Source organism: Gymnoscopelus microlampas (assembly GCF_963454915.1).
Source record: "Gymnoscopelus microlampas genome assembly, chromosome: 18".
NCBI classification, from domain to species: domain Eukaryota; kingdom Metazoa; phylum Chordata; class Actinopteri; order Myctophiformes; family Myctophidae; genus Gymnoscopelus; species Gymnoscopelus microlampas.
In genome coordinates, this window is record NC_139955.1 from 39,582,646 (window position 1) to 39,654,734 (window position 72,089).

At 42.1% G+C, this 72,089-nt stretch overlaps 1 protein-coding gene across 1 annotated transcript; it reads right to left on the reverse strand.

Annotated features, from left to right (window-relative positions):
• Nucleotides 1-16,397: 16,397 nt before the first annotated feature.
• Nucleotides 16,398-49,729, reverse strand: LOC311034050 (ecto-NOX disulfide-thiol exchanger 2-like; the record flags this gene model as incomplete). The annotated part of the gene is made up of 13 exons (XM_084041790.1): nucleotides 49,618-49,729; nucleotides 39,118-39,276; nucleotides 37,697-37,903; nucleotides 36,959-37,192; nucleotides 35,964-36,176; nucleotides 32,158-32,264; nucleotides 28,238-28,358; nucleotides 26,206-26,393; nucleotides 22,514-22,654; nucleotides 21,900-21,956; nucleotides 21,048-21,153; nucleotides 19,164-19,249; nucleotides 16,398-16,529 (listed from the first exon to the last, which is right to left on the reverse strand). Exons 1-13 carry the CDS (start codon nucleotides 49,715-49,717, stop codon nucleotides 16,398-16,400), a joined length of 1,851 nt encoding a protein of 616 aa, XP_083897916.1. The 5' UTR covers nucleotides 49,718-49,729.
• Nucleotides 49,730-72,089: the final 22,360 nt, after the last annotated feature.

Here is a 72,089-nt window from a genome sequence, read left to right on the forward strand (position 1 = left end):
CTATAGTTCCTCAAACAGTGCTGTATTATGACCACAGATCCTCTATGATTAACTGAATTAAGTTTAAGAAAATACCACTTCGCACTCATGGCATGCAGCATATCAGTCAAATCAATGATCAATTATAGGCCGAGCTCCATACTTCGTTTTGAGGTATTCTAGTGACTCAGGGATAACAAATTACATAAATTCAACCACTTAAATGTAATGTATTTATTGCAACAACCAACCTAGAGTGTTGCAAACGGCTGAGTTTGTAACAAAATGAGGAAACTCACACAAACAAAGAACATTTAAATTATTTTATTAAAACTAACTTAACCCCATATGGGTAACCGGTGAGGCTCAGGGCTCAATACTAGTGTATTTTCTGTTTTGTGTTATTATGAGGAAAGTTTTGACTGAAAATAGCCGATCGACAAGCTCACAACGTGTCGCAATGAGCTTGTCGATCGGCTATTTTCTGCTAAAGCTAATAATAAATTTTATTTGTAACGCACTTTATATTTGAAACAAATCTCAAAGTGCTACAGGTTAAAAACAAAAAAGAAAGAATAAAACAACAATAATAATAAACAGTGTAATGAATAAACTTCAAATCAAGTCACCAAAACACAGTAGAAGTTTAAAAAGATAAAAACAACTACAACTGGGTATAAGCTATACCCACAATACGGATACTGGGGTGGTTAACAGTGCTTAAAGGGCAAGACCACTTTGGTAGAGGTTTGGGTTGTGTAGTTACCTTGCCATGATGCATCTCCAAAGGTGGGCAAGAAATCTAAAATGATTGCTCCATTGATAATAAAAAAATATGCTCCTCATTGAATTACATTGTAGGCTGAAACAGCTCTCGAAGTCACTCTTTTAGCACAAATGAACGCAAATAAAGTTGATTCGGACTATATAGAACATCACCAAACCCAGTACGTTTGTTTTTTAAATAAAAATGCTAATATCCTGCTGATTTTGCTATTTTTATTAAAAAGAACTCGGACTGGATCCGCGGATCTGGATCTTCAAATAGTAAAATCAACAGGAAGTTGACATTTTTATAAAAAAAAAACAGTACTGGGTCTGGTGATGTTCTATATTGACTGAATCAGCTTTGTGTTCGTTTACGTGCTAAAAGAGTGCCTTTGAGAGCCGTTTCACCGTACAATGTCAATGAGGAGCATATTTTGAATGATCAATTTCTATTCAATTATTATACAGCAATTATTTTAGATTTCTTGTTCACCTTTGGAGTTACATCATGACAAGGTAACTACACAACCCAAACCTCTACCACAGTGATCTTGTTCTTTAACAAGCAAAATCCAAAAGGCTGGAGTGCTCCCAGTGAGCTTCACGGTGAGAGAGAGAACAAGAATGAAGTCCAGCCACCTCTTTTATAGAGGACAATCCAGGTGTGCCAGATCTCCACTGATGACACACTCCGCCCTCCAATCATTCTGACACATGACACATGGTTAGTAACCATGACAACCACACCAGTCACCCTGACAACCCCCATGGTTGTCACAAGAATTAAATATAAAAATAGATAGCTGTGCTGTGAACAATTTAGGCTGACAAGAACAAAGTATTTTTTTAACGACAGGACTGTATGACATTTTGTTTGTACTAAAGTATTGTATGACTTCATTTTTTATGACACAGTACGAGTTTAGTATGACTTTTCTCATATACTATTGTGTCAATGTAGGAACTGAATTAATAACAAGCTAAAGTCCTTTTTGCATCAACTCCTCCAAGGAACAGGCCATATGGTGTAGTTGGCAGGGCTTTATTGAAGAAAAGGTGACATTAAAAACAAATAATTAGACAAATAATCATACATTGATGATGACAATGAAGTGCACATTAGCATTCACACTGATTTACATGTCAACCTTAAAGTCACATCAGACAATGAGCATGAAACTGTCACTTTTACAAACTGTAATAAAAGTTATCCTTGCCTGGGCGTACATCTGTGCTGGAGGCTGACGACAGGGGAACAGGTTCTCCTGAGAGCAAGAAGCTGCAATGGAGAGATGAGTGAATGACATGGTCCAAGGAGTCTCAGATTCACTGAAGCAGTTAAACCGTGCAGGGTACAGAGGTCTGACTGTTTTTTTTACCACTATAGAACTGTTGTGTGTATTTGAGCATTGCCCTGCATGCTCTTCAGTGAAAGATTACAGCCAGCTAAAAACATGAAAAAACACCTATAGTGTAGGTCAGGGGTCTTCAACGTTTTCAGGCCAAGGACCCCCTAGCTGAGAGAAAGATGAAGCAGGGACCCCTTTATAATTGTATAAAATTGTGTTTCAGATTAAACTTTTTTGTTTACTTAGTCTGCTCTTTTTACCCTCTACACCTCTACATCTTTGCCAAAAATAGCCGATCTACAAGCTCACAACGCCTCGCAGCGCGGGGCGTTGTGAGTTTGTAGATCTGCTATTTTTGGCTAAAGTTCTACTCAGAAAAGGGATGCTAGGGTTCAAGTGGTTAATGTAAAAAAATAATAATCATAGCACACAAAGTTTTGGCAGACCCCCTGTAGTAACTCTGAGGACCCCCTAGGGGTCCCGGACCCCCTGTTGAAGACCCCTGCAATAGATAATGTGTTACTTTACCCACCTTTGACAATTTAGACGGAGAGTGATTTTTTTTCTTCTGGAGTTTTGGCCTTTAAACTTTCTGTTTATAAACCACTGATTTAACGTTTGAGCCACACTGGCATTGAAGATGCAACCGAGAATGTAATATTTAACCCACCTTTTAGAATTTAGATAGAGTGATGATAATGTTCTTCATGAGGTTTGATCCCTGAACCAATTGCATTTATAAAACCCTGAATAATACCTCGAGCCACACTAACATGGAAAACTCACGTAAGAATGTAATACTTCTTACTTCTAAACCAACCTCTTCGATTTTAGATTGAGAGTGAAAAAATATATTAAGTGTTTCAAACCCTAAACCTTCAGCTTATAAATCCCTGGTATATCTCCTGAGCCACACTGATATGGAAGATGCAACTCTATTTAATGACTATAAGATACTGTATGACAATTACAGATTTGTATTTTGATGACATTAAACATCCCTCTGTTTGCTCTCAATGAAAGAGTAAATTTGGGTGCAGAGAAAAATGTTCCAACAGATGTTTTTTAACAATAACTGTTGTGTTTTCTTGTTGTGTTCCTTGTTTCTTAGTTATACTTGGTGTTTAACAATACAGTTGTGTTTCTTTACATATTTTTGAAATATATCTTCTTAGTTCTAGTTTTAATTTACACTTGTGTACCTTTTGTTTTGTGGTGATGTCTGAGTGTCTCCTGTATGCTGCTACCTGTCTTGTCTCACCCTGTCATTTGCAAATGTTGTTCACCTGTGTCTTGTTTAGCCCTAGCCAATCGTGTGTTGATTGTCCATACATATGCACCTGTGTCTCCAATGTGTTTCTGTTTGCCCTTCACTGCCAGTCTGTTTGTTGTATGTAGTTGTCTGTGAGCATCTTAGTGTTTGATCTAGTCTCCTTGATTCGGTGCATGTAGGCTATCTTCTTGTGCTTTTACAAGTGAAACTTTCAAGTGCCTTCCTAGTCCTTCTCGTGCTCCTTGTGTTCCCTGTTTTTTGTCATAATAAAAAAAAGAAAACTCCTTGTATCTGAACTGCTCTGCCTTGGTCTTTCTGTCCTGCATTCCCTCCTGACTCGCATAGTGACAGCAGTCTTCATTACTTTTGGAGTCTCTCATTCTCCCCTCTGACATTTTGGCTTGTTTGTCTTTTGGTTTGCATCCATCATCCAACTCCATACGTCTAAGACATTTTAATTTCAATGACCCCCCTATTTCTGAGTGTACAAATGGACCATTAGGGGTCCATTTGGTTCCATTTATTTTGTACACTCTCGGGAGTTACAGAAATGTAAGGGGACATTTAGAACCCCCTCAAAAAACCATGAGGGTCCCCTGGACCCCACTTTGAAAACCACTGCTTTACCCACATCCACTACAGATTCTGCAGACTAAGTCGCTCATAAACAATTAGTTAATTAGCTTTTGTCTTTATAGTCATAATCAATTCTGTGTTTAAGTGTATTGCTCTTATTTTTTTGTTTGAACTCTGAGCCAGGTTCACACTCTTGATTAAAACCGCTAGGTTTGGTCTTCTGAAATTGATAAATGACTTTAAGATATGACAATAACGAATATGTGTTTTGATAACATTAAACATCCCTCTGTTTGCTCTCCAACCATCTGTTGCATTTGTTTTTTTTCAACAGATGTTTTTTAACAATAACCTAAAACTCAAAAAGGTTGTGTCTTAATGAACCCTGATCATCAGTGAATCTAGTAGATTCAGTCATTCTGTCAGGGGAGAGGTGTTTGCTGTAGACTTTCAACTTTTGATCTGCCACCTCTCCCTTAAACTACAAATATTACCTCGAGTTTCTAATTAGTGTGAAAAGCCTGGTGGTGCAAGAGAAAAGCAGAGGCCTCGCAGGTGGAAGGTTGGGGGTTTGAATCTTGCTCCTGGTAAATCTCTCTCTTTGCTCTTTTTAGGGCGAGGAGCGTGGAATCAGCCCGCCTCCCTCCTCACGCCCTCTTTTAGCTCCGGTAGGAGGGGGAGGGGCATGGGTAAAGCCCACCTCCAGTGGGAGGAGCTTAATAAATTGACATACTAAGCAAAGCAATTTTTGTTGTATGTCATTGACATTATTAGTATCATAGATGACTTATTTGTTATTTTTTTTACCACTGTTTTATGTTTTTTTATTGAGGCACTTTGAAGTTTTGTATTGATTGTTGTTTGAGATATTTTGTATTCGTTTTTGGAGTTGTCTTTTGTATTAGTTGAGGTTTGAACCCTGAACCTTTGGTTTATTAACCTCTGGTTCATCTATTAAGCCACGCTGGCACAGAAGATGCAATTGGGAATGTAATACTTAACTCACCTTTTACAATTTAGATGGAAAGTGAAAAATGCTCTTTGGGAGCTTTGAACCCTGCACCTTCGGATTATAAACCCCTGATTTATCATTTGAGCCATGCTAGCATGGAAGAAGCAATCGGGAATGTAATACTTAACTCACCTTTCACAATTTAGATGCAAAGTGAAAAACATTCTTTGGGAGTTTTGAACCCAGAACCTTCAGTTTATAAATCCCTGATTTATCATTTGAGCCATGCTAGCATGGAAGAAGCAATCAGGGATGTAATAGTTAACTCACCTTTCACAATTTAGATGGAAAGTGAAAAATTTTCTTTGGGAGTTTTGAACCCAGAACATTCAGATTATGAACCCCTGATTTATCATTTGAGCCATCCTGGCATGGAATAGGAAATCGGGAATGTAATACTTAACTCACCTTTCACAATTTAGATGCAAAGTGAAAAACATTCTTTGGGAGTTTTGAACCCAGAACCTTCAGTTTAAAAACCCCTGATTTATCATTTGAGCCATGGTTTGTACTCCTGACTCACATGCCATGCTAGCATACAACATGCAATTGAGAATGTAATGATTAACTGAGAATGTGATACTTAACCCACCTTTTAGAATTTAGATGCAGAGTTTTGAACCTTTAACCAACGGTTTATAAATCACTGATTTGTCTCACATGCTAGCTGGCATGGAAGATGCAATTGATAATGTGTTACTTTACCCACCTTTGACAATTTAGACGGAGAGTGAGACTTTTTTCTTCTGGAGTTTTGGAATTTAAACTTTCTGTTTAAAACCATCTGTTGAAAAAAAACAAATGCAAGCTCAGCTTGTAGATCTCCTATTTTGTTTTAAATCGTGAACATTTTTGCAAATCTTTGAATATGTATATATTTTTAAAGCAAACATTTTTAACTGGAACAACATATTTTGAGATGGGGGTCCGTGACCAAATACATATCATTTTGGGGGCCCTTGACATGAAAAAGAACCACTGATATTAGGTGTGCGTTCGGAAATTGCGCACCGGAGCGCACTCGCCTATTAGTTTGTAATGGCCAGTGCGCTCAGTGCTATATTTCAGAACCTACCCTATAGCAATATGCGTTTTTTCAAAAAACTATTAGGATTTAGAAGACATTTGTAGAATCCCCAGAAGCAAAGATTTGAGTTACACATGTTTACTTATACAGTATATATTCAAAGATTTGAATTGCAAAAAAATCATGATTTTTCAAAAACAGCAGATCTACAAGCTCATAGCGTGGCACTCGGTGCCGCGCTATGAGCTTGTATATATGCTATTTTTGAATAGCCAAAGTATAAGATAATGGTTAAAGTGGTTAACATCTAAAATGACCCTTAATGGGTCAAATAAGAACCCTCCCTCCACATGGACTCTGCCTTGTCGTGAACCTGCCTTGTCTGTGACAAGGCAGATCACAGAGGTCAGACCAAAGAGTCCAAATCCACAACACTTGTGGTGTTCTGGTACCAATCTACTGCCCCCTGGTGGGTGATGTGTGCTGTTCGCCCCGCCCACTGACCATCAAGTTAGTAGCAAAACACACACACGCACGCACGTGTGCTCACGCAAGCACGCACATACACACAACCAGTGAAATTCCATGCATAAATGTTCTGTGACATTATCCTTGAATCTATTGTTGCGATGCTCTAAAGCTTCATGGTAAAGACTGAGCGGGGTTTGAACACACGAGCTCTGGATCTTCAGACTTCTCTCTCTAAGGGACCCCAGCTTATGTAGCCTATTCTGTAATCGCTCAAGGACACTGCATGGGGACTGAGTAATAAGAGAGCTTTGTCTTGAACAAAGACAGACGACAAGTTGAGGAGAATGTAATTCATCCACTATTTGCTTTGCAGAGAGACACAATCTGTGTGAGAGAGAGAGAGAGAGAGAGAGAGAGAGAGAGAGAGAGAGAGAGAGAGAGAACACTCATTTCCAAATACAGAGGCAAAGTGTGTGTGTGTGTGTGTGTGTGTGTGCGTGTGTGCGCATGCGTGCGTGCGTGTTTGATGTTAACATTGGGTACAGGAATTGATCAGGAGAGATAGGCTTCTCTAGGCAGCAACTTGATGAAGCTTTCTGATCAATACTCAACTGTGTGTGTGTGTGTGTGTGTGTGTGTGTGTGTTACCACTTTCAACCTGGCATACCTATTTTGGGCATGCCATCATAGGTGAACATTACACAGTATATTTTTAATTTATACTTTTTTCACAAATAAAAATCGACTCACCCATTTGTCTGCTTTGGCCACAAAACGGTTGAAAACCACTGAGCTCGAGTCCTGCAGAGCCACACTGTAAAAAATCTACTCCCTATTGTTTGATGTTGTTCAGAGCCCTGCTCTGTAACCTCACACTTATAAATCTCTGACCCAGTCAACAACCTTTTATGGAATCTCCTGGTACCACCAACCCTCCTAAAATGTGTTCTCTATTTGTTCGCTCTAATACAAGGTTGAGGTCGGAGATAAATTACAGCTTGGCCTCCTGACTGCTCTAGTATTACGTGCCCCGGCACGCTCTTAAATAAAGTCTGTTGTGTTTGGAGGGGGAGAGGTACCAAAAACACCAACAATAATTTAAGTCACAGGTCTTCAACGTTTTTTCAGTTTTCTATGGTGCTTACTTTGGTGCCTACCTGTCTTCTATGGCGCTTACTATGGTGCATACCTGTTTTACATGGTGCTTCCCTGTCTTCTATGGTGCTTCCTATGGTGTTTCTGTCTTCTATGGCGCTCACTATGGTACTATACCTGTTTTCATAATTCACATACTATTCCTATGACGATGATGATGCATATGGTGCAGTCTAAATAGTAAATACTGTATGTTGAAGGTGAAAAAGTTATATCAAAAACTGTTATTCTGACAAGCAAGAGTTTAGTTTATGATATCAAAAAGATGGACAGGGTGTTATCACCACTTAAGCAAATTATCCCCACCATATTTTTTCGATTATGCTGCTCAGCTGCTGTGATTCCTGTGAACTTGGAAATAAAGTACAAAAAGATTAGCATACATTATTTTGGAAATGTCAAGCAACTGTAAAACAAAATGTACACAACAATGATAGTTAACTTTATCTCCTTTATTTTATCCTTGACAGGTAGCTTACTATACGGATGCCAGTGGTGGATTTGGGGTCTGATTTGAAGGTTTTGAAGGATTTAACTAGATTAAGTCAATCTCACAGGGATGTGTATTTAAGATCAAAGCCTTTCACAAGGGTTTTCAAAACAGGTTTCATCTACAGTATTCATAAATCAGAATGTGACACAATGCTGTGCAGAACAAACAAGTATAGTTTTTAATCTTTTTTGTCTGCTGACAGGGAGATTATTTCCACCCGGGGCTTTGGGCTGCAGCGGGGGCTGTCCACCATGGGAGCATGTTAATTTCCCTAAATCCTTATTATTTGCAGATACTGTACTACTATGTTTTTGCACGCAAACTGGTACACATTCATCATCTTGAGGAGTTGTCAATGAAAGCGCTGGGGGCAACAACCTGTCTAGCAGAGAATAGTCTCGCGTGGCTAGACTGTTGCCTCCCACAATTTTCAAATGTTTCCTGGTCATACGTACAGTCTGGGACTCGGAAGCTCTGATCATGATTAAAATATAAAGCGGATGTGAAGCCTCCTCCCGACTTCCGTTTCGTCTTTACAGTCGCGCAAATGTATCCTAATATCAATCAAATATAAATATACATAGCTTGCTGCTTAGCAGAAATGGAAATGAAAAAATAAAATCTAAAGATATTTTTAAATATATTTGAACAGAAGTGCCAGCTTCCTCTCTCAGATTTCGGGAGGTGTAGTTCCAGACTCTATATAGCATTCGGAGATCATGGAAGTTGTCTGACTACGGGCGACTAAGCAGAGAAGCAGAACCCCCCCCCCCCCTCAAAGAAGAAAGGAATAAAACACAAACCACCTCACATTGTGATGGTGGGAACATATAATAATATGTTCCCACCATATTACCATATTATGGTCCTGAGAGGACAGGTGGGCACCAAGGAAGATTAAGCACCTAGATTTTCTAAAATATATTAAAAAAAATATTTGGAAAATGTTTTTATGTAAAGTAAAGTATAGGCCTACATGATTAGAACATGCTTAAACAATCGACAATGAAGGTCTAATATTTCTACAATTGCTACAAATTGCTACACAACCTGTATATCCAGTCATTTTGGGCCATAAACAAGAAGTTGAAGGATACAATTTAATCTAATACTGATGTATCGTGCATGTTCACATCAAGTGTACTTTACATTACTTTAGACCATTTTTCAAATATTAAATGTTTTAACATTTTGGACAAAATAGGCAATTCTGCATTGAGGTATGATGTCCCTATAGTGCCCACCTATCCCCCGTGAGTACATTCCCCTTGTTATGTGCAGGGACACAACACGACAGCCCAGCAAGGCACAGGACAATGCAGGGCTCTGCAGCAGTTTCCAGACATTGGATTCATCATAAAACCTTTACCAGAACTGATTCATACTTCACAAGCAGCTCTCTGGTCTCTTCTGTCTGCTGTGGTTGTGTCTCAGCACACATACTCATCTCTATGATGAAGTACCCTATCCCGATAACCCCCGAGGCACTCTGTGTGGGACTGGGGACAAAATGTTCTGCCGTTTCATCGTATTTCCTGTAAACTGTTTTTAACTGATAGTGCTTATTGAAGACAATTTTGTCAAGTTTTGAAAAATACATGCTGCACTGACTGTAACATGTTGGAATGTGATAAATATGTGATATCACACAACGTGCATGGTCGTCTCAACAATGCCTCAATTCCACATTGTAAAAAAGAAATCACACCCTGTGTGAAGGTAGCTGCGCCTTTGATACATTTTGTCATCGATATGTGTTTATAATGTGTTTATAGCCACGTGTCACGTGAAGCTTGACCAATCACTTTGTTGACGCACATGACCAATCAGAACGTTGACGGTGAACACGGACAAAGTCAGGTATAGAGCAGATGCGTTTTTAGCGGCGCTAGCCGCTCTATACCTTTAGGTATAGAGCGGCTAGCGCCGCTAAAAACGCATTGATCAGCTCAGGTGGTGAATTTGCTAGGATGTTTTTGGTTGCCATTCCCTATGGACAGTTATTTGTTAAGATCGTGACCGATTGATTGCTCCAAGCTTGGCCAAGACAAGCACTTAAATCCTTCTGTATAGAGGATTGTTTGAGCGATCATTTGGTCCTTTGTTTACATTCCACTCATGTGTTAATGAGTCCCCGCTGACACGTTGAAGCTATGGCAGCCTCTCAACACTAGGAACCACACAGCGCTGTGCCAGTAACAGATGTCTGCTTGAATGTGTATTTATAGTTTATAAACAGACACCCGTACGTAACAAAATAGAATAAGTAAAACCCTGAACAGGGAAATTATATTTGTGTCCGCCAGGCCGAAGGCGTGGCTGACACTAAGTTTTGCCCCCTGCCCGTCCGTCCATGTGTATGTGTGTCGGTCCGTCTGTGTGTGCGTCCATCTGTGGACAGCTAATCTCCGGCACCGTTGGCCCGATCAACCTACCTGACCTGGCGAAGACCAGTTTATACTAGTTTATATTATATTTATTTAAAGATACATTTAACGGAGGGCTTATCCGCTTTTTATCACACAGCACAGTGCAGTAAGACAGAAAAGGGGTAGTGAGTGCGAAGAGACATAAGACATGACAGAAGCCAAACTCAAACTCTGCTTCTTGAGACTCAGAGGGAGCTGATGGTCAGTGGACCAACTATCAGCACCATCTGACACCACCCGCAACATATTTTTATGAGCTTAATGCAGATTTTAGACACTCAAATCTGTTATCATTTACATGCAGATAGACGTTCACCATAAAAAAGGACTATCCGATTTCAGAAATACATTGACTGTCATTCTCTGAGAATGATTGTAACGTTGTAATACTATTTGACATTTATAATATGATTAGTCAATGTTAGAATGGGATAAACTCCTTGCTCAGTTTTCCGATCCGCTGTAGAGCGGATATGACTTTGCGTCATCATGCTGGATATAAACTTTTTTTCACCACCATTCCCAAACCATCCTCAGACATACAGTATTTTCAAGATGTGACGGCTCCCTGGGGCCTTTGCCAGGATTGTGTGCCTAACTGTCTTGCAGGGTCCTGATTGGAAGGTAATCAGGGGAAGGGGAGATACCTGACCTGGCCACTGTCTTCCGACAGAGTATAAAATACCCACCCTTCCCTTCTGTCTCTTCATTCCTCCCATGGGCCACAGCATTTTAGTTTGATCACCTTTATTAGTTAACAGATTAAGCAATATCACACAAGAGGGAGTGCTGTGGTTACTGTACATCAGCACAGCTGTGATTTGGTTAATGGCATGAGGCCTCAGGCCCAATTAAGTGCCAAAGATAATTAGAGCCATGCTGATACACAGTACGATGATATTGCATGTATTCAACAGTTTACACGCTCCATTTATTAGTTAACAGTAATAATCGACAACTGATTATGGTTTGTTTGTTAAATCATGGTTTGTTTGTTAATGTAATCATTTCATTCGGCTCCGCCAACACAAATAGTTCTGCGACTGGACAGTTGCCAAGCAACACAAACATTTTCCAGCACACTGGCTTGCTACTTTGTGTAGGACGACATATCCCTGCAGGCCAGCTATTTTGTGTCATGTACATTTATCTGTATGCTTCCATTTATTGTTCAACCAGTGACATTATTATGTTCACAGTCGATTTCATGAGTTAGTTAAAGGCCAATTATTTAGCTTGAGTGTTGACCCTGTGAGTGTCAAGTGTCGAATGACACATACTCACAACGTTTCTCACAATGTTCCGAGTTTTGATCATTCATACTGTCTGCGACTTGCCCACCGCGTCTGCCGCAAAATGTAAACAGTGAATGTGGTCTCGCCGCTTGCGCATCTCCGCGGAGCTCACTTCGTCTTCCCAACCAATCAGAGTACACAGCATTTTATGAAGCATCTGCAACAGTTTAGTTTTTCCGGAGGTAAGCGCCACTGTCTGTGAAGGTCCTCGGCGACACATCTTCTTTGACGTTTTTGACATCACTTTCATCGTGCCACGTCGTTTGACACTTGCCGCTCTCCAAGCATGAATTGGCCTTTAACCGCGTGATCTAACAACCTATCCATAGTTAACACCTTCAAGACAAAAAAATAAATAAAATACAATAGGCTCTATGCACAGCAGCTATATTGGAAAGGAATTGGGCCTCTTCCTTACTTCCTTCACAGGTCTTCCTCCACTTATACTAATGAAGGCCGACAAGGCTCTGTTCCATCTGTTCCATTTGGTGTAGCACAGTGGTTCTCAAACTGTTTATTTTTTGTTTTATTGTACTGGACGCGATATGACGCGATATTGAAAGATGGCGGACCTACAGTCTTGGAACAATCGGCTTCATTTTCGGTCTGTAGAAAGCAGGGGAGTGGCTTTGTCCATCTCATGTATACAGTCTATGGTGTGGCCTGCCTCTTTGCATATATCCTGGATAACATCGGTGATGCTGCTTTACTTCCAGGGGAATGGTGGTACTGGTAATAGAGGCTGTCTGTCACCACTGCCCCTCTCCTGGGCTGCAGATACATGCAGGGCTTTTGCATCAGGCAGGTATTTCTTTTCTGAGAGATCTTACCCACAATGTCCTCACTCCTCAAACACACTTGTGTCCCTCTCCAGTTTTTGTTTGTTTGTTTGCTTTTGTTCGTTGAATGCCATCGTGAAATACTTTACTCCATTCTCATCATGTTTTAGGAGTTGTTTTGTCTTTCCCTGGCCCTTGTAAATCTCTTTTACGACATCTTTGAATGCAGCGATTAGTTGATATGAATTCTGGGTCCTGCATTAGAGTTGATGAACGGCTCGTGCTATAACGGTTCAAACCAGCCTGAAGGCCAAGGTAGCTGCTGCTGCTGTTTTCTTTTTTTATGAAGGTATTTATAGTATTTTTGTATTAAAACACTTTTTTTTAGAAAACACTTGAATTGCTGAATTAAAACGATATGCAAAAATAACAAAAAAAACACCACCACCACCTGTACATTATAATTGTCCTTTTGGAGTTGTAATGGTTCATCAATATGAAATCACAACAACTTTGGAGTAATTGTCCATGAATACCCCACATGTCCCTATAGCCTTTGGGGTTTCCTTTTATAGTATGCTATGCTTGCTTCCATTGACAGGGAGGCTGTCAGTTCTTTCATCCATTGATTAATGGTAGATGAGGCTTCTTTTGCATAATTGTATGCTTGGCTTGAAAATAAATGACCAGCCTTTTTTTAAATATTATTCCTGCATTTACAGTGGAAGAAATGACGGAAAACAATATGAGATACATAGCTTTACTTTGTATTTTATAACGTGCCAGTATGAAAACGTGAATTAGCCTGTTAGAGCACCACAATGAGGCCGATTTGAAATACAATTGGGGGCAGAGGTTTACCTTGGCCTACTGGGAGTGTGCGTGCAAAGTGTCACGCCGATTGGTCCAGCAGCGCCTGAGATTAGCTGTTCACAGATGTACACGAGACTGAGACAGACGGGCGGACAGGGGCAAAAATGTAATTCCTGTCCTTGGGCTGTCCGGCCTGGTGGAGATAAAAATTGCACTCAGTAAAAAACGTACACAGTACATAAGATAGTTTGGGAGCTGTGTATGTAGGGTATTCAAACATAAATACCTGTTAAAGAAACATTGAAAAAAGCTGCATAATGTAAACAAGTCACAATTATCACATTGAATGGATCTCTTTTTAAAACAAAAGGTAGCATACAGTTGTGTTTTTAAACATACAGTAATGTATGATGTCCTGCATAGAACAATGTCACTTAAAACAGATTAAATGCTCATTTTGCAAGGGCAAAACAGCCTCACGTAGAGCATGTCATAACCTTCTACTGATCTTCAGTAGAAGCTGGTTTTCAAAGTTTTGTCTTTTCAAAGTCTGTCTCTTTTGCTTGGGAAGATGAACCCAGTACAACTTAACTGTCTCTCTCAAGCTGCAGGGGCAAGTAGGGCAGTGTTGTCTTGATGAAGAGCATCTTGAATACAGGAAGGGAGCACAGCAGGTCCATTTTCTCTGAGGAGCGTGTCAGGTAGCCATCCAGTTCATCTGGGCTTTTGGTTCAAATACTGTAGATTGTTTTCTTGAGAAAAAGAGCTGAGGTAGCTTCACTTTGTATCACCTCAATGTGTCTTCTGACAAAGTCCATCCCTAGTGTCCAATGGCAAAAAAACGTAGTATTACTATTACATATTTTAAAACATTTTAAACAGACTTGGGTGTCAAATCGGTGTGATTTATTTTCCAAATCACCATTTATAAATTTACCCGACACGACCAAACCAAATTCAAAAGAGTCTGTTATTGCTCCAGTTATCTGCAAGTTCTCTCCTAATTTCTTATTAATTTATTTGTTTTTTAACTTTAGCTTTATTCAGTTTTTCCATTTTTCATCAGCAAAACATTCCTTGACATTAGACTGCATAAAGGTAAAATGAAATAAAAAGTCAATAAAAAGTCACTCGGACTGAGTGACGTTCACAAGGAGGCTGTGTGGATGTGGGTTGACTGTTCCAAAGTGAGCTACGCCTTGTGGAGATATGGCGCGCCAAATGGTGTTGTTGCTGTGTCGTTACAAGCTGTAACAGCGAATGGTGTGACAGGCCATGTTCTCATACTCATCCTTCTGTTTGTGAACTTCATTCAGTCTGTCCCTAATGAGTGGATTGTCTGATTCAACCACTGACTTGTACTGGGTCTACATAATAAAAGTACATTAAACATAAGTAACCATAAACAAGCTAAATGCAATTTAGTTTGTTTATGTAAACCTATATAAACCTAGTGTAACTTCAAAGTTCATTTTAACTATGATAGATTAATTGAAAACACCCGTCATTGGTCCGAGTGACTGATATTGTCCTTCTAATACGTGAGGGGGCTGTGTTTTTTCAATTACTTTTTTCATTTAATTCCTTTTATTTATTTTTCATTTCGCAAAAAATATTTAAACTAGAAAAATGTGCTCCTTGGACCACAGTCCGGCCAGGCCAGGTAGCAGTCAATCTTAGCCAATGAGGATCAGACCTGTGCTCCGAGGAGCAAACTTTTCTAGTTAACAATAATTTGATACACTGCAAGAAAACATACCCGACTTTATGATCCTTTCTTCATCTGTCCAGTTGGTTTTGAACTTGGAGCAGAATGTTGCAGAGAGGAGCTCGGGGTCCTTCTTCATGTCCCCAAATAACGAGTTGAGGTCATGTTGGAGAGACTGTGGTGTGGTAGTGGGAGGCACACATCGATGCAAGTCTCCGTCTTTGCCAGCTTGTCTTCTAGGAGGTGAATGGTGAGGAGAAGTCCACACATGTGGGAGTTTGTTTCTGCCTGGAGAATGTTCAGAGCTGCTGCCATAGGCTGCATCACTGTGTAGAACTCCTCCAGAAATGACCGTTACGCAGCACTCAGTCTAAAGTGTGAGAAATGTGTAGAGCAGAGACAAAAGGACGGACACATACATCAATTAATCGCATAGCTACTTTGCTGGTGTTTTCTCTATAGAGCAACTGTAGCAGTAGTGGCTCAGAGGCTCTGTCTAGGGGCCAGTATAGTGGCCCAGTAGTGCACTAAATGTTAATGCAGAACCAGGTTAAGTATGCATAAAATGCTGTTCAGTTTAGAATACAGTACTCCCTATATCAAGACCATACCTAACAGATTAGACAAAAGGGTAACGTTTAGACAGTACCTCCATGATATCTAATGTAAATCCATATAACATTAATCACATTAACATTAATAGTGATCTCTACAGCCTGCTTTCACATGAAATCGACCTTGAATTTTTAACTAACATGTATCGATGGAAGTCAATTATAATACAGATGTTGCACACAGCTACATTTTCATATTATTAGCTAACTTCTGTGTGACTTACTTCAATGCATTTTGCAGAGGTTAGAGGAGTTTTATTTATGTATGTACAGCCCAGCAAGCACTTCATCATAACCGTTTCCTTTTTAATGTTTTGGTAAATAAACAGTGGGACCGGGTGGGGTCAGGCATTGTCACTGTAAGAGAAGGCTTGAGGGTTTTACTCCATCCTTGATTCCGAAACACATATCGTTGCTGCCGGGCAGAAACATCCTATCTCCATATTCTAACTTTTTTTTTTTTGCACTGCAGCGTCACAAAAAAACATGAAAAGTAGCAGATTGACAAGCTCAAAATCCGTCACTTTGCACTGCGTTTTGAGCTTGTATATCTGCTGATTTTGCCATTTTTTAATTCAAATCCTGAAAAGTAAAACATGAGAGAGCACAGAGAGGGACAGAACTCACTTCTTCGTTATGTTCATTTTCAAAGAGTTCTATGTGCTCTTGATGCTCTGGAAACCACAGAAGTTCCAGCGTTTCTCCAGACTGGCCCCCACCCCCGTCAGCTCCTGTCTGAAGGTGCAGGGCAGCCGAGAGAGCAGGCCGTCCACCTCACCAGGGTTAACCTGGACACACACACGCACGCACGCACGCACACACACACACACACACACACACACACACACACACACACAAACACGGTAATGGTTAGACGTACAACAAGAGATACTGTTTAACCCATTCAATCCGGGAACGCATGTGTGTAATTTTAAATTTCTTTGGCTATTAAAAAATAGCAGATCTACAAGCTCATAGCGCGGCATCGAGTGCCGCGCTATGAGCTTGTAGATCTGCTATTTTTTTTAAATCGTGAACATGTTTGCATATCTTTGAATATATATATATTTTTTAAAAGCGAACATTTGTCCAATATTTTGTTCCAGGGACCCCCCCCCCCCGAGAATCAAAGATTTGAGTTACAAATGTTCGCTTTAAAAAAATATACATTCAAAGATTTGCACACATTTTCACGTTTTATTTCCTGGTAATCCTGGTCTCCCCCTGGTCAGTCGGGGCGCCTGATGGAGGGGAAAGGAACTGGTTGGAATAACATGTTCCTTCCACGCGCTACGTCCTACCGGGGAAACTCCCCCCTGTCAGGTGATAAGAAGCGGCCTGCTTGCTCCTCATGCATTGAAGGAAGCATGAGCTCAGTTTGGGGCTCTCCCCAGGCTAGCAGAGGGAGAGTAGCACCCAGGTTTACAAGCTTAGGCAATTGGCACTGGGTGAAAAATGGGTTACAAAATCATGGGATGAAAAAAAGTAATAAAAAAAGATTCACCAGGAGCCTGGATTGGCTTGGTTCCAGGCTTAAAATAATGAATATAAAATATTTTCGGAAATCTCTATGGGCTGAATGAATGGGCTTTCTATATGTGGAACCAGAGCCGGTAAACAAAATGGTCGCCACTGCTATGCTCTATATGAGTGTTACAATAGTGGCACTCTGGCCGACAGCGCCGCAAGCTAAGGGCTGCCTCTGTGGGTTCAGGCTGCTGTTTGCACTCATGTGTCAGAATGAAGGATCTACTTGTAATAGCTCCCTGAAAATCACACCGGTCGCTGCTAGCCAGATATAGCCGTTGTAGATACATAACGATGATGGCTGTGACATTTAAGGAACGAGAGAGAGAGAGAGAGAGAGAGAGAGAGAGAGAGAGAAAATGTCAGCACAGAACAGGAGACACACAGAACAGGAGACACAGGAGAACTATCGTTGATGGTTTCCTCTCCAGGAGGAGAGAAGGGCCTAAGCAAGTAAAAGAGAGAGGGAAAAGTACTGGAGAGAAACAGTCTCCACCAAGGCTGAACTATCACTCTCATCTGTTTTTAGAACAACATCAATTATTATATTGAGTTACAAGAACACTTGAGGGTTCTTTTATTACACAAGCTTTCAAAGACCAATGTGGAATTGGCTTTTGTATTCCATTACCAGACAAACATCGACCAAACAACAACTCTGCCATTAGTGATACCGGAACTGTACAAACAAACACTGCAAGATATCAAACAATATTTAAAAAATCACACCCTGTGTGAAGGAAGCGGTGCCTTTGGGGCGGGCCTTAACTCATTTCAATGCATCCCTATTGGTGGTCTGAGTCCACTTACCAAATTTGTACTTGGGAGCATGCTGCAAACTGGAATGATGGCTGTTTAAAGCCCAGCCAATGGGCAGACAGAGGGGGCGGGGCTTAAGTAATGACAGTTAGTCCCTATTGCTGGCTTTAGTCCATGTACAAAATTTGTACTCCATAGCATGCTGCGAACTTGAGTTATGGCTGTTTGAAGGCCAGCCAATGGGAGGACAGAGGGGGCGGGGCTTCAGCAATTCATGCTGGTCCCTATTGGTGGTCTAAGTCCACATACCAAATGTGGACTTGGTGGCATGCTGCAAACTGGAGTTATAGCTGTTTAAAATCCCGTGCTCATCCCGTGCTCATACGGGCACGGGGGGTCCCTGGACCCCTCTTTGAGAACTTCATCAATTCATGCTCGTGCCTATTGGTGGTCTAAGTCCACATACCAAATGTGGACTTGGTGGCATGCTGCAAACTGGAGTTATAGCTGTTTAAAATCCCGTGCTCATACGGGCGCGGGGGGTCCCTGGACCCCTCTTTGATAACTTCATCAATTCATGCTCGTGCCTATTGGTGGTCTAAGTCCACATACCAAATGTGGATTTGGTGGCATGCTGCAAACTGGAGTTATAGCTGTTTAAAATCCCGTGCTCATCCCGTGCTCATACGGGCGCTGGGGGTCCCTGGACCCCTTTTTGATAACGTCATCAATTCATGCTCGTCCCTATTGGTGGTCTAAGTCCACATACCGAATTGGGACTTGGTGGCATGCTGCAAACTGAAGTTATAGCTGTTTGCTTCTTTGCCGTGCTCATCCCGTGCTGAAACCGCCGGTCGGACGGACGGACATACAAAAGTCAAAAGCCACGTATAGAGCGGTTGGCACCGCTAAAAATTAGCTTTTGTAGAGGAATTAAAAAATCAGTTGAATGTGAGTGCCCCTGTATTTTAGTCAGAGAGCTCCTCTGTTTCATTAGAACGGTTTGTAAATGTCTGTATGAATCTCGGTTGAAAGGGTGTGTGTGTGTGTGTGTGTGTGTGTGTGTGTGTGTGTGTGTGCGCCCCAGTGCAAAGCTATTAAGAGGACAACCCCTGCTGTGTGTCTGCATCCAGTACCTTGGTGCCCAGACACTGTAGATAGGAGCAGATGTACTCGATGCTGGCTCCAAACGGATGGACATGGAGGAAGGTTGAAATGATCCCTGAGGTACATAGAAACACAAGGAAGGCGTGCAGAGATGTTAATCACACTGTCAGTAGAACAAACACGTCCCAATTGTTGAGCTGAACCAGTCTCCTGCTGAGCCTGATGTAGAAAAAACAAAACATCTCTCACAGATTATAAAATAAAAAAATGTTACAACCAAAACCATCTGCTATCTATCAGCTCAAGACCATCCTGGAGACTAAGAGACATACAATCCTTCAGTGGTGGAAAAAGTACTTACATTTTTTACTAACCAATACTGCAATATAGAAATACGCTGTTACAAGTAAAAGTCCAGAATTCTAAATTTACTTGAGTAAAAGTACACAAGTATTGGCATAAGAATGTACTTAAAGTACCAAAAGTCAAAGTACAAAAATATTTGAAAATAGCAGATCTACAAGCTCACAACGTGTCGCGACGCTATTTTCAAATAGCCTATGTATGACGTGTGGCTCAGTATAAAAAAGCAACGCTCCGTTAGAAGGATCCCTGGCTAATAAGCCTTATATGCCTTAATATATTATAATTGCCCTCTATAACAAAAAAAGAAAATACCTTAAATATTTTATTTATTTTACAAATAGTTAATAGTAGTGCTTTGGTGCCGAACATGGTCTGAAGCGTGTTTTCAGTCTCTTTTGTTTTTTTCCACACGGGAGGGGCTGGAGCAGCTCTGGAATCACCCACGGTGATTCTGAGAAGGAAGGGCCTTATAGATCACCGTGCCAAAAAACATGGCTCCCCATCCGCTTCCGTTATATCTCCTTCTCTAAAACCCCTATAACTCCGAAACTTTTTACGTTGGGGAAAACGACTCATTTTGTATGCACGATCGCTGCGCCATTGTGACCCGCGTGAAAGATGTTATCGTTCCAGGCGTTAGCCAGGACCATTGTGCAAAATGCACGCATGCTTTGTTTCACATGGATTGCTCGTCTTGGAGTCTACAGCTTAAACAGCGCCGCACAGCTCAACTGTGAGATTTCTGGCACCGAATGTGTTAAAAGATTCAGAAACACCAAGCAGCTGGGACCAGAAAATGAGCCAGACAATAAGTCCATATGCCTGAGTAGGCCAGTCAGGCACCAAAATGGATTTTGAATGCATTGCAGAGAGGTGCGTTGGCAGTTGTGCCTGTTTGTGCCGACAAATAGTTGGGAGTGAATCAGTATTGGTACAGTATATCATTGGTTAGTTGTATTGATGAAGATTTTTGGAATGATCAATACATATTGGTATATCATTGGTATTGATTTATATATATAAACTTTATTTCAAACACAATAAGTCCATATAAAAAACAGAGATACAAAACAGACAATAACAACACAGAGATAGCCAGACAGTTTTCACTCCATAAAGCCCAGATAAACATTGCCTACAGTGTTTCAAGAAGCATGAGGAATACCATGTATCACTCTGTGTGATCCCCGTTAAGGCCATAATTAATACATTCTTTGACTCCATCAGTGTACACATACATTTAAACATAAAATTCCTAAACACAGCCTGAAAGGTGGGTATATTACTGGTCACAAACATTTCACTTGCACTACTCCATCTTGGGAGTTTCAGGAATATTCGAAAAGCATCATTATATGCCATCTGAACTTTTTTCATTGCTATAATGCAAAAACATATATGAAGATTGCTGGAGTGAATCAATGAATACATATTGGTATATCTTTAGTAGTTCTATTGATGAAGACTATTAGAGTGAATCATTACATATCAGTATATCATTGGTAGTTGTATTGATGAAGATGTATACAGTAGATGTGTCATCATACCAACAAGCAGGGCTTCTCTCTCAGAGTTGACAGGACTTTGGGGAATCTTCTCTGGGGGGCCGTCCTTCTCCTTCTCCTGACTGCAAGACACCACTGATGACGCCTCCTACACACACACACACACACACACACACACACACACACACACACACACACACACACACACACACACACACACACACACACACACACACACACACACACACACACACACACACACACACACACACACACACACACACACACACACAACAACACACACACACACACACACACACACACACACACACACAGAAACTGATTTTTGGTCTGTTTTTTTTGGCCCTCGAGCCCCCACTTTCGATCTTTGATGAAAATGCATTTCATGTTTTTTGCATCCTAGTCATGGTGTGAGCTACTGTACAGACTGAGTCATCTTAAACTAGACTATATGTTATAAGCATGGGAGATTATAAAAAACGGATTGAGGAATGAAGGGAGATTCCACCGCGCCTTGAGCCTAAATCAGGCGTGTCCGGTGCATCTCAGGAGCAGACACATATAGCAGTGGGACCTGACGAAGATGTAGTACACATCGAAACATTGCTGTTCTTGCCTTGCACCCTGTTCTATTAAAGAAAAAGGCTCCAATCATCCGAGTTGCTCCAGGGTTGAGGAATATTTGACCACTGAATGCTCATGTCCCGTTTATGAATGCTGCTAAATCGCTTTCTGACCGTTTTGAAGTTTATTTTTAGACAAAACATTTTATGTTGCTGTTCTTATGTTGTTTCTTTAATTCTAAAACTTTTCTAGGCATATGGGGAGAGAGAGAAAGAAAGAGAGAGAGGTTCAGTCCTTGTTGTCTCTTACGTTGGTTTGATTAACACTCTCCTCATTCCCTCGGTCATCATGCTTTGATGTCTCCAGCTGCAACAGAACATGAGAAAGAAGAGAGCAAGATTATTTTTGGTTTGTTAAACAAAGACATTCAACATTGGATGGAACTTGCACATGAACACATTTCACCCACTGGTTTACACCTGTAATGTGATCATGTAATGTGTGTGTGTGTGTGTGTGTGTGTGTGTGTGTGTGTGTGTGTGTGTGTGTGTGTGTGTGTGTGTGTGTATATATATATATATATATATATATATATATATATATATATATATATATATATATATATATATATATATATATAAAAGATATATAATAAAGATGCACGCACACATGCACACACACGTGCGCGCACCCCCCCCCCCCAGGTCTTCATGGCTTAAATGGCACGTCCCCACTGCTCCGAATAGTTAGGGTGGGTTAAACAAATTATATGTGCAAATGTACTTACGACAAACAACAACTAAAGAGGACACAATAATAATTATTGTATTATTTAAATACAGAGCACAAGTACAGTAGGAAAATCATTCCCTGTGTGTGTGTGCGCCGCGTCCACGCACATCCACATGTGTGTGTGAACTAACCTGTATTGTGTGTGTACTCTGTAGGTTCTTCAGTCCTTCTTTGAGGGTCTGGACTTGGTTCTGCAGCTGCTGCTTTTCCTCCGTACTCTTCTCAAGCTCCGCCTCCCGTTGTTTTAGCTCCTCCCTCATCTTTAATAGTTGCTACACCAAGAAAACCAGAAACAGTTCTTCAGAAGCATTTAGCATGTAGCGGTCGGTCATTAACACATTGAGTGCCAGGTACTATGCATCCAAATCATCCTCAGAGTGCCAGCGTTTTTAACCGTGGTTTGACGATCTATGGAGCGCCGCAGAAGCCACAACGTGCACCAGGATGTAAACAAAAAGTGTCCGGGGGATGGTGTCCCGTCTAGCCACTGGAACAACATTTGTTTTACCGCCATCGGCCATTTTAGAGCGATCGCCGTTGAAAATGGCTGGTTTTCACCAACAAAAAAAAACAGAATCAGAGCTAGAAGTGTTTTTCTCCAAATCCTATAATTGTAGCGGACGGACGTGACGTTTTTTGGGATGGCGTCACATCCGTTGATTCCTTCTAGCACAGTCGAGGGATCACTCCTAAGTTGCGTTAGAGCGCCCTCTTGTGGATTTTTCCACAAAAAAAAAAAGACATAGATCTACGTTTATGGCACTCGACGGTTGGATTTCAAACTACTTAGATCTACGTCTTTGTCTTTCTACGTCTAATGTGTTAACTGTGGTTCATACAAAAATAACTAGCAATTACTGTCAGTTATTTGGTGTCTTGTTCTCCCTGGCAGTTCCATCCTCAGCAGGCGCTACAGAGGGAACTGAGCCGACTGTCACTGACGTCAATTTAATGTGAAATAATGACCATAGAATGGAGAGGTGATGACGTGACGGCACTAATGAAAAGTGTTTTGCAGAAAGAAGACAAAGCATACATTGTGTTGTGTGTCTGAGATGAGATGTTGTTGAGATTGTGAAAACCAGTGGTGTAAAGTAACTAAGTACATTTACTCATGTACTGTACTTAAGTGCAATTTTGAGCTGTTTTTACTTTGCCGGAGCATTTCAAATTGTCAGTACTTTTGCTTCTACTCCACTTCATCTCAGATGCAAATATTACACTTTTACTCCTCTAAAAAAATGTACTAGTTATTAGTTAGTTTGTATGTTTTGATTATTACTACAAAACATACATTAACCACTTCAGCCCTACATACATTTCTGCCATTTGAAAATAGCCGATCTTGTAGAAAATAGCCGATCTACAAGCTCACGATGCGACGTTGTGAGCTTGTACATCTGCTATTTTCAAAAGATTCTTTATACATTTGAAAATTTGTGAAACGGGACATTCTACATAATGAGTACTTTCTATTTGTGGTACTTCAAGTACATTTTGATACCAATACTTTTGTACTTTTACTCGAGAAAATGTTGAATTCCGGACTTTTACGTACGAGTATTTCTACATTGCAGTGTTGATACTTTTACCTTTCAGTAAAAAAAAAAAGAGTACTTTTAACACCACTTGTGAAAACCCTTGGTAAGCAATTGGCAAGATGTGTTGACTAAATAAATGAATACGATCAGAAAACTACTATTTCATGTTCACATTGTGGAATACAGCTGGACGTTGGCAGTGGTCTGCTTGCTCATCATCATCATCTCAGACTTCTCCTGATCTTGTTGGGTTCTTCTCTCTCACTGAGTGAGAACCCAGTAGTGATGTGTCGGACTCGTTCATGATCGATTCGTTCAAAATAACTAGTTTCATTGCCGTGAACGTGAACAAGCTCGTTCACTTCCTGAAACATGTTACGTTCACGCTATCGCGCATGCCCCCATCCCCTCCCTCCCCCCGTACACAGGACGGGGGGAGGGGATGGGCGACGCAAAAAAAAAACCGCTCCCGCGATGGTGTTTTACACACATTATAAAACATACTGTACATTAACCACTTTAGCCCTATTTCATACCTAGGCTATTTCAAATATGTTAGTACTTTCACTTTTGGTACTTTAAGTATATTTTGATGCCAATACTTTTGTACTTTTACTCGAGTACATTTTGAACACTAGAAAATAGCGCTACTGAACGAAGAACGGGAACGAATCATTTGAACGAATCATTGCCTGCCGCGAACGTGAACGAAATCGCTCGTTCACTAAAATGAACCTTTTTTTCCCACCACTAGAACCCAGCTGAGATGACAAACATCACCTACTGGGCTCATTTCAATACCAAGCCCCTGGCCCAGTTGCGCGGGGGGAGGGGGGCTTTGGCATATTCGTCAAAGTGTGACACATTCAGAATGCTTTCATGCTACAATAGCGTGGAGAGGAAACAGACACACGTTACATAATTTCACTGTAATTCATGTGGCGGTGTGATACAACCACGTGGACCAGGCGAGAGCTTTCCAAACTTGGCATATCTTCCGATTCATTTAATCCACTCAATCCGGGGACGCATCGCAGTGTTGTTTTAGATTTCTTTGGCTATTAAAAAAATAGCAGATCTACAAGCTCATAGCGCGGCACCGAGTGCCGCGCTATGAGCTTGTATATCTGCTATTTTATTTTTAGAAAAATAGTGAATATTTGTGTAAATCTTTGAATATATCTATGTTTTTAAAGCGAACATTTGTAACCCAAATCTTTGCCTCTGGGATTCTACAAATGTCTTCTAAAGCCTAACAGTTTTTTGAAAACACGGACCCCAATCTCAAAATATGTTGTTCCAGGGACCCCCAGAAGCAAAGATGAGTTACAAATGTTCGCTTTAAAAAATATGTATTCAAGATTTGCACACATTTTCAAGATATTTAAAAAAGAATAGCCGATTTACAAGCTCATAGTGCGGCACTATGAGCTTGTAGATCTGCTAATAGCCAAAGTATAAGATAATGCTTATCTTATAGTGGTTACACAGATGCGTTCCTGGTTTTAATGGGTTAATCCATTCAGCTAATCTTTTCATAAACACACCATGAGAGACATTGTGATTTCTTTCTGCCTGCAGAAATGAGCAGCATGAGGGGGCATAATGGATTCTCCTCTTCTAAACAACAATCTATCATCATTTCCATTACCTGTGGCAACTAGCTATAGGTGACAAATGAAAGGTGAAGGAATCCGTTCACAATTCAAAAGGTGCATTTGGAGCTTTACAAACAGTGTTTGGGTTCTGGGGAAATTTGATCTCTTTTCACATCAATGTAACTACAGTCTAGGAACCAGGGGTCACCAATCTACTGGGCTCTGCCCATGTGAGGAAGAAGGCCTTAAAGCCCAATTCATGATTACCAAAATAAATAACATAGATGGACACCCACAGGCTAATGAAAAAAACTATGTTTCTATATCAGTGGTTCTCAAACCTTTTCATGTCAAGGACCCCCAAGATGATATGTATTTGGCTGCATCTCAAAATATTTTGTCCCAGGGACCCCCCGAAGGAAAGATTACAAGAGTTACAAACGTTCGCTTTAAAAATCATATATTCAAAGATTTGCACACATTTTCACGGTTTTCTCAAAAATAGCAGATCTACAAGCTCGTAGATCTGCTATATTTTAATAGCTAAAGTGTAAAATAATGCTTTTTAGGTCAAATCTAAAAATGACACGGATGCGTTCCCGGTCTTAATGGGTTTAAGTGCAACATAGTTGATAGAAATAACAGACACATACAGTAGCATGCGTGTGTATGTGCGTGCGCTACCTTCTGCATGCCCTGCAGAGCCTGCTGCAGGAAGCTGAGCTGCTGACAGCGTGTGTTGTCCTCTTCACTCCTGATTGGCTGGTTCTTGCCCTGTTCCTGCTTGAGGAGTTCTACTTCGTTCCTGTAGGCGTCCAGCTGGCAGCGAAGGGAGTCATTCTCTTCCTTTAAGGCCTCTGTCTGGAACACAGCTACACACACACGCACACGGACAGACACAGACACAGAGACACACACACACACTTTAATAGGGCATAGCAGTGGCGGCCATTTAGTGGTTCTACAGATGCATGGGCCTTCTATCTGTGGAACCACTAAATGGCCGCCACTGGCCCTATTGACAGCGGCCGTCCCACGGGTCACAAACACTAGATTGCACCTCCAATCACTTCTATTTATAATTCCCAGGAATATCAGCATGTCTGGCTGTCCATCGCATGTCTTCTCATCGCAACTTCTCATCCAATCAGCTTCTCACTTGCTGGGTGTATTGCTGTTTCCAAACATTTTAAAACTCTTACAGCCCCTAATTACAGTCAGGGCTTTAAAGGCTGCGAGTGTTTATTTCTCTTCAGGTTATTCTGTTCATTTTAATTTGCGTTTAGTTTAGGTTTTGTATATTTTTTGTTTTCAATTGTATTATTTCCTTATTCTGTATATTATTTGTACTTTTGCTAAACTTTACCCATTTCTTATCGCTATTCAGGCTTCATGACTAATTTGCTGACATTTGGAGGATACACTGCTAATCCCATATTTGATGTCACACAGCTATGAACTGTGGGTAATTCCCTCAGGCAAAGTCAGCGGAAATGCAGATTTACAGAGAGAGTGCACAAAGGCCTAATGCACTTGACGATTTGACAGTGGGACAGCCCTAAGCCCTCACGTCTCCAAGTGAACGCACATTTAAGTCAGTGAGTCTGAAAGGGGGGACAATATGTAATAGGCTCTGTACCGTATTTGAATTGGAAACTCACAACACCTTCATATGTGTTTCTGGTTCAAATCTGCTGCTGAGCCAATCAAATGAGGATTCGAGAAACTGACGCGGAACAGGAAACGGGACTGCCACCTTCTGGAAAAGGGAACTACAGTGAGTCATGCACAGAGCCTATTGGACCAGTATGCATTCCACACACACACCGACTCCTACAGGCAACATCAACTGGGTTTACTCCTTTGAGTATGGCACTACATCAGTGGTTCTCAAACGTTTCCATGACAAGGACCACCAGATTGATATGTATTTAGCCGCGGACCCCCATCTCAAAAATACTTTGCGAGGGACATCCAGAAGCAAAGATTTGAGTTAAAAATCTTCACTTTAAAAATATATATATTCAAAGATTTGCGAACATTTTCACGATTTTTCAAAAATAGCAGATCTACAAGCTCATAGCGTGGCACTATGAGCTTGTAGATCTGCTATTTTTGAACAGCCAAAGTGTAAAATAATGCTTTTTAGCTCAAATCTAAAAATGACAGATTGAGGAGAGTCCAGCAGGAGAATCCATCAGGAGAGTCCAGCAGTGCGACTGAGTTGAGGAGACACGGTTTAGACATACAGTAGCCCATCAGTGCTTCTAATGCATCTCCTGCTGTGTGCATGCGAGTGTGAGAGTGTGTGTGCGTTTCTCCCGGCAGGAGGGAGGTTTTGGATGAGGGGAGTATTGATCAGAAAGCTTCATCAAGTTGCTGCCTAGAGAAGCCCATCTCTCTTGATCAATTCCTGTACCCAATGTTAACATAACACACACACGCGACACACGCGCACGCACAGGTGTCTTTAGGGTGTCCGCTTCTCTGTAGAAATGTTCTGTATCGACTCAGCAGACTCTGGAAGGTGGCTCCTTTCAATACTTTTTTTATGCATGCATGGCATGTATTAAGACAGAGGTGTCCAAAGTATGTGTGTTTGTGTGTGTGTGTGTGTGTGTGTGTGTGTGTGTGTGTGTGTGTGTGTGTGTGTGTGTGTGTGTGTGTGTGTGTGTGTGTGTGTGTGTGTGTGTGTGTGTGCATGTGCGCCATGTACCGGAGTCCTCAGAGTCCTTGCTGTCTGCACCGTTCGCATCTTCCATGTCGTCGTCTGACATCTCCATCTCCTCCTCTCGTCTGATGTCCATCAGCTGCTCGTTGTGCATGTTCCTGATCTCCTGGAACACAACCACAGCCAAAGAGGGGCAGAGTTAATGATCTATCTCACAGCAAAGACACTCATGACGTGTGTAGACGCTCTGGTTGGACTACAGAGCTGAAAAAACAACAACAGAAACATAACATCAGTTTTGTCATCTCTGCTTTCCTGTGTCTGCAGACAGAATGTACAAGCAGGGAGACTGGTAGTGAATCTCAGTGCTATGGGATGTTCTCAACAGACAGCAATGGAACATAGGAGAGTAGATGAGTAAAGTGTTCTGTATCTCAGCTACATTGAAAATGAGGGCCCGCCCCTCCTCAACTGTACTCCGAGTTCAAATAAAGGTTATGATGAAAGAGGAGATGGTTGGTCCGGGGCCCGGGACTTTATCTCCCTCTGGCACAGAAACAAGGCAGATGGAAGCTGAAACAGCTACATTAAACAGTATTACCCTGCATTGTATCGTTCTGTGGGGAAATATCAGCAATGGCTCTTTAACACAGGTTCATAACAACCACAACCATAGTGATACCATGAGAAACACCAAGGCAACATGAAACTCTATGTATCCTGTGATTTATTGTTCCTGATTCAGAACAAAGCAAGGCATGTCTCTCTCTCTCTCTGTATGTGTGTTTTTCTGTAGGCCTCTGCATATCTGTGTATGTACTGTATGTGCAATTTTCTCTATTCTGTGTCCAATTACCTCTGTCTTAATCTGACAGCACACAGCTGGACAAGCTCAGCAGCAGTGAGACTGTCAAATACCAATCTTCTCTGCTTCCATTCCTCCGCTCACTGACGCGTACTTATGGATCCCACCGCTTTTCTAGAGAGACCCGCTGTGATTGGCCAGTAGTTGCTGTGATTGACAGTTCTTCCTTCCTAGCGTTTTTGCAACTATGCCTGAACCTAACATACCTCAGTAAAACTATGCCTAAACCTAACCTCAATCCTAACCTCAGTAAAACTATGCATTAACCTAGCCTTAACCCTAACCTCAGTAAAACTATGCATTAACCTAGCCTTACCCCTAACCTCAGTAAAACTATGCATTAACCTAGCCTTAACCCTAACCTCAGTAAAACTATGCATTAACCTAGCCTTAACCCTAACCTCAGTAAAACTATGCCTGCCAGGAAGCCAATCAGACAAATGTTTTTATACCCTGGCTATTTGAAAATAGCAGATCTACAAGCTCACAACGTGTCGCATCGCAACACAAATGCTATTTTCAAACATTTTAGTACTTTTACTTTTGGTACTTTAAGTACATTTTGATACCAATACCTTTGTACTTTTACTCAAGTACATTTTTTAAATTCTGGACTTTTACTTGTAACGGAGCATTTCTATATTGCAGTATTGATACTTTTACTTTAGTCAAATATCTGAGTACTTTTTCCACCACTGCTGGCAGTGAATGAGTTAAACATTCGCATCATTTTGGAGGTGCACGGAGCTGGAGGTTTCTGGTCGTGGGTTTCCGGACGCCTGATGACGTAAGGTTATTTCCACTCCAGACCGGATCAGAAAACTGAAAAAGGTATTGATCCCAGGCTATACTGTGAAGCTAATGGAGCAGCAGAATGGAGGGCAGTCAACCACAATGTGAGGAGACGCATGCATACACGCCAACACACAACACAGAGACATGACACATCTGATGAACATGAACGGGCTACACACCAACGCAAGGACAACTGCTCCTAGGGAGATAAAGGGAGTAAAGAAGACAGGAAAACAACAGTAAACACACTCACAACCATCTGCCTGCTGCCACCATCTATTGTACCTCAGCCCCCGGCATTGTAAGCCACACACACACACACACACACACACACACACACACACACACACACACACACACACACACACACACACACACACACACACACACACACACACACACACACACACACACACACACACACACACACACACACACACACACACACACACACCTAGAGCCTGGGTAGAAGGTTTGTTGTCACACAAACCGCAGATAAAACAGACATGGTGGCAGCTGCTGTCTGTCTCAGTTTGTTTGTCTTCTATAGTATTCTTTTTCCCCCGCGGGGCCAAAGATTCACACGAGTCAAAGCTGCCACCTGCTTGATGCTAAGCGGTCCCGGGGCAGCCATAATAATTACTTACCTATGACCTCTGCTGTGTTCACTCCTTCTCCAAGGAGCACATAGAGCACTCCTTCTCCAAGGATTGTGTTACTCTTTGGGTCAATTTTGCACCTTCAGTCGATGCTTCGTATCCATATGAGTGAAATCGCCGAACATATGATGTGATCTAAGGTTCCCCTATGGGGATATCAACACTAAAAATAAAGCCACAACCCAGGGGGACAGCGGCCTCTAGTGGCAGTGACGTCAGGACTTTGGTGGTCTATTAGTGACAATTTAGGAATGTGATTTATGTAAGAAGTAATGGAAAATACCCACTGATTCAAGGAACACAATGCTGGTAAAACAGAAGCCTGGTGTTTGTGACTTTTCAAAGTGTAGCCATTGCAGACAGGGTAGTGGATCGTATTGCTGTGTCTACTGTGTCAACTTTTTTCAGCTAATACCCCTAGCACTTTTCGTCTTACCTGTTGTGTGTGCTGGCTGTGAATTTGGTTAAAGCCCAGAAGAGAATGGCAGGGAACGGCAGGAGACTCAGTGGAGTCAAATGCTGAGATGAAGAACACACACGCACGCAAACACACACTTTTCCAGAGAAAAGATCATCAGACCATCAGACCTCTGGAGCTTGTTCAGAAAGCTGCGGCTCGTCTGGTGTTCAACCGCCCCAAGTTCTCCCACACAACTATCCTTCTCCGTTCTCTGCACTGGCTCCCCGTAGCAGCTCGCATTCAGTTTAAAACCCTGGTGCTAGCCTATAGGGCAGTGAAAGGAACAGCTCCCTCTTACCTCCGGGCTATGGTCAATGCCTACACCCCTGCCCGACCACTTCGGTCTGCCACCTCGGGGCGACTGATTGGCTCGTCACTCCTTCTGGTCGATCGACACGGTCACAACTTTTTTTCTGTTCTGGCCCCACAGTGGTGGAATGAACTTCCCACTGATGTCAGGACAGCAGAGTCACTGCCCATCTTTCGCCGCAGGCTGAAAACACACCTCTTCAAGAAACACTATCCTTCCTCTTTGCCTGGCCTACTTGTTGTTAACTAGTTGTACGAACTATTGTTGTATTGTTGTACTGTTTTATTGGATCTTGCTTAGTCGATACACTTTTTGTATTAGTTCGTGCTCACTTGATTTTGCTATTTTGTCTCATCTGTTTAAGAAAGTAGGTAGCAGATATATTGCACTTTCACCTTAGCACTAGATATGCTCTTGGTTGCTTGTTTTTTACGGGAAATACACTTAAGACTTCTGGTGATTAGTAGTTTCGTTCCCTACCTATGTTGAATGCACTTATTGTAAGTCGCTTTGGATAAAAGCGTCTGCTAAATGACTGTAATGTAATGTAAAGAGAGACACAGGAGAATCACTAGAGAGAGAGAGACTTGGACTAACCTAATACTTACTTACTTAAAACAAGGAGCCTACTAGTTCATGTCTGATGTCTACCTCTTTTTTGTGTGTGTTGTTTAGCCTTTTGCTAAACAACACAGTTAGACCACTTCAGTTTAACTGAAGTGGTCTAACTAAATGGTGAATGAAGGACAGTAGAAGAGAGCACACACACACCCAGAGATGAGCCACTGAGAATTAAGACCTGCAACAATCCCATAATGTCTAATGAACCACATTAACCAGAGGAACAAACACAATGGAAGCAGAGAGTATACCAACCTCGGCTTGCTTGCGCCACATGTCCAGGTTCTTGCGCTGCGCTTTGGAGAAATGGTCCCATGCCTTTTGTTTGGAAGCAGCTTGGAATACAGACACAATCTGTTCAACTGTGGCAAGATGCAGGGAAGGACAGAGAGACCATCCAGAGAGAGAGAGAGAGAAAGAGAGAGAGAGAGACAGAGGAGAGAGAGAGGAAGAGAGAGAGGAAGGAATATAGAGAAAGAGAGAGAGAGGAAGAGGACAGGAAGGAGCAGAGGAGGGAGCAGAGGAGGAAAAAGTGGAGTCAGCCACGGACGCATAGAACTGTGTGTGCATGTACGTGTGTGTGTGTGTGTGTGTGTGTGTGTGTGTGTGTGTGTGTGTGTGTGTGTGTGTGTGTGTGTGTGTGTGTGTGGTTGTGTCTTCTACTTACCATCTGATGCCAAGGCATCACCTTATGATGACTGGGGGTCGCTCAGTTCCCATAGAGATTCCTGAACTTAAATGATCAACACTTCAACACATTTAACTACACAGAGAACCAACGTACAGCGGCGCTACAAAAGGTCACTTACTGCAACCTGGAGATGGAGATTTCGGCTCAGATCAATCATTCTGACCTATTAGACAGCCAAGAACATCTCAGTGTCTAGTCTCTGAAAATGACAACATTGCCCCCTTGAACAGGCAGTGTACGATACTGGTTCTGGTTCAGCATAGACACGCAGCTCCTTGGCTATTGATTTAACCTAGGTTTAATGGAGGGGAGGTTTGTTCAGGTGTGAGTGCTTCCACTTCAGTGTACAGCCTGTTTTCACATTCATACCCGTTTAAACACATTCAGAGCCGGACCCAGAGAAAACTCTTGTCTTCTACTCATGGACTGCTCCACTGCCGCAGCAGTAATTTAAGTGCTTTGCTATAAGGCAGATTGGAGATCTCTGCCTACTGATATGTCTGGACTCTGGAGACATCTACATTCAAAGTATAGGGGTTAAAACTGGGTGGAAATCACTTGGAAAATAAGGAGAAAAACCCCCAATGAATACCAGCGGTTGCAGAATCAAGGCAAAGACTTCATATTGGGATGGTGATGAATTGTTTTCTTCTTCAAAGCAGTGGGCGTAGGTTTGTTATCGCTGCTCTTCCAGCCCATATACTATTGCATTTAGATTTCCCCAGACGTGTAAGTAGGTGGATATCTCTGATCGTCTGCCTACGCGAGACTAAAAGGCACATTGCTGTTAGCAGCTAAACTTACTTGCCTGACCCATATTTGCGTGACCATTTACCCTGTCATACCATTTACTCTGATCTTGCACGTGTAAGTCACACTGATACTGTAAGAGCATCTGACAGTTGCCTAAACTGTGAGGTGTAAATTGTGGTTTCAGCACATAGACTTCTTTCTTTCAGATCCTACTGTAGCTTGTTGATACAGTTGTACCCCTCTCGGCTGTCTATCCCAGTGGTTCTCAACCTTTTCAGGCCGTGACGCCCGCCAAAATGATCATATTTGAACTGGGGACCCCCCAAAATAATCATATTTGAACTGGGGACTATAGATAAATATTGTGTATAGCTTGTAGATCGGCTATTTTCCGCAATCTTTCATAAGTTATTTGACATGGACAATTTGGCATTCTTTTTGGTATTAAAAGTCCTTAAATTGTCAATTCACTGTCATCTGCCCCCATTGTGTGGGGATCCCCCAGGGGGGGTGAGAAAGGTTGAGAACCACTGGTCGATCCTGTGGTATTCTAGGCAGATTCAGAGGATCATGCAAAGAAAGAGAGTGAGAGGGAGAGACCTTTGTATCTCAGAGGATCTCATGTACACAAGGGAATCAATAAGACCGCCAGAGCTTTGGCCTTGGTCCAACGTGTGCGTGTGCGTGCGTGCGTGCGTGCGTGGAGTGGTGAAAGTGAACGGTACATGGATCAATAGTGCCTTCCCAGGATCCTTTAATTTGACAGAGTAGATCGATGGGGAAGACAGAAGAGAAAAGAGGGTGCAGGGTTGTGGACATGCTCAGGAATGGGCCCGTCCAAAGGACCACATTGGAAGTGTTTCATTACGCTTTAATGTGTTATCCTGGGTTTAAGTCATATCGTGATTATACTTATATCTTTTATCAAAATCTACTCAAATCAAAATCATGGGCGAGCATGCGTGCTGCATTTAGTTGGTGGTACATTTCATTATGAACTCATTCAGTGCCAATGTGTAACACGTAAATGTTTTCCAAAGCCCACAGTGCCAATGACGTGTAACACGTCAAGACAGTGTTTTCAGTGTTTACGCTAGATGGAGCTCTTCGCCTACCTATGAGTGATCCTATGACTTCCAGAGAAGAGTATACCCGGAGTATAACATGATCACAACAAACCCAGCCCCATCCGATCTAATGTTAAAGGATTTATGATGGAAGCAGAGACACTCCTCCGTCTTTCGCGTCACTCTTTGTGTCGATCATCCTGGAACGGAATATTCTGTGGCTCTTGAAAGGTTAGTACAAATGCTCAAAAACGCTGGCACTGGCTGACTTAATTAATTAATTATGGCACTCAATTAGTTAAATGGTATCATGAGCCCAAGTAGCACAAAGCAGCTGCTCTTCATAGTTTAAACTTTGCATACTGTACATCTACATTTAATTTAACATCGAACAACTCTGTCCAGTGATTAATGTTGTTTCATGTGATCTCATGGTGTGTATTACTACTATTGACTAAATGGACAAAGCTAGATCATGGTTCAGGTTAGTTGAACTGGCAGAGGAAGCAGGTGACAGGGTGGCTGTTAGGAGGGACGTGTGGATTTATCCTGTCAGAGACAGAGTGTCCATGGGTGTCAAACTGGGTAGATGAGACAGACAGATAGGGACAATCTGAGGGTGTCAAACTGAACCCAGGTGCACCGCCACCTAGACACAGACTGCTGTGTAGTAGCTTAACACAAGAGGTGTAAACCAAAGCCTTCAAGGGTGAGTCAGGGCAATAGATGAGGTCTGTTATGTCACCAAAGCTGCATTATTGATTTTTACTTTACTTTTCAATGACCTTTCACAGGACCAGACTGGTGTGTCAATAAACTAAAGAGCATGCAGGGAGAAGCGGGTCCAGCATCTTTAAATGTCTCGGGAAAGATGGAAAATAAACAAGACAGTGAATCCCTAGAGATGGTCCTCACGCTGGAAAACAAACCTTTCTGTAAGGTCAATGCACAGCTGAACACTGCCAGACATAAACATGTGTGTACTGACTGACAATGAAATTAACTTACCTTTAACCCTCTTCCACAGAACAAGGAAATAAACGACCAAAGCCTAATATCCTTAAAGGTTAACAAACCAACATCCTCTTGACTTCCGCTCAATCTAATATTATTGTTACTTGTACTTTGATTGATTGATTGAAAATTGTATTAAGCAAAAGAATGTAAAACAACACAGTTACTTATAATGCTTTTGTTGATTCAGTCTGAGAGTTGCTGTTTCCATTAGGCAATGTGTCTATGTGTTTTACCCTGTTTATTGTTTTACTCTTAGTATTTCATATTCGTTAACAGAGTGTACAGCACTTTGGTTCAACGCTGTCGTTTTAAATGTGCTCTATACATAAAGTGGATTGGATTGGATAATATTATTGTTGGCCAAGTAAATATCTAATGGCCAAACACTGACTATAATGAAAAGCCCTACACACTTCCTCTTGTGTGTATTGTGTGTTTAATGTTTGAATATTCATTAAACTATCACTGTACAGTGGAAAATACACACAATTATGTACATAATTCATTCACAGCGTGTGTTGTCGTCCACTCACACTGAGCCAGTATCCCGGACAGGGCGGTCTTCAGCTTCTCTTTGGCTTCCTCCATCTCCTTCTCATGCTGAGTCTTCTCGCCCATCAGCCGGCGGATGTGGCTGTTGGAGGACTGGATCATGGAGTAGAAGTTGTTGGCATTGCGCCGGTTCACCTCGCCTCTCTCCACCCAGGTCAACAGCACCCGCACTGCCTCGGGAAATGCACCGTCATCTGACCCGAGAGCAGAGGGGGAAAAGGATTTAGAAAAAAGCAAAGGTAAATGGTAAAATGGTAAATGGTGCATTTATATAGCGCTTTTATCCAAAGCGCTTTAAATAGATTGTGCGTTACATTCACCCATTCACACCATGCAAGGCACCAACCTGCTCATCAGGAGCAATTCAGCATAATTCAGCGCCTTGCTCAAGGAGACTTCGGCACTAACTCTGGGGGAGCCCGGGATGGTACACAGGTACAAAGCAACCAAAGGCATGGCACGCCCATATCTTCAAAGCCTGATCCGACCATACAACCCCTCCCGCTCACTCAGATCAGCTAACCCATGGAAGGGCTGTCTGAACCTTCCATAAAACATCCGGGACAACGCTCCACACGTCCCAGACTCTTATCCCTTCTGGCTCCCAAACTGTGGAACAAACTCCCCATTTAACTTAGAACTGCAGACTTACTCCCAATTTCCTGTCGTAATCTGAAGACTCACTTCTTCAGACTCCACCTTAAATCCGTACCACTTGACCTAACCTTGACGACCAAGCAGTCTTATGCAAGGGTTAAAATGTAATTTAGATAGCATGTAATTTAGACAGATGCCAGGCTCATTTGTTGACCTGGCATCCTAGAGTTTGTATAGTTTCAAGTTATACCGTTTAGACTGAACGCACGCACGCAGTCACGCACGCACAGAGCCAGACCACTATCCTGGCCTGTGGGTTAGGCTGTTCGATAGATTATTAGATTGCAGTTTGACTAACTGGTGACTGTATATACGGTACCTTTGATCTTGTCTCCCAGCTGGCTACATTCATGTTCAGAGTAGTGGATGATGGGTGGTGGGGAGGGCGGGCGGAAGCGGTCCTCCTCCATCTTGCGTCGGTGCCTCTCCTCTCTGGCCAGCAGGCGCTGATGACACTCCCACTCGTACAGGTCATCTCTGGCCTGAGCGAAGTCCACGTGGAGGCGACCCGAGTCCTTCTTGTCCGTGCTGGAGCCCAACCGGATGCGGTAGCCTGCAGAGGAAAGACGAGAAGAGTTTAAAAAGAGAGCAGGTAGAGCAAGTAGCAGGTACACGCACACACACACACACACACACACACACTTCAGTGCTGCCCAGAGTTTCAACTTGCATCAATATTGTTGCTTGCTCTGCTGGTGTGAGTGTGAGTGTGAGTGTGAGTGTGAGTGTGAGTGTGAGTGTGTGTGTGTGTGTGTGTGTGTGTGTGTGTGTGTGTGTGTGTGTGTGTGTGTGTGTGCGCGCGCGTGTGTGCGTGCGTGCGCGTGTATGCTGGCCTCTGTGTTTCTATGGGGTTGGTTGGGGGTGTACAGAGTCAGTATTGTTAATGGAGAAAGCTACAAAACTCTGACATCTGGACCATTACTTTGCATAGAGGAGATTTAAGACGTGTGGGATTCTGGAAGCCGCTGAGAATGGAGATGAAACATCTTGGTAAGATTATGTGGCTTGTGACTACCGGTGGGTCTTTCTTTTTTTTGTCTTGGTTAGAATGTCTCACCGGACAGGAAGAGAGCCTTGTCTACGGTGAACTCCTCTGCAAAGCGGATGTGACAGAAGTTCTTCTTGCTCTTGCGGATGGCGATGATTTCTCCACACTGTCCAAAAACCTCCACGATCAGCTGTTCTGTGGCGTTCTCCGGCAGGCCGCCCACGAACACCGTCTTACAGCCTGGTGGGCGCTCTCTGAAACCCGGAGGTGGAAGGTCTGTCAAACATGGAGAGACAGGAGAACGCAGGACGCACTGTTATGTGTTTGACCTCACAGTAGGATGAAATACTACTACTGTGGCTGGGCGGGTGGCACTGTTAAGCTACCTGAAAGAAATATACTGAACTTTTTTATCCATTTTATTTTTGGTTGTAGTTAAACAGACTGACCCAATAGATCTGTGGTTCTAGTTAAAGACCCCGTAAACAGAAAGTACCCTAACCCTAAGGCCGTACGTACAGTATTATGTATTATGTTTTTGTCAGACCATTGAAGGCAATTAAATAATTCTCACCTGAGTGTGTCATCAGGTGAGGTGACACAAAAACTGCACGAAATGCCCAAAACATGGCATTTCCTGTTTATGGGCTCTTTAAAGTTACCTATAATGTCAGTGGGTCTAAATAAACTGAGCTAAACAGATCTGTGGTTGTAGTTAAAAGAGACTTGACCTGAGAGGTCTGTCCTCAGGACACCCTGCATTCCCATGGTACAGAGTTATGGGATGGAGCGATGTGGACACACAGAGTTCCTGGCTGGGAGCCAGTCTGCAGAAATAGATGTGTCCCTGAGGACTGCCGTCTCTGTGGCCATTACACTGCTCTGCTACACAAACCCATCCGTCATCACCAAGACAGACTAAACACCTTTTTACAATCCCTGACCTGCTAGAACCGGGACGCTCCAACCCGCTGAGGAACTCTTATTGGGGATGCCAAGGATCATGGCGCAATAACACAGCGCAGACACAACCCAGCACAACACTCCCGCCAAGGTGTTTTTTGTTGAAATTGTTTGGCAGAAACCTCTTATCTCCATATTTTAACTTTTTCTGTATTTTCGTAAATGAATACCCTACTTGAGCACACGCAAGTATCTACAGTAGCAGATCTGCAAGCTCGAAACGCAGCGCGAAGCGACGCGTTTTGTGCTTGTAGATCTGCTACTTTTGCAATTGAATCCTGAAAAGTAACTGACGATTCTGTGACGAAAATGTAAGGAACCTTTCAGACAGATAGACAGAGAGTTCAACAGGTCACACTTCCAGTTACAAATATGTGCTTTTTAATCCTTACCTGCTCTTTCTATTTATGAACCCTGCCTCTCTCTCTCTCTCTCTATTCATCTAAAAGTCAAAAGGTGTAATGTCACAGAATAACAAGCCTTTTCAGAGGAACAGTATTATCAAAGCAATATAAATGTAAACCTACTGGGGTTGGAGGGGAAGAGGGTGCAGCTCTTGCAGTGGATGATCTCCTTGATGATTGGCACTTCCTGGGAGAGGGGTGGGGCCACCATGCCCAGGCCGGGCAGCATGGGGTTCATGGGGGCGATGCCAGTCATCATGCCGAGGTTGTTGGGGTCAAAATCTGGAAGGTGGCAGAGAAACGTTCATGGAGAATACCACAGCGATACTCTGGCTGCTGGGGACGCAGCACAACTTTACAACTCTACCAGTTTAACCCAAAGATCATGTTCCATTTTACATAGTGTTTTATTCTCTGGCTGATTCCTCTGTCAACACCAGTGACACACCAGCAACCTAGAAAACAACAGAATACACACAGCTTCTCATGAATAAATCATCTGACAAACAACATGCATATTTAACAAGCTTTATCTGACTGACTCTCGCTATTGTCATTTCCTCCTGCTGTTTGAGAAATTACCCACTCTTTTTTTCTCTCTTTTTTTTCTACCACAATCATGCATCTGCTGCTCAAATACAGGGTTTTCTGTTCATTCATGTGTATACACTGATACTTTGTGACTGGATGTGAAATGTTTATTAAACGTTCATTGTGAATAGAAGCTTAATTGGAAGCAGATCGAGGAGCTGTGAGGCCTACGTGTATTGTAAGTAAACAACAGGCGGGTATGAGAAAATTTTAAACAGATCGGTTTTCAGTCAGAGGTGAGAATTCTCCAGAGACAAGAATGACAAGGATTCAATTCAGAAAAACACATCAAATGTGAAGCTTCTATGTCTCTGTCCACCCACACAAGACAACATAACACCTGTGTCCTTTGTTTGTGTGGTTCTACATCCCTCCCTGCATTCTCACTCTCTCCTCCATCTTCTCTTTTCTTCTCCGTTCTTGTGGGATGTTCAACAATCTGTTTCTTGGAGGTTTGCTCAAGGTCATTACGTTTGAAGCTACCCATAAATCAGAGCACAGGGAGGAATACAAGTTTGATTATAAAAAAAAAGATTTGATGGTGAAAGCTCCTGGCTGTTACAGTCACACTCCTGAGTGTGAGAGTGTGTGTGTGTGTGTGTGTGTGTGTGTGTGTGTGTGTGTGTGTGTGTGTGTGCGTGTGTGTGTGTGCGTGTGTGTGTGTGTGTGTGTTCCTATCATCAAATATATAGTATCCATCTCTTGCTGTCAGAAAGTCCCAACTGCAGAATGTTCTGTCAGTCATCGCGCATGCGCGCGCACACACACACACACACACACACACACACACACACACACACGAAAACACTACAAGCCTGTGTGTGTGTGTGTGTGTGTGTGTGTGTGTGTGTGTGTGTGTGTGTGTGTGTGTGTGTGTGTGTGTGTGTGTGTGTGTGTGTGTGTGTGTGTGTGTGTGTGTGTGTGTGTGTGTGTGTGGACACATTCATTTGAAAGGTTTGCAGATGCTTTGTGCTCCAGCAGTCATCTCCTCCTCTGCCAGGATTTAAGACTCACTCCAGTGCTGGCTCCTCTGAGCAGTGTTCCCAAATATTTAGCAAATGTAATTGAAAATGTTACTTTTGGTTTTATCCCAATTGTTATGCTGATTTGATTTATTTGGTGTTCTCATTAGGCAAGCTGCATTTTATCCACTGGGACAGGTGTAATCAGAGATATTCAGTGGGTTAGGGTTAACAATGATTACAAATCAGTCATTTATTCTTCATTCAAAAGTCACAGTCTACTACACATGATACAACAGTGTATATTGGGGGTCCCATTATTGAATCAATAGTTCAAAACAAATGCCCAAATGTACCATACTTTTGCCATATCACAAAAAAAGTGTGTTCATTTACCAAATTCCAGTCCAGTTTCAAACTTTTATTTGTGTAAGGTCCAGGAAGTTGCCTGCTTCCACAGCATATGTGATGCGTTTTTAGCAAATTCTTTGTCTCAAACTAGGTTGTTTACGCACTTATTTGGGTGAAATTACTTATTTACACCTATGATATATCTTTTCTGGCCGTGTATGATAGTTTTCTTTCAGATCATTTTAAGATAATTAAAAGATTTCCCATCTGGCAACACTGGCCCTCATGCTCTTGACAATTTGACAGCGGGACAGCCCTAAGCCCTAGACTTCACGTGAATGTGAACCCCAGCATCCATATGCTAGGGCAGTGGTAGGCAACAGGCGGCCCGTGGGACAGAACGTGCCCGCCAGCGATAATATCTAGGCCTGACAAATAATATAGCAAATAATTTAAAACAGGGGTCTTCAACGTTTTCAGGCCAAGGACCCCCTAGCTGAGAGAGAGCTGAAGCAGGGACCCCCTCTATATTGTATAAATTTGTGTTTCAGATTAAACACCTCTTTGCCAAAAAATTGACGATCTACAAGCTCACAACGCCTCGTAGCGCTTGTACCGTAGATCTGCTATTTTTTGGTAAAGTTCTCATTAGAAAAGGGATGCTAGGGTTCAAGTGGTTAAGGTAAAATAAATAATCATATCACACAAATATTTGGCGGACCCCCTGTAGTAACTCTGAGGACCCCCTAGGGGTCCCGGACCCCTGTTGAAGACCCCTGATTTACAATATTGGACTGTAGCCCACATAAGCTAATAATAATGAATCTACCCCCACCCTAAGAATACTTTTACCCATGTTGAAAGTGAAGGACAGGCGGGGTATGCGAGACACCTTGAACACTTGAACAAGGGGCCCCTAGGGGGTTCTCAGAGATACTGCAGGGGGGCCGCCACATCTTTGTGTGGTGATAGGGACTTTATTGTCTCCGCCATGCCGTAAGGCATGGCGAGAGAGTATGTTTTACCCTCCGTCCGTGTGTCCGTCCGTGTGTCCGTGTGTCCGTCCGTCCGTCCGTGTGTTACCACCAAATCTCCGGCACCGTTGGCCCGGTCGCTGCGAAACTGTGCACACACACTCCCTGGATGCCAATTCAGAACCTCTGCCTCAAATTTTTCACATGGGCCTGTTATAGCGCCACCAGGAGGCCGATTTGTGCAAAACCCATTTTTTTCACATTATTCCTACAGTTTTTAACCACACGTCATGCAAATCGGTACACAGTATCTCTATAGTCATGTGATCAACCCTGATCTGTCCGATTTCCCATATTCCATCCTTATTGGTTAAGGTTGCCATCCAAAGTTTGCAGGATTGGTCCGTTTTGAACAAACTGCCTCAAACCATGAACGCAGCGTGCGATTTCCGTGAAATTTCACACGCACATTCCCACTAGGCCGAGGAAGAAATGCCACCCTTTTCACATTGGCCTGTTATAGCGCCACCAGCAGGTCTAATTTAGCAAAACACATTTTTGGAACAAAATGCTTCAAATCATGAATGCAGTGTCCGATTGCCGTGAACGACCTAAGAATAAATGGCACCCTTTTCATATTGGCCTATTATAGCGCCACCAGGAGGCCACAATAACGTATCTGACCTGGCGGAGACCTGTGCTCCGAGGAGCACTTTATCTAGTTTTAAAATGTTTACATTGCCCACTTGAACCCTATAGCATCCCTATTCAGGGGGGAACATTAGCCCAAAATAGCAGATCTACAAGCTCAGCTATTTCCGGCGAAGAGGTTTGGTGTACAGGGGAAAAGAAAGAGCAGACCAAGTACCGAGCCAAATGTCAAGTTTACAAAGTATTGAGGGTTTTTAAGTAGTTAAATGACAATGAAAATACACATTAACATGAATCCAATATGTAGTGGAGGTCCCTGCTTCATCTCTCTCTCAGCTAAGGGGTCCTTGGCCTGAAAAACGTTGAAGACCCTCTGCCTTAAGGCTTGGCAATACAGTTTGTCTTATCTAAGAGACCTTGAGCGCCTGCTCTATGAAAGAGCTCTTGTTTTATCTCTCTTGGAAAAGGAGTATGACGGTCTGTCTCCAGATAATATTCATATTTTTACGGTTTTAACGAACTAAATGTCCTCCGTGTACAACAGTCAAGGACGTAGCCTGCACAACATGATTACCCAAGCATTTCTATCCACACCTGCCTGCAACATTTGATTACACACACAGTTCTGTCAGTATGCAGTTAACCCACCACACACATCTTTATTTATTAACTTTTAGTTATTATTGTGTATAAGATGGCCTGTCACAAGTTCTAGTTCTTAAAAGGATCCCTGGCTAATAAGCCTTATACTGTATGCCTTAATACATTATAATTGCCCTCTATAAATACAATTATAAATTAAAAACACCTTAAATATTTGATTTATGTTGGAAATAGTTTGTCTTTCACTCAATAGGGACCGCTCCCGTCGCAAGTTCATGATGTAATTTGTCCATGTGTGGTGCAGCGCTATGGAATGTATGGAGTGCATGTGCTAACTAAAAATCTACTTCCTAAGGTCAATATGAGCATCAAAACAATATTTAAAATACTTTGTATTAGTACATGCATTCCATAAGGCTGTGCCACATGTACACATGACAGCATCAACTTGCGACGGGAGTTGTCTCTATTGAGTGAAAGATGAAAGGTAGGGTAAGTGATATTTTTTTGGGGGGGAGGGGGTTTTCTGTTAGCCTGGTAAACCCTCCCTCCAGAAATCTCATTTCCATTTGATTTCTGGAGTGAGTCTGGCCTGATCCGCCTTTCTGCAATATTGGCTCTGTGCGCCGAAGGGACAAGCCTATCAGCGTCGTCGCTCATCGTTCTGTGATTGACAGCGACAGTTGGCCAATCAGGTGGCGAGTTCGAGTGAGCCCGAATGAAGCCGAGTGCAGCCTGAGTGCCTCCGACAAAAGACGAACGGCAGCCATTGTTGTTGTCCGAGTGCCTTCACTGTTTACTTTCGTTTTTAAAACGGTGTCAAACTGATTTTTTGAGGCACGGAATTTACTATTAACTAGAAAAAGTGCTCCTCGGAGCACAGGTCTCCGCCAGGTCAGGTAGGCTATTGTGGCCTCCTGGTGGCGCTATAATAGGCCAACGTGAAAAGGGTGCCATTTCTTCTTAGGCCTTGCACGACAATCAGACTGACTGCATTCATGATTTGAGGCATTTTGTTAAAAACATGTGTTTCGCTAAATTAGACCTGTTGGTGGCGCTATAACAGGCCAATGTTAAAAGGGTGGCATTTGTTCCTCAACATAGTGTGAATGTGCGTGCAAAGTTTGAGCGCAATTGGACGGTGCGTTCATGATTTGCGGAATTGTGTTCAAAACAAGCCAATAATGCAAACTTTAGATGTCAATCTTAGCCAATCAGTATGGAATATAAAAAATCAAACACATCCATCGTGATCACATGACTATAGAGATCATGTGTACCGATTTGCGTGAAATTTGGATAAAATTGGAAGGAGTAGTATAAAAAAATGTGTTTTACATAAGTCGGCCTCCTGGTGGCGCTATAAAACGCAGATGTGAAAAATGCAGGGCAAAGGTTTTTCCTTGACCTATAGGGAGTGTGCATACAAAGTTTTACACAGATCGGTGCAATTATAGGTAAAAACACGAATCGGCCTGTTATAGCGCCACCATGAGGCTGATTTGAATATTTTCAAATGGTAGTTCTTCCTCGGCCTAATGGGAATGTGCGTGCAAAATTTCACGGAAATTGCATGCTGTGTTCATGATTTGAGGCATTTTGTTCAAAACGGAGCACTCCTGCAAACTTTGGAAGACATTTTTGGCCAATCAGGATGGAATATTAGAAATCTGAAAGACCCGTTTCGTTTAATGACAATAGAGATACTGTGTACCGATTTGCGGGATTTTGGGACAAAATCTGTAGGAGTACTGTCAAAAAATGTGTTTTGCACAAATCGGCCTCCTGGTGGCGCTATAACAGGCCCCTGTGAAAAATTTGGGGCAGAGGTTCTGCTCTGGTATCCAGGGAATGTGTGTGCACAGTTTGGCTGCGAGCAAGCCAACGGTGCCGGAGATTAGCTGTACACAGACAGATCGAAGGACGGACACACGGACGGACGGACGGACAAGGGGTAAAACATACTCTCTCGCCATGCCTTTCGGCCTGGCGGAGACAACAAATCGTTTGGATAGAATTTAGTTGTTTAACTTCATATATGTGGTCAATTAATCATGACAGAGCCTATTTAAAAATATAAATTTAGAGAACCGGCAGGGGCGGGGAGTGACACGCATGTATCCCAATAAGGCAACCTATTTTGGGCATGGCCGTCTCAAAAGTCCTGTTGCGTCACATAGTCTGGAGGTGGTAAAAATGAACTGCTGATTGGCTGAAGGGGAAAAACGATCATTGGTTGAAGGGGTTGTCAGTCAACGGTATAACTCCCGCCCAACTCCAGCCCACAGCCAATATTGCAGAAAGGCGGATCAGGCCAGACTCACTCCAGAAATCAAATGGAAATGAGATTTCTGGAGGGAGGGTTTACCAGGCTAAGAAATCATTGCTTCAGAGCGTTTGTTCGGTCACAGGGGTCTCTCCAGCTCTTTAGTAAACAGAATATAGTACATTTTCAGGTAGGTGACAAAATGTAAGCCAATCAGTATAGGAGAGAGCACGGAAAATGCTTTTTCTGTTCAATAAAGAGCTGGAGAGACATGGGAGACTCCTTTTACTGAACAAACACTCTATATAGCAATGAGTACTATCAGAATATAGAGCTATTTAACACTTATTTTAACCAAAGTAAATCACTTACCCTACCTTTAACTAGTTCTAAAATAAATACAATATTTAAGGTGATTTTAATTCTTTATTTTAGTTGTAGGGGGCAATTATAATGTATAAAGGCATATAAGGCTTATTAGCCAGAACTGGAAGTTATCCATTGGTCATGTTCTGACACGCGCGCATGCACGCACACACACACACACACACACACACACACACACACACACACACACACACACACACACACACACACACACACACACACACACACACACACACACACACACACACACACACACACACACACACACACACACACACACACACACACACACACACACACACAAGGACAGAGAGTGTAAAAGTATCATGTGAGCACACATAGATGAGAGTGAAGTGACTGCAGAATGGAATGGTGGTGAGTTGAGTTGTGAACCTCATGCTTCATGGTAAATGCTTCCTGAGCTTGTAATGAGCTTGGATAAATAATAAACCTGAGCCACGAAGCCTCAGTGTTTTTCATTAATCTCCCCTTTTGGTTCTGAACCATTAAACGCAATGTTATTAAACCAACGTCGGTGGAACGGCATGGGTCTGGATGGAGCGGTGTTCAGTTTTCTCTCAAGGATGAGGAATTATACACATCTAAAGAGAGACATCATGTCTTAATTCATCTGCACTATAGTGGATGTTACAGTCGCAGCCTAACAGCTTCAATATGGGGTGAGTTAGAGCAGTGGTTCTTAAAGTGGGGTCCGCGGACCCCCAAGGGTCCCTGAGGGGGTTCCAGGCGGTCCCCAGCCAAATTATCAATAGTTAGGAACCAAATGCAGGTTACTCTTATTGGTCTGTAGCTCTAAGAGTGTAGACATGGAGTCAAATGGAGTCATTTGATTCCATTTGTACGCTCAAGAGTTAAATGAACACAGATGATACTACAGTGTAGATTGGGTTCCCAGAGATAATAATGGTATCAAATGGGGCGCCTAATGCATATCAAACTGATGGTTGAGAATCACTGCTATAGCCGTAAAAACATCTTCTCTTATGGGGGTCCCTGGCGTATCTTTTCAAATGGGGATCCACAGGCTAATATGTGTCAATTCGAGGGTCCTTGACATGAAACAAACGTTTTTTGAGAGCCACTGAGGTAGAGAAGTTAACATAATATGCTAAAACAAAGAGTTCAGTGTGGGTAGTGCTCTCCTTCACTATTTGTAGTCGGGATCCTTATAACACTAGGTTCACGATACAATTTTTCATGATTCTTTTCGAGTTTTCTCTATATTTCTCTTACACAAATCCAGTATTTTCATATTTTTTTCCGGGTTCTTTTACAATGCTGTGTCGGGCCATTCAGTCAGACAAAAGTAGCAAAAATAGCTGATCTACAAGCTCAAAACGCGTCACAGAGCGACATGTTTTGAGCTTGTAGATCTGCTATTTCTGCTATTTTGGAATTGGAATTTTTGGAATCCTGAAAAATTACTTTTATTTAATTTCAAATGCATTTAGTTATACTTATGTTAACTTTATGAACTTAAATACAAATACATTGGACATAAAAATACAATAGAATTTTAACACTAGTCATTAAGCTATTAATATAGACTGTAATTAATTAAAGCGGGTCATGTTTGGAATTGAAAGCTGAAATCAATAATATATCAGTATTCCGATATTAACCTGTGGGCCACATTAAGTGAAGGTGGGGGCCGCATGTGTCCCCTGGGCCACCAGTTGCCCATGTACTGTATGCCCTACTTGAAGCTGGGGAGAGCCTGCATTTACAACCAACCACTGCTGTCTTTACCTTCCCACTCCAAAAAGTAGAGAGAGGGGAAGAGATTGAGTGACTGGATGGAAGGGAGGTTATCATGCCTCATTGGAGAGTTCTGCAGAACAAGTTTCGATTTACTTTTTTCATTTAGAAGCTAGCGTAGCCTTAAGGGATGAGGCCACATAGCCACTGCCATCTTGTCAGAAACCCAGACGAGTGTCAGTCTAATCAGCCTCTGTCTGCCATCTTATGGATGTGTGAGTGTGTGTGTGTGTGAGTGTTGTGTGAATGAGAGCGGGTGTGATTCTCCAGTCCTCAGACTGATAATAGAGTCAGAACTCCATCTCGCTGACACAGCTCAGCCTGTTCATTTCAATACAGTCACTCTTAATGGCCGACGCAGCCAAACATGGGAATGTCCAATATCACCCTACAAGTGCCCAGAAGCAGAGTTATCTACAGCAAACACTGCACTGCAGTCAAAGACAAACCTTACTGAGAATGTACTCATTCGCTAACCTGGTCAGGACATTTTGTGTATAACCCGGTCGTAAATATTGTATATTGCATACTGTACGTCAATTCTGAAAGGCGATTCACCTTTTGTACCTGTTTTGTACCTCTGTTTTTGTATTTATGCTTTGTTTTCCCTGTAATGTACTCTATTGTCTGCTTGTTTGTTTTGTTTTTTGTGGGGACCACGGATGTGAATTAGCATCTCTGCTAAATCTGGTGTATTTACATTACAGTACATTGATAGGTATTGTTCATTAATATGCAGTGTCCCGTCAAAACAAAAAAAGAAAAAAGGGAGTGCAGAGCCTTGATTTGTGCGGATCACAGGTGTATCTCATGTTTGTTTCTAAGTCATAGGCACGCTCCCATGGAAATCATTTGCATTGTTACCCTCCCCATTTGAGACCATAAAAGGTAACTGGAAACATCCATCGTCAGACCAAAAAACACCATCACTCGTCAAAATGAACTGATCTACAAGCTTACAACGGAGTTGGGAGTCTGGGACGCACCGCCATGACAACTTGCAGATCAGCTTATTTTGGCAAGTGAATCCCTCACGCGATGGATGCCCTGAACGTTAATAAAGTAATAGGCTACTCTCATGAGTAATGAGAAAAAGAGGTTTTATAAAGTTTAACCTCACAACCAAAGGCTAATAAAACTTGGAGAGGATATAATATAAGCCCTTTCTAATGAACGATTACTCGCTCACCTTTAACGAGGTAAAAAGATGATGCTGGAATTACTGAGGGGAAATCCGTCCTCTTAATCCAGAGCGATTTACAGTAAGCAAGGTCCAGGACTCTAAATAGACTTTGTTTACACCGTAAGCCCAGAGGGGCTGAAAAGGATCATTTTGTGGTGTAGCCTCCAGTAATCTCCAATCCACAACCACAGAATCAGTGTGCAAAACAATATCATGTCACGTTCAGATGTACTGATGATGACAAGATAAGCTGATTTGGGTGAATTAGCTCAACACACAGTGCAGTAAATCTCCAAAGAAGTCCATGAAGAGAACCTGATATACCCCCATACTGTACCTCTCATTCTGCTGACCTGACAGCTTCCAGCAGCTGATGGACCCACATGAATGGCCTCCTCTGACATATTATATCACATACTGTATCAGTACACAATGATGCAAAAGCATCGGCCTGAACATCTTGTCCAGGGGTCTTCTACGTTTTTCAGGCCAAGGACCCCTTAGCCGAGAGAAAGATGAAGCAGGGACCCCCACAACATATTGTATAAGATTGTGCTACAGATTAAACTTTTTCATAGATTTCATAGATAGCTTCATAGGTGTGTTTTTTCAAGTTAGATTCAATGTGTATTTTTCCCCCTTCTACATCAAACCTCTTCGCCAAAAATAGCAGATCTACAAGCTCACAACGCCTCGCGCTGCGACTCTAGACTGGATCAAAGCACTGAGCAGTAAAGGGAAAAGCCTGGTGACGTGAGGTTGAATAACCTTTAATTCAATACCCAAGTGTCTCTGTGATGTCCTGATGTCAAGATGCAGTCCAGCGTAAAGAAAGCAGTGTGGTTCAGTTGTCGTGTCGTGTGGTTGGTACCTTACCTGGCATGACAGGCTGTCCATTCATGTTCATGGTGGGCGCCATGCCCAGGTTGTTCATGGCTGTAGCCCAGGCACCCGGGTCAGACATGGGCATCGTCATGGAGTTGGAGTCCATGGTTATGTTATGGATCCCTTCTGGGGAAAGATATGGGGAGAGGGAAAAGAGAGGGAGAGAGAGAGATTAGATCAAAGACAGGGTTGACCCTAACTAGCCTGTGAGCAGACAAATCTGCCAGTGCAAAAGAAAATTGCCCTCTGCGATTTGGGTCTGGCGCCGCTCCGTTGTGAATCCATTTCCTGCCCAAAGTCTGGGGTGACCAATCAGGGCCCGGTATTCAAATATGGGAGACTGTAATTGGTAGTTGGTTCAAATTCAAAAGCATCAAAAGTAGCAGATATACAAGCTCAAAACGTGTGGCTTCGGGCTGCGTTTGTCTGACAACATCACTGAAACTGAAGACTGCTCTCAGCAGGAAATGCCCAGAACAGGGCATTTCCTGTTTAGGGGCTCTTTCAAAGCTCTCTGCTGTGCGTTGCCATAGTGAGTCCTGAGCTGTTGGTGTGACGCTACGATAATGTTGCTGCTGATGAGAGCTTCATGGACTTGTTAACTAATACGACTCTATTAACAGAGAGACTGGGTGTTTTTAGTTTTTTACTGCAGTTTCACTGCAGAATCACTTTCTACTGCAGTCACAGTGCTAATGGATACACTTGCTCTGTGACTGAGAGGTCACCCGATCTACTATGAATCACCCCATTCAATGGAAAGGAATTACATCCAAATGGATGCATCCATTCTATGGGGTGGAATTTTACAATCTCTACAACCCCGCTCGCATTGTGCCAAGCACCGCCCATACCACCTTTTTTCCACCACTGACCATTATAGTGACCGAGAGTTGACTGAGGCAGGTGACAGGTCATGAGACCGCCAGGGATACATCTCACGCAGTTCTTTCCAAATAAAGTGCAGGGCATGGCCGCCTGTAATTACACGAATAATATACAGTAGGCTTGTGTGCATGCATATATAACAGTAATTATGCCAATGACAACATGCTATGATATATACTGCATTACTAAGTGCTTTTGCTCCTGGCATCAACACCCAAGGCATCTCCTGTGATGGAGGGGAAATAATCAAGAGGCCAGAGGTCCTGAATTGATGTGACATTAAGCCGAGGTTCATCTGAAAAGCCCTGCTGCATTTGACCTGGGGTCAACTCCGCTACATTAGCCTCCTGACCCCTGCTGATGGAGGGTGGAGGAGAGGGGTGGGTGGGCTGGTGGTTGGAAGGTGGGGGGGGGCATGTCACTGAACCGTATCCTTCTACAGGTTATCTCTCCCACACGTCGCTCATTGGCCGCTATAGCTGGACGATATTGGCTTTATTGATCAGACCAAACGCGTCAATATTGGAGAGAGTTTTCAATTATTGTCATCGTCGCAACCTGACCTTCTGACAAAATGGACAGTGATTTATTTTCTATTTATTTTAACCACATAGACTGGATAGGGAGCAGAGACCGAGGACAACCAACCAGCCACGGGATCCTCTGATCTCTCTTACCCCCCCCACTCCCCCGGAGTCAGAAGATTGACCTTTAGTTCCCCTATACTCTCTCTCAGGAGGCCAATAGTAAATTAAGTCACTTTAAAGACCATTGGCTGTTAGCCCATCGCTAGGCCCTCCGGGACGCAGAGAGAAGCTGTGGGTCATTTAGTTGAAAGTGGACGAGGTTTTAACAGCTACTGTAACTACAAGGCCATTACGGCCAAGAGAGAGCGAGAGAGCGAGAGAGCGAGAGCGAGAGAGAGAGAGAGAGAGAGAAAGAGGGACAGGGGGTGGGGAATAAGGGAAAGGAATAGATGAGGAGGATGGGAAAGAAGAGGGCAGATGCAGAAAGATGAGAGGACGTAAAGAGTAGAAAAACGTGAGTTGCTCCCCACGCCCCTCAGGCCCTGATTACACTTGGAACAGAGAACCTTTGAGAGTGAATGAACGCGATCCTATTATTACTGGGTATTCATATTCATGCCTAAACCTACAATTAGTGAATACGAATATACTAATGCATCCACTGAAACGGAAAATGTTGAATAGACAGCATTACGTTTCAATGCATGTGCTCCAATCATGTGTGCATGTGCTCCAATCAAAGGCAGGGGGGGGGGTCAAATCATATGTGTGCGTGTTTGTGTTTCTGGGTGTGTTTTTCATGTACATGGCACATTGCAGAGTCATAAGACACATAAATGAACACTCGCACACTGAGGGCTCCAATGCGACAGATGATTTATTATTATTGCACCACAAAAAAAGCTGTGGCGTTTCCAGCTCAAAGCTCTCCCTCGGACTTTGAAGGGCTTTGAGCTCGAAACGTCACAGCTTTTTTTTGTGGTGCAATAAATGTGGTCGCATTGGAGCCCTCCGCGTATGAGCGTTAATTTACGTGTCCTTGCTTACTCTTCGTCGCTCAGCACCTGCCCAACTTCGGGTAGGGGATGTGCATGTAGTTTTCCTTTTTTCACCATTACAGAGCCAGTGCACCTGTAGACAACTACACCGGTAAATCCACACCAGCAGCACAGAGATCAACTCAACTTAGAACAGCACACCTACATGCAAACAGAGACACAAGCAAGGACTCCAGGACCTGAGCCCTGCACGCAGCTGTGGAAGATTTACTTAACCTATACACGTGGCAACTATGCAGAGATACTGTACATACATACATACATGTTGAATAGTGGGAGGTTTTCTCTGGTGGGAGACTTAAGCCGAGTTCAGACCATGGCAAGAAGCTTTTGTTGCTTTTGTGTGACGCTGTAGTATGATCAAGTAGGGCATTCATTTTACGAAAACACACACAAAGTGAGAATAATAGGAGATGAGAGATTTCTGCCTGACAGCAACGATATAATATATTAAATGTTGACATGCTATGGATACGGTAAAATAACATCTGCTCGTCGCCTTGATGTGAACTGTCACTGTCGGGTTTTAGGGATAGGCTCGTCTGCAGTTTATATTCTATATCATTATATCATCACTATGGAAATGGTAATCGGTCGTGGGGACTGTCCAGTTTCATATCCACAGTATTGGCATTCTGAAGCAAGCTTTTGTAAGTTGCAACTCATCTCGTTATGAATCTTTAGCCTGAACTAGGCTTTAGACAGGCCCATTTTATATGCAGCACAGGGGTTGACATTAAGGTCTCAGAGGCACTTTCCCAGACGGGAAAGCACAGGTCATGTTCTACTTGCCCAAAAAGCATATAGGTTAAATCCAATGGATAATTGCCCAGTGGCGACAGTCGGAAGACGGAATGCACTTACCCATCGGGGCAACCTGAAAGCAAACTCCACTTGCCCGAACCTTTTATTTACTTGCCACGGGCAGTCTGGCAACCGCTAGTGTCAACCACTGTAGTGTCAGAATACCTGGTTTAGGAAGATTGTTATGAAGGTTATAAATAAGGGATGGGACTATGGTTTGTCTCAATTTACATAATTCTGAATTCAGTGTGCAGGCTTAAAGCAAATGCTCCTGCGCACGCACGTGTACACACACACACACACACACACACAACATGAGAAAGAAGACAGCAAGATTTTCTGTTTGTTACACAAATACATTTAACATTGGGTGGAACTTGCACATAAACACATTTCACCCACTGTTTTACACCTGTAATGTGACAATAAAGATGAATCTGAACATTCTCACACACACACACACACACACACACACACACACACACACACACACACACACACACACACACACACTTACTTAATGATGTATGACTGGCCTTCTTCTCTGTTGCTTTGATCTGTTAATTACGATAAAACCAGTCGGATTTTCGTCAGTGTGTTCCTCAAAAAAAACAAAACACATCTCAATTAGGACCAGGAACAAAGACAGCAGGGATTAGAGACCCAGCACAGAGAGACAACAGGAGAGACCTGAGGACATCGGTCTCATAGGACAGACTACATTTCTCCTTCACTTTCGGAAAGCAGCTATAATGGAATGCAGATCTCGCTGAGCACGGCAACAGTGTTGCCAAGTCTGCTTATTATAAGCGACCTTGGGTTTTTTTCTGTAAAGTTGCGGTTTTCAATTTTCTTTGGCTTGTCTATGAAGTGTAGTTCATTGAAAAGCTCATTTGGGGCTTGTTTCCTAATGTTGTTTAAACCAGTGGTTCCCCAACATTTTCATGTCAAGGACCCCCAAATGAATATGTATTTGTCTTCAGACTCCCATCTAAAATTATTACAAGATTAGTGTTGTTAAAAATGTTTCACAACATTCAAAAAACAGCACATTTATTTCAAGATTATTTCTGAAAATAGCCGATCCACAAGCTCACAAAGAGCTTGTAGATCGGCTATTTTCAAATAGCTGATGTAATAGAGCTCAAGTGGTAAAACTGGTCGCTTCTTTTGGGCTTGTTTTCATAGACCCGGTCACTTGTTTCACTCACCAGATCTGACAACACTGCACTGTCACTGAGCTATACAGTAGACGTCAATCCTATCTCCACGTGCTCCTTTCACCCGCTAACCTGGCAACAATTACACACTGACAAATATCATGGTTCCACATTAGTGAGCTGAGACTGTCTGAGGGAAAATCTGAGTGTCGCAGCTGTCTATACTGGAGCGTCAAGAAGAGACAGAAAATGTTTACACATTTCTATTCATGTAATGCCGCTGCATAACAAAACATCACATCTGACAAAATAACCAAATTCTTCATTTGCAATTTAGATTAAGTGAACCCGGGGCCAAAATGAAAACAAACCAAGCGAGGACATTTTCTGTCTCTCATCAACAAACACATTTAGATGCTGAAGAGCAGCGAAATATTCTATGGCTACCCACACATTTACTTGCATTTAACAGACTCGAGAGAAAATGTGCAGCCAGCAGAGGTGAATAAACTTGATTCCCCTCCAATATTTACATTATAAATGGTCCAGTCGTTCCAATTATTCTTTCATCCCCAACAAGTCACTCTCATTCTGGACTGATTGGATAATAATACTGACATGAACCAACAAATTAGAACTGCTCCAAAATGAACTCTACAAGGCTTCATATAGCGACTGGAGCTAAATGTCTAGTTAGTTCCTAAATTAAAAATGTCATGAACCCAAAGGACTGAATGCCATGGGTGCCTATTCTAAATTAAATACTTAAACAGGGCTCTCCTTTGCAGAGTTTGATTCTTCGCTTTGATTGCACATGAACAGCAGAGAAGCCATTTAGGCGAAAACCTCCGACAAATGACACTTTCCTTGAATGATGTTACGGAGCTTTGAAGAGGCAGGGTGGGGGAGAGAGGGAGAGAAAATTAAGACAAATTCACATTGAAGCATTCCCGGCACCCAAGAGGACATCAGCAACATGTCTTTGATGTCATGTGCTGAGGACTTCCCAGGGCCGATCGCTTTTCATTTCATCTCAATTCCTATTCCCTTGTCGGGATCCATTTTTAGACCAAAATAGAGTTGGGGTGGAGGTGTTTTAAAGAGAAAGCGGGGAAGAGAAGAGAGATTAGGATGGAGAGAGAGATAACTCCAAACTTTACGAAAGTGCTTAAAGTATACAATCACAACTGCGTGAGAAAGTTTCAAACTTTACAAAAACAACCTCGTTTTGACGATACTTGGTGAACTTGGTCGACACCTTTGTCAGTCCTCAGGCTCTTGAGGGACAGCAGACGACCTCTTCACCCTCTACGATTAATCACTATTGATTAACTCCTCCACGACCAGGCACTATTGACAACTACAAGCGGCACGATTACTACGTGAGTGATTCGGTTTCAGGAGGGCATCGATTGGTCCATTGATCCTAATGATGTAGCAGAAGCCACCATTGGCTGAGGAATGTTAAGCTGTATTAGAGGAGGAAGACTCCTTAATGAACACAATGCTACTGAGACACCAAACCGATGTCCCTCCTTTGTCCAAAGAGACATCATCCGATTACGGATGATTTCATTGCGTTGTGCTGCCATCACCTCCAGAGAGAAACCTCCACCATGGATGAGGAAAATGTCAATCTTCTTCTTTTTTTCATAATAATGAAGGTAGAAAGAGTTATAACATGATATATTACTTGTTTAGATTGGCTCAATCGTTTAGGAACTACACCCTCCTATAACATTTATGTCAATTTAATATTTAATATTTGTGCAACATACTGGGTCGATTTTCACATTTGTGGCACCCGCTACGTGCATAAGTTAAAATGATTCTAAAGGCTAAAAAGCTCTATAGAGGCCCCTCATCATGCGACTGAAATTTGGGGTTGATTGGGCGTTGCATTCATGATGTACAGTATGGCAGTATTGTTTTTGTGAGAAACTGAGCCACTGCAAAAATTTGATGGGCAAGTTTAGAAGAAAATGCAAAATGGTCGGACACGTGACCTCAGTTAATATTGAGTCATAACTAAATAACCAAATCCTGTCCAACTGAAGATTGGCCTAATACACTTTTCAATATTCATGAGAAATTAGAGCTTTAGAAATGATAAAACCACTATAATACCAGTAAGAGAAACCTGAACATGTACTATGCTTTCATACAGCCTCGCGTATGAACACTTCAAAGCTGTATGTGAAATGGCATGGTGGTGAATGTAGATAAGCAGCATAAAAGCAAATGAAAGAGGACTGCAATATTCGGCAAGAAGAGATATCTGAGAAAACAAGTAGAATGATTCTGCGGTTTTGTTTCAATTTGTCTTAATCTGCGAGACATCTAAAGGTACAATGATGTCACAGTCCCTAAAACCCTTTTCTACCAATGTGAAGAATGCAGCGGAGACCTCGTCTCTCCATGGCTGGTCAAGAGATGAACGGCTTTGAACGGGCTCCTGGAGGTCGACTAAAATTACTACAGCCTCATTAGCTTTCTATTTGTTGCTGTCGGTATGTATCTCCATATTCTAACTTTTCTTTTTTTCTCGTAAATTAATGCCCTACTTGATCATACTAACTACAGCGTCACACAAAAGCATCAAAGGTAGCAGATCGACAAGCTCAAAATGCATTTTGAGCTTGTCGATCTGCTACTTTTGCATTTTTTTTATTTTAATCCTGAAAAGTCACAGTTTTAGACGACATAATGGATCCACATTCATTACTTTCCTACTAATACATAGCGCTGGGGCCACAATGCTACTCACTTGTCTGTCTTGTATTATGTTTTTTTTTAAATCTTTTTCTCTTTCTTGGGACTACGCTCCGGGCCAGTGTTATAACTGGATGGGGCCGGGCGCACTACAAATACCTGAACCTACAGTATGAACCCGATTGATTTCTGGAATGCAAGTTCTCTTGTTTCTTTATGTCCAAGTTGTATATCTGCCAAGTAAAAAAAAAAACACTGCACGGATACACAGATCTTTTTCTTTAAGTTCCATGTTTTTTTGCATCAGGTTCCATGGTAACATGAAATGTGAGAAGTGTGTGGTGGACTGAACTGGGTTTCTGGTGTGTTCAGGAGCTGTTTATGATAATGACCTCATTCCCCAGCATTATCCGTCGTTAATCAAAACAGCTTCATTAATGGGTCTTAATTACTACACTGAGGAGAGGGCCTTTGAAGAGGGCTGGGCATTAAACCAAGTAGGCTGCTGCTGGCTGAAATGTATTTGTAAGAAAAATATCTGTAATTAATTCAATGAGTAAATTACAGTCAACTCCATCACACTGATAATTGCTTCATTATCCTCTGCTGCCCTAATTCCATATGCAATCACATATGTACATGTTATGTTCATGTTTCTTGTAATAATTGTTTTTCTGTTAAAAATGTCCCCATTGAAATGTTATTTTATCGTTATCCCGACAACCACTTTACCCTCCACATGATATACATTGAAACCGGGAAAGCATTTGTGTCATTTTAGACTTTAGCATTGGCTATTAAAAATAGCAGATATACAGTACACAAGCTTGTCACTTCGTGCCACGCTGCAAGCTTGTACATCTGCTATTTTTGAACATTTTTGAAACATCTTGAGAGAGTGAGAACTACTGATTTTGAAGGCTTTTGTAGAATCGGCCTCAGGTCTTCATGGGTTAAAAATACCTTATTTTCAGCCAAGGTCACACAGAACTCTATCTCCTCTCCACAACAATGTACAGTAATGAAATGATCCCAAGGTTGACAGCATGCTTCATTTCCTACTTCCAGAGTTATTTGTGGCATACAGCACATTCCCAGGTCAAATACCACTGAAAGCTGGAAACCCACAAACCACATTAATAATGTCAGGTGTTTCAAATGAATTCCTGGAAGTCTGTTCTTCCAGGGGCTCGGTTGGTGTGAACTAACTAACTGTAGCTGTGTTTATGTGAACAAGTCAATGGTGCAGTCTCTAACGTGGAGCGCACATGGAGAATAAATGTGGAGGATGAAGATAGAGAGATTAACTAAAGTGCTACTGTTTTGTTTACAATACACCAAAGACAAATTGTGACTTTGGGCACAAACATTAGCATTTCTTTAGAAATAAACAAAAAAATAAACTAAGAAAACAAATTACGAACAAAACATCGTGCAAATGTTCACAGGCTTCTGTCTCAGAAGGCAGACCTCTCTAGAGTAGCCAAGTGTGAAGCCTTATCCTTTACTCTCCATTATATCATAATGTTATTCCACATCTCAGAGAACATCCAAGGAGGCTCCAGTCAGCAGTGGTGGACAGTACTTAAGTACAATTTTGAGGTACTTTTACTTAACTGGAGTATTTCCACATTTTCTATCCAAATTCAAATATTGTACATTTTGTATAATTACAACCAGGTGAAGAAATCGCAGATCGAGGCTTTAAGTTTAACATTTGCTTTTACAAAATATCCGAGGCCATTAGGATTTTATGGAAGATGCTTCTGCACATATTGCTAGTTTGACCACTTCAGATGCTCTAATCTTAAATATTAACCGAAAGTAAACTAGCATGTTCACAAACTCACTGTGATGACAATCTAACTACATCCCATCTTTCTCAAAAGCCTGTCTGTTTTCAAACCCCATAGGCAGTGGTGGAAAAAGTACTCAAATGTTTTACTTAAGTAAAAGTATCAACACTGCAATGTAGAAGTACTCTGTTACAAGTAAAAGTCCGGAATTCAAAATTTACTTGAGTAAAAGTACAAAAGTAAAATGTACTTAAAGTACAAAAAGTAAAAGTTATTTGTAGATCGGCTATTTTCAAATAGTCTATGTATAAAATAGGGCTAAAGTGGTTAATGTATGTTTTATAATGTAATAATTCATATCTGCAAAGTAACTAGTAACTAAAGTTGTCAAATAATTGTAGTGGAGTATAAGTATAATATTTGCCTCTGAGATGTAGTGGAGTAGAAGTAAAAGTATAGACAATTGGAAATACTCCAGTAAAGTAAAAGTACCTCAAAATTGTACTTAAGTACAGTACTTGAGTACATGTACTAAGTTACTTTACACCACTGCCCATAGGCTAGTAAGTTCAAACGGAACTGGATTGTATTATTACACACGAACTTCATGCCCTCCTCCTACACCAGAGGATAACATCTTCAATGGTCTCGCACATCAAAAACATTGTACTGCATGTTCCAGTTCCAACGCTAACCATTACCAAAGCAGCATGCGCTGCATGGAAAATAAAACATCTGATTCATTCTGTGTTCTCCGTCCCGTTCCCCAGAGGTCCATGAGACAGAACAGACAGAATAGAAAGTGATTGATTCACTACAACCACGCGGCCCACATGAGACTCATAGCTGAACGACCAAGGCACCTTTAACCCATTAAGACTGGCGGGAACGCATCTGTCATCATTTCTTTGGCTATTTTTGAAAAATCGTGAACATTTTTGCAAATCTTTGAATATATATCTTTTTTTAAAGCGAACATTTTTAACTCAAATCTTTGCTTCTGGGGGGTCCCTGGAACAACATATTTTGAGAAAGGGGGCTGCGGCCAAATACATATCATTTTGGGTGGTCCTTAACAAGTTTTTTCAAAACAATGTTAGAGATTTATAAGAAATTGTGTAGAATCCCCCAGAAGCAAAGATTTGAGTTACAAATGTTCGCTCATTCAAAGATTTGCAAAATCTTTCACGATTTAAAAAAAAACAAATACAAGCTCATAGCTTGTAGATCTGCTATTTTTGAATAGCCAAAATAAATCTAAAAATGATACACAGAATGCGTTCCCGGTCTTAATGGGTTAAGTGTGTCTCCATGCTGTGGTAGAGACCGCTCCATCTCTGAGATGACAACACGACCCGGCAGCATACAGGGGTGGTCTTGGTCTCATAACACTCAATCACAAATAGGGTTAGGGTATCTGAGAGTAGTAGTAGTAGTAGTAGTTCTGCAACCATATTTCATAGCCACACATCCATTAGACATGTTCTGTGGACAGCGCCCCGGTCATGAGATTAATACGCAGTGCTTCGTCTGCCTTTTGATGTGATCCATTAACCAATAACAGAAGGATGGTTACATCCTGGAGATCAAACAAGATTACCCGGTAGTAAACCACTCGGATGTGATATGGAGGACGATACGGTTTCATTGTCGGGGGAGCTTACGGTTACAGTGGGGGAGAGGGGGGCCGACAGGAAGTTGAGAGCAGGGGAGGGAAAGGGAAAGTGTTTTATGTATGGACATAACAGTGTGAGAATATCTTCACCAGCAGTTCTAGCACACACACAGGAGACGGAGCCAGTAAAACATCTGCTAAATCTATAAGCATGGGGTCCAAACAAGACAGAATATGGGCTGAACATTTCAGAAGAATGTGTCCTGCATGGTTTCAGCAGAGTCAGCTGAACAGAGACAAGTACAGAAGTGGGTTAGGGAAGAAAAATGAATCCCTGAATCCCTGTGGTGCCAATAGGCCATCCAGCCTCCAGGAGCTGTAAACGCCTCACTGTATCTATAATGAAAAATGACCTGGTGGTGATTCAAGGGGAATTACCAAAATCCCAAACACTGTTATAGCAGGTACACCACTGGCAGAGAAGCCTCATGACACACGGGGCGGCAGTGGCTCAGGGGCAGAGTGGCCGGATGTTCGATCCCGGGCTCCCCCAGAGTTAGTGTCGAAGTGTCCTTGAGCAAGACGCTGAACTCCTAATTGCTCCCGATGAGCAGGTTGGTGCCTTGCATGGTTTCTTCCGCCATCGGTGTATGAATGTGTGTGTGAATGGGTGAATGTAATGCACAATCTATGTAAAGCAGTTTGGATAAAAAGCGCTATAAAAATGCACCATTTACGTCAGGAAAACTATCCATTGAGAAACAAGGTTCGGGGCCTGAATTTAGTCTTGTCCACACACACACACACACACACACACACACACACACACACACACACACACACACACACCTGTTCCTGAGCTGCTGTCTACTCCTGCACTATATGCTGACGGCATCTTATGAGTAGCAGCCAATTAGAGCACGGGAATCTTATCAGTGGTAACCAATTAGAAGCCGAGGGAGCTGCTGAGATGGAATGTCGACAGCAGCTTGCCGGGCGAATCCCCTGCTGCTGATTAACCTATTCAATCCAGGAACGCATCTGTGTCATTTTAAGATTTCTTTGGCCGTTCAAAAACGACCCTGGAACGACATATTTTGAGATGGGGGGGGGGGGGGGGGGTCGGCAGACAAATACATCATTTTGGGGATCCTTGACATGAAAAAGTTTGAGCACCACTGATATAAAGAAACATACATAAAACAAAAAAAAAACTGTTAGGATTTAGAAGACATTTGTAGAATACCCAGAAGCAAAGATTTGAGTTACAAATGTTCGCTTTATATTTTTATTAAAAGCGAACATTCATAGGTTGGTGAAGAGCGCCCTCTAGCGTAATCACTGAAAACACAAGATGACGTAGCTTTACGTCCATGGCAGTCAAGCGTTGGATTTGAGATGACGTAGATCTACGTCAGTGGCAGTCAATGTGTTAACAGTATCATCATGACAGCGTATCATGACGGTGCGCATACATAAGATGCTAATTCTATGAACAAACTGTGGTTCTATCAACAAAATGCTCCATAAAAAAATATGTTGGGTGTGATATGCACTGCAAAAAAACTGATGAGGAGGAGGAACAGGCACATCCAAACCCAACATAGCCAGGTGCTGGGTAGAAAACAAACACCATGACTCACAACAGGAAGAAAACCGCTCACACATCAATGGGCTCCAGTTGAAACGTCGTCTTTGTTGCCCCTACAAGTGCCTGGTGACGCTTCGAGCTACTGGCTCTTCATCATGAGAGAGAGAGAAAGCACATCTGAGGCCCTGACAGAGTCTAAGAGCAAAATAAGACCCAATTAATGAGGTCTTATTATTATGTGGTTAAAAGGAAAGGTTGACGCATGCAGAGGCACTGAAGTGAGGGAGGTGGTGGGGTGAAGTTTAGTAAATCACTCTAATGATTTGGTGCCGATTTCCCATTTCACATTACCCCCTTCCTTCCACAAACACCTGAGGGGCGAGTCGACTCGTGGTTTACAAGTGGAGGGATGTTTAACCCATTAAGACCTAGAACCGTGTCATTTTTAGATTTGAGCTATTTTTTTTAATTCGTGAAAATGTGTGCAAATCTTTGAATATATATATTTTTAAAGCAAAACATTTTTTACTCAAATCTTTGCTTCTGGGTGGGGTCCCTGGAACAAAATATTTTGATGGGGGTCCATGGCCAAATACATATCATTTTGGGGGTCCTTGACATGAAAAAGACTGAGCACCACTGATATAGAAACATACGTTTTTCAGAATACTGTTGAGATTTAGGAGACATGTAGAATCGGCTTCAGGTCTCAATGGGTTAATGGGTTAAAAGGCTGTTAGCCAAACCACCACTGTGTTGGTACAAACATCAGTTTGCTAGAATACCCTGCAGTCCGTGCAATACATAGGAACTGACACTTCAAAGAGACATGGCTTGTTGTTCGCTGTAGAACTGCTTCAATCTGATGGGGCTGGAAAACTGCCGTTGGATCAGCAAGTGTCTTCTGAAGCTCACTGATTGAATCTAATCAGCGTGTTGGTTTACTAAAGGTTTTAATCATGAACAAAAAAATGTTGTGACAAATTAAAGTGATTCAGCATTTCCTGTAACCAGACGACTCGTGCTTGGGTTCTGTCCAGTTGACGCCAAATGAATGAAATCATTACTCATTGTATTGATGCCTCATCATGTCGAGTGTCGCTAATGATTTCCACATGGTTCTTGTCTATGCTCCCCATACATCGCTGTGATCTGTGACAAACGGGTGATCCGTTTCCAATGGATCACATGGGAACTGGAGGCGTGATGTCAAAGCAACACATATAGCAGTTGATGTGGCAGTTCTGTGTGAAGATCAACAGCTGGTGTGACAGAATCACATCAAGGTGATGATGCTTTTCTGAAAGGTGAAGCGCTGTCATCTTCTGCACTCCCCGCCCACCCACACACACACACACACACACACAATGACAAAGAGATCCTCTCTCACAGAGTGAGGGAGAGGTAGATACAGAATGAAAGGAGGGAAAACAATCTGGGGGAGGTTAACCCATTCAATCCGGGGACACATTTGTGGCATTTTTAGATTTCTTATATTCGAATATTCAAAAATAGCAGATCTACAAGCTCATCTTGAAAATTTGTGCAAATCTTTGAATATACAATTAAAAAATAAATAAAAATACATATCATTTTGGGGGTCCTTGACATGAAAAAGTGTGAGAACCACTGATATAGAAACATATGTTTTTCAAAAAAAATATATGGATTTAGAAGACATTTGTACAATCCCCCAGAAGCAAAGATTTGAGTAAAAAACGTTTGCTTTAAACATATATATATTCAAAGATTTGCACAAACTTTCACGTTTTTCTTTTAAAAAAAATAGCAGATCTACAAGCTCATAGCGTGGCACTCGGTGCCACGCTATGAGCTTGTAGATCTGCTATTTTTGAATAGCCCAAAGAAATCTTAAAAAAGACACCGATTCTTTCCCGGTCTAAATGGGTTAAGTCATGGTTAGCGAAAGGACGGGTGATAATAATATTCCACTGCAGTGCAAGAAACCTCTGTCCTTCTTCTATGTCAAGGAGAAATGGGGGAAGAAGGAAGAAAGGCAGACGGAGGTGGAGGAAGAAGGCATGTTGATATTTGAATCCAATCCATCAGCCTCCACCCCTAAAAACCACTTGACAAAGACTCTGCGGGGTCATTTTGAGTTTGTCTTGGTAGGTAGGTGCTGGCAGAGAGCTGAAGATAAATGCCCTCTGATGCAGCAGAGGCCGGTGCCCTTTTACAAAGAGCCTCCCGGCACCGAAAACTTTAATCAAGAAAAGATATTTCCTGATCATTAGTCACATGTACCAAAGGGAACAAATGCTACAGATGGGCGGCAGTAAAGAGGTCCATGGACCAGATGCAGAGGGATGAAGACAATGGAAGCACGGACAGATCAACTAGATGCTGAGGGACAAAAAGAATAGAAGCAGGGACAGAACAATAAGCTATAAAGAAAGACACCAGGTTACAATGATGGAATGTGGTTGTGTCAATGTTCACTACAGCAGCAGTTCTCAAACTTTGTCATGTCAAGAACCCCCAAATTGACACTTATTAGCCCGCGGACCCCCATTTGAAGAGATATGCCAGGGACCCCCATAAGAGACGATTTTTACGGCTCTAGCAGTGATTCTCAACCATTTTAATTTCAAGGACCCCCCAGTTTGACATGCATTTAGGCTACTGACCCCCATTTAATGACATTTATATCTCTGGGACCCCAATTCATATTGTAAAATCAATGTTAATTTAATTCTGAGAGTGTCCAAATGTAACCCCCACTTTGGTTTCCCCACTTTGAGAACCAATGCACTACAGCACTACAACTTGGGGACAAACAGTAGTTCTTGATAATCATTGTTAATTAACATTGAAGGACACAAAGATGGTATTTCCTTTCAGGACTAGAGTTCTACAGTAAGTTCATTTCCGTTGCAGGCATCACAGTGGAAAAAATAAGGCGGTGAACTTCCAAGGTCCAAGGCAGCTCTGTTCAGTTCAAGTAGAACATATTTTATTAATCCAAAATATAGCTAAGGATTTTTTTTAATGTATTTCCTTTATAAAAAGGTATTCATTCCATCATGCAGCCAAGCTACTTAGAACCACAGCAGACCACTGAAGAGCAGGACTGAATGTGTATTACACTGCAGCGAGAGGAGAAAAGGAGAGAAGACCGAAGGTGAGGGAAAGGAGGGAGAAAGAAGACTTGCAGCAGAGGTCAAGACAGAGATATTCTCTGGAATCCATCGCCTGCAGTGAGCTGAAATGCAGAGGTTGAGGACGGATCAGAACAGAATGTCCACAGAGGGGAAGAAAGAGATGATATTATTGGCCGTCTTACATGAAGTAAAAGGAATTTTGACTTGGCCTTATGCAGTACATTCCCTCCTAAACCTTCGAGCAAACACACAGTGTCCCGTGGGCAACATGGTATAATGATACCAGACAGCTGTCAGTGCCATGATGAAACCTGCAACCTTCATTTTACTGGTCAGTCCCTACAGCTATAATAATAATAAATGTTATTTGTAACACACTTCATATTTAAATCAAATCTCAAAGTGCTACATTTCAAGAAAAAAAGAAGAATTAAAGCTGAGCAACCTGTCACATGAGAGGAGAGCAGCTCAGAGCAGATTGGTGAAACTAAACAGCTAAACCACGGCTGAATGAACACAGAGGATAGACAGCTCTCCAGGACAAGGGTTCCCAAACGTTTCATAATCTGCAAAATATGTGTATACAGGGTATATGCACTGCAGATACCCTGTATACACGTATACTGTACGTTGGTTTGTTTACTGTCGAGCGAGAAAGCAATGTTGCACCTAAAGCTAATCATCTGGGGACCCCCCCTCCCCCCCAACCCCCAGTATGGGGACCACTGCTCTATATCTAGGACGAAGAAGGGGTCCTTCTCACATTAATCCCGGTCAGGTGGAAGCGTGGGTGTGTGAAACTGAGCTGCCCTCCTGCTCTCTGCTGCAGTGTAACCATGATGAGACCACTGGGGGTTTTCTATAGGACAGTGATTATCAACCACTGGTGGTCCGTGAGGGTATTACAAGTGGGCCCCAAAATAATTGGCAAAACACTAAGATTGTAATGAGAATATAACATTAATATAAAAAAGGGATACCAATAAATAAGAACTTAAAAGTAAACAACACTATTTCATTGATCCACGGTGGTGGAACACAATCGAAACGCCAGGGGTTTCTGGAGGAAATGTGGTTGTCTAAGTAGAAGATAAGGATGTCATAGAGACTGAACAACACACACAGATCAAAGAGGAAATGTTAAATACAACTAGATATGACGCCGCAACAGATGAAACGCTATGTGTGTGTGTGTGTGTGTGTGTGTGTGTGTGTGTGTGTGTGTGTGTGTGTGTGTGTGTGTGTGTGTGTGTGTGTGTGTGTGTGTGTGTGTGTGTGTGTGTGTGTGTGAGAGAGAATAAAATGTTATTGTAATCAGTCTGTAAGGCAGAGTATGTTGGAGGAGGTGGTTGGAGGGTGTGATAATGGACATGGAAAGAGGAGTGGAGGTGTGAAGCCCCTTGTAAAAAGCACCACAGTGATAATCATAGATACATGTATAGAGCAGGTTGAGGCGGACAGAGAGAGAGATAGAGAGATCATCTGGAGGTGGAATGAGAGAGAGAGAGGGGGGGTGAACGAGGCGAGGATGGAGGGAAAGGTGTGGATAGAAGAGGGGGGGTTGTGGGGTCTCTTCGGTGTGTAATATGCCCACTTTGAGAACCAATGCTCTAACCGAGGCAGCTGAGAGTGGAGAGAGCAGAGGAGAGAGAGAGCTGCACACAAATAAAGCAAGAAGAACTGCAGCAAAAGTTAAATGACCCCCCCAAAAAACTCTTTCTGTGTTTACTCAACCCAGGCCCTAAGCCAATAAATAATACACTCTCAAGTCAGGTTCATTTTCTAAGCTATAGGTTTATGGGAGTTGCTTCTTTCTTCCAACACTGAGCTCTGTTTTTGACCAGAGGTTCTCAAAGTGGGGTCCGGTCGGTGAAATGGCCAGAGTGGTCCAACTGTACTTGGACCACTCTTTTGTCCCTGTACACCGAGCTTCTCTTCGTCAGAAATAGCCGCTCGACGAGCTCACAACGCAGCTGCTATTCTCCACTAATGTTTCCCCAGAATATGGATGCTGCTGACGCTCAAGCGGTTAAAATTCAGTGGTGGAAAAAGTACTCAAATTTCTTACTTAAGTAAAAGTGTCAATACTGCAATGCAGAAATACTATGTTACAAGTAAAAGTTGTTATTCAAAATGTACTTGAGTAAATGTACAAAAGTATTAGCATCAAAACGTACTTAAAGTACCAAAAGTAAAAGTACTCAGTATGCAGAATGTCCTATTCAAAGTGTTCAAAATGTATTCAAATATTTTGAAAATAGCAGATCTGCAAGCTCACAACGCGTTGCAAAGCAACGCGTTGTGAGCTTGTAGATCGTCTATTTTCAAATAGCGTTTTGTAATAATAATAATACAAATCTACAAAGTAACTACCGTAGTGACTAAAGTTTTCAAATAATTGTAGTGGAGTAAAAAGCATAATATGTGCCTCTGAGATGTAGTGGAGTAGAAGTAAAAGTACAGAAAATGTAAAATAATCCAGTACAGTAAAAAATCCTCAAATGTGTAACTAAGCACAGTACTTGAGTACATGTACTTAAGTTACTTACCACCTCTGGTTAAATTGGTGCATGCAGAGAGAGCACCTGAGGTTAGTTGGAAGCACATTTTAGTTCACTTACAGTTGACATAAAGCCAGCCAGCATGAAATGATGAATAATTCAAGCAGTGAAGCAGCAAGGCAGCCTATATCAGAGTGTGTTTCTCCTTTGGTGTTTAGAGGCTGTCTCAGGTGGAGGTGTAAATCCTACAGTCGCCTGTGGCTTAATGAATAACGCTGTAGATAAAATGTCTCAACAGCCTTTACATTTGTAATTGGACCCTGCGAGTATTTAAAACGCAGAGCAGCATCCTGAATTCTGGAATAATAGGTGTCCTCCGAAGAAGCAGAATCCATTACAAACAAAATAATGGGTTTTGTTCCATTTGTTTACTTTTATTTGTTTTTGTCTTCTGTGGATTGGAATACAACCTTGCTCTTTTTCATGTTTACTACAACTTTGAGATGACTTTTAGTTTATTTTGTATAATTCATGTTTTTATATACAGTCGTTTTCTTCAGTATTGCGAATAACCTTGAAAAAGGTACAGCCTTTTCTAAAGCCCATAAGGCCTCTTCTGATTAAAAAACAGAAAACATATATACAGACGCATCGAAAGGCAAGGACAGGCATCTGAAGAGTCTGGGCAGAGGTAAAATGTTGCATTTAAAATGTCCCGTCATCACATAACATTAGCCCCTTTTTAGACAGCCTGTTTGTGCCCTTATTCAACCTTGCTGCTCTGAATAAAACGGTACGGAGACAGACTGAGTGGAGGAATTGTTTAGCCGAGGTAGTCACAGAGCTGAATCGACATCTGTGGCTTGCCACAGCCGACGTGGCAGGCCACATTTCACTGCCCGACCCATTTCAAATGGGGAAAAAAAAACACAAAGCTATTTTTTTTTTTTTTTATTACGCTTTTGGCGGTCACATTCTCAAAGAGATGAAGGGAGAAATTGGTATGTAATTGTTTCTCTCCCCTGCAGTCAGGGCACAGAATTAACACCCGGAAAAAAGTGCCGATAGTGTGTGGACTTCCACTTTGGCCGGTAAATTACAGACAAAGGCTACTCAGCCAACTTCCTGAATTTTGCAGGTCGATAACAATGCAAGTTGGAAATGCTTGCAAGTTTAGTTAGAATATGGAGATGGGAGGTTTCTGCCCGACAGCGACGATGAATGGGCGTGTCAGGCGTATCGGCGGTTCTGTGGTTCCCTGCCTATACGATTAATGTTGTGCTACTGTGTCAGAAGAAGTGATGGCAAGTGATGACGCGTGGCTAAGATCCACACATGGCACCTTTGCTTTGATCAAGCAGCAAACAAACTGGGATCAAAGACGCCTATAGTGAGGTGGACCTCTCTCTCCGTTTGACCTCACACACGCAGAACCCCCATAGTGAGACGCTCAGAGACCACTACAGCAGTGGTTCTCAAACCTTTTTCATGTCAAGGAATACCCAAAATTATATGTATTTGGCCGTGGACACCCATCTCGAAATATTTAGTTCCAGGGACTCCCAGAGGGAAATATTTGAGTTACAAATGTTCGCTTTAAAAAACGTATATTCAAAGATCTACACAAATTTTCATGATTTTTCAAAAATAGCAGGTATACAAGAAGATATTTCGTCAGTGTAAAAAAGGTAGCCGACGAACATTTTTCGTCATAGTTCTAGTCGACGAAACGAACGCGGTCAGCATCGGTCCTAAATCCTGAGTGTCACTGTGTGGTCTGTGTCATCACTCAGCATCAGTCCTAATCGTATGTGTCACTGGGGTGTCTGTCATCCATCATTTAGCATCAATCTTAATCCCGTCTGTCACTGTATATGGTCTCGCTGTCTGACCAACGGCATCAATCCTATACTGTATAACCCGTGTGCCACTGTGTGGTCCCTCTCATCCATCAGCATCAATCCTAATCCCGTGTGTCACAGACAGTGTGTGGGGTCTCTCTGCCACAGAGACGATGACCTCCACCGGTGAGATGCAGGTCTTTAACCCATTTAAGACCGGGAAAGCATCTGACTTGTGTCATTTTTTAGATTTCTTTGGCTATTCAAAATGCATGTATTTAATTCACTCAGCAGGGATAAAAAGAAAAATCACGATTTTTCAAAAATAGCAGATATACAAGCTCATAGCGCGGCACCGAGTGCCGCACTATGAGCTTGTAGATCTGCTATTTTTTTTTTAAATCTAGATTTTTTTTTTTGTATACTTGTGTATACTACTATATATACTTTGAATATATACAGTATATAAATACATTTTAACTCAAATCTTTGCTTCTGAGGGTCCCTGGAACAAACATACATACAACATATTTTGAGATGGGGGGGTCCGCGGACAAATACCTATAATTTTGGGGGTTCTTGACATGAAAAAAGTTTGAGAACCACTGATATTATAGCAACATATTTTACTTTTTTTCAAAAAAAGGATCATCAGGATTTAGAAGACATTTGTAGAATCCCCAGAAGCAAAGACCTGCGTTACAAATGTTTGCTTTAAAAAATATATGTATATATATATATTCAAAGATTTGCACACATTTTCCACGATTTAAAAAATAATAACATGAGCTTGTAGATCTGCTATTTTTGAATAGCCAAAGAAATCTTAAAATGACACAGAAGCGTTCCCGGTCTTGATGGATTAAACTAAAGTCTGCTAAGGACACTGTGGCTCTGCATTGATGGCACCTGCTCTGTAGGGACACCGATGTGGTCGTATATCTTGGTGGATTGTCACCACTTTATCTGTGGCAGCTTAAGTAGCCCATTTATTTGGGCTACTTTTTTTTAAGCAGCTCTGGGCCCTGCCAGCATGGCTTTATAAACTCTTGAATTGTATTCCTGGAGCAACGGAACTCAGGGTGACTTCTTTTAAAACTCCCTGCAGCAGATTAAACTGAAATGAAATGATTGACCATCAACATCAACTAAAAAGGACATGCTGTGAGGTGGCTCAGATGTCACGAGGACTAATTGATCCGCTCGTCTTTGTATCTGGAATAAAAAAAAGATCTACATTATAGCAAAAATAGCAGATCTACAAGCTCATAGTGCTTCACTTTGTGCCACGCTGCAAGGTTGTACATCAGCTATTTATTTTAATTTGTGAGAAATATATATGTTTGGTAATTTTTGAATAATTAACAAATCTTCTCTTCTGGGGGTCCCAGACACAAAACAAAATCAGATGAGGGTCCTGCGGCTAAAAACATATCAATTTGCTATAAACAATGCAACTTTCATTTCAAAACAGATCAATTGCATCTTATTTTGCCCCTTCAGAGTGCTGGGTGTGGGCCAGGGAGCCCCACTTTGCAGAGCTCCTATACGGACATGGTCTTCAAATTATAGTGAAAAGGAAACGACAACATGGATACCTGTGGGTGTCAGGAGACAGTAAACACCAGTCACACAGGCCCAATCCACACTCATCAGATTTAGGAAGCAAGACGAGGTACTGTAGGATCTGGACAGCACACTCCCATAGGAGTATTAAAGGATAATTCACCCCCAAAACTACTTTATCAATTACACATGAAGCCTTGAATTCATGGAGATAATTTTGTTTTGTCGCATTCCTAAACCAATGGTTTAGGAAGGGGGGAAGGGATGAAGCCAAGGAGCTCCAGGGCTCCCTCCCTCCCGACCACCTTGCCCCACTGCTCTCCTGAAACACTTCATACAGTCTCGTTACAGTTGGGCAGAAACCTCTTATCTCCATAGTCTTCACTCTTTGTGTTTTTTTTTTGTAAATTAACGCCCTACTTTATCATACTACAGCGTAACACGAAAGCACCAAAAGTAGCAGATCTACAGGCTTGAAACGTGGTACGAAGCTTATAGATCTGCTTACTTTTGCAATTTTTTAATTGGAATCCTGAAAAGTAACAGCTTTGAACACGTGAGGTTTCCATCCGCCAGACACGCTATTTAACAAGCTCCTTAGATGTGAGACAGGATGCCTCCACCACCACACTTTTGTTCATTGAAGCAATTTCGAGTCAGCTCTGTCCTATAGCTGCAGTGGTTCTTTTACCGTATGTGTGGGGGATTTAACACCGTATTTTTTCCTTCTTGTCATATTTCATCTGCTGCTATTGACATGGCTGAGAGGAACTGACACCGTCTATTGGAAAAGGTTCCCTATCACGGCTAAACTGCTTGTGTCAGCTGATGAGCTTTGCTGCTGGGTTCAAGTGTGTGTTACACACATTGGAGGTACATGATTGTGCTCAACGGTGCACCCATTCATCAGTGTCTGTCAATACTAGAGATGGGCTGGATGACAATCGTATAGCACGCACCCTCAGCAGAGTTTTATTCAGCAGCTCAATCCTCTGCTTGCACTCTCACTCAATGTTATTCCACGCACAGAAAATATGTTTATGCCAGTGTCAAGGCCTTGCTACATGGGTGCTTGAAACCCATGCAGTCACAAAGCAATCATATCATACAAAAAACTGGTGAATCACCCCCTACTGCTCAATAAAGGGATAAAGGGTGGTTTATTTGCAGTATTTTTGTAGTATTAATAAAACAAGTGGAAAAGATAGAACAGTACATTAGAATGGAAAGAAATTAAAAGTCAAAATGTGATGTGCACCAGATTGATTCATTAATGTGTCAA